Source organism: Leucopleurus acutus (assembly GCF_964270905.1).
Source record: "Leucopleurus acutus genome assembly, chromosome: 9".
Lineage (NCBI taxonomy): Eukaryota > Metazoa > Chordata > Mammalia > Artiodactyla > Delphinidae > Leucopleurus > Leucopleurus acutus.
The window spans coordinates 6,852,498-6,924,586 of NC_139144.1; positions in this window are offsets into that span (position 1 = coordinate 6,852,498).

Genomic DNA, 72,089 nt, shown 5'->3' on the forward strand with positions numbered 1-72,089 from the left:
AATAATAGAAAAAGGTGGAGAGCAGAAATTCTTTTTTTAATTTTTATTTATTTTTTAATATATTTATTGGAGTATAATTGCTGTACAATTTTGTGTTAGTTTCTGCTGTATAACAAGGTGAATCAGCTATACATATATACGTATACATATATACGTATACATATATACATATATACGTACATATATACGTATACATATATACGTATACATATATCCCCATATTCCCTCCCTCTTGCGTCTCTCTCCCACACTTCCTATCCCACAGCTCTAGGTGGTCACAAAGAACTGAGCTAATCTCCCTGTGCTATGTGGCTGTTTCCCACTAGCTATCTATTTCACATTTGGTAGTGTATATATGTCAATGTCACTCTCTCACTTCATCCCAGCTTATGCTTCTACTTCCCTATGTCCTCAAGTCCATTCTCTAGATCTGCATCTTTATTCCTGTCCTTCCCCTAGGTGCTTCATGACCATTTTTTTTTTAGATTCCATATATATGTGTTAGCATACGGTATTTGTTTTTCTTTTTCTGACTTATTTCACTCTGTATGACAGACCCTAGATCCAACAACCTCACTACAAATAACTCAATTTCATTTTTTCTATGACTGAGTAATATTCCATTGTATATATATGCCACATCTTCTTTATCCATTCATCTGTCGGTGGGCACTTAGGTTGCTTCCATGTCCTGGCTATTGTAAATAGTGTTGCAATGAACATTGAGGTACATGACTCTTTTTCAATTATGGTTTTCTCAGTGTATATGCCAAGTAGTGGGATTGCTGGGTCATAAGGTAGTTCTATTTTTAGTTTTTTAATGAACCTCCATACTGTTCTCTATAGTGGCTATATCAATTTACATTCCCACTAACAGTGCAAAGAGGGTTCCCTTTCCTCCACACCCTCTCCAGCATTTATTGTTTGTAGACTTTTTGATGATGGTCATTCTGACCTGTGTGAGGTGATACCTCATTGTAATTTAGATTTTCTTTTCTCTAATCATTAGTGATGTTGAGCATCCTTTCATGTGTTTGTTGGCAATCTCTATATCTTCTTTGGAAAAATGTCTATTTAGTTTTCTGGCCATTTTTAGATTGGGTTGTTTGTTTTTCTGAAATTGAGCTGCATGAGCTGCTTGTGTATTTTGGAGATTAATCTTTTGTCAGTTGTTTCATTTACAAATATTTTCTCTCATTCTGAGCATTGCCTTTTTGTCTTGTTTATGGTTTCCTTTGCTGTGCAAAAGCTTTTAAGTTTCATTAGGTTCCATTTGTATATTTTTGTTTTTATTTCCATTTCTCTAGGAAGCGGGTCTAAAAGGATCTTGCTGTGATTTATGTCATAGAGTGTTCTGCCTCTGTTTTCCTCTAAGAGTTTTCTAGTGTCTGGCCTTGCATTTAGGTCCTTAATCCATTTTGAGTCTATTTTTGTGTATGGTGTTAGGAGTGTTCTAATTTCATTCTTATATATGTAGCTGTCCAGTTTTCCTAGCACCATTTATTGAAGAGGCTGTCTTTTCTCCATGTGCATGGGTTTATCTCTGGGCTTTCTATGCTGTTCCATTGATCTATATTTCTCTTTTTGTGCAAACACCATACTGTCTTGATTACTGTAGCTTTGTGGTGTAGTCTGAAGTCAGGGAGCCTGATTCCTCCAGCTCCATTTTTCTTTTTCAAGTTTGTTTTGGTTATTCAGGGTCTTTTGTATTTCCATACAAATGGTGGAACATTTTGTTCAAGTTCTTTGAAAAATGTTATTGGTAGTTTGATAGGGATTGCATTGAATCTATAGATTGCTTTGGGTAGTACAGTCATTTTCACCATATTGATTCTTCCAGCTTAAGAACATGGCATACACCTCCAACTGTTTGTATCATCTTTAATTTCTTTCATCAGTGTCTTATAGTTTTCTGCATACAGATCTTTTGTATTCTTAGGTAGGTTTATTCATAGGTGTTTTATTCTTTTTCTCACAGTGGTAAATGGGAGTGTTTCCTTAATTTCTCTTTCAGACTTTTCATCATTAGTGTATAGTGACACAATAGATTTCTGTGCATTTATTCTGTATCCTGCTACTCTACCTAATTCATTGTTTAACTCTAGTAGTTTTCTGGTAGCACCTTTAGGGTTCTCTATGTATAGTATCACGTCACCTGCAAACAGGGACAGTATTATTTCTTATTTTCCAATTTGGATTCCTTTTTTTTTCTTCTCTTATTGCTGTGATTAAAACTTTAAAAACTGTGTTGAATAATAGGGGTAAGAGTGGGCAACCTTATATTGTTCCTGATCTTAGAGGAAATGGTTTCAGTTTTTCACCATTGAGAATGATGTTGGCTGTGAGTTTGCCGTATGTGGACTTTATTATGTTGAGGTAGCTTCCCTCTATGACTACTTTCTGGAGAGTTTTTATCATAAATGGGTGTTGAATTTTGTTAAAAGCTTTTTCTCCCTCTATTGAGATTATCATATGCTTTTTATCCTTTGTTTGTTAATATGGTGTATCACGTTGAATGATTTATGTATATTGAAGAACGCTTGCATTCCTGGGATAAAACCAACTTGGTCATGGTGTATGATCCTTTTAATGTGCTGTGGGATTCTATTTGCTAGTATTTTGTTGAGGATTGTTGCATCTATGTTCATCAGAGTTATTGGCCTGGAGTTTTCTTTTTGGGACATCTTTGTCTGGTTTTGGTATCAGGGTGATGGTGACCTTGTAGAAGGAGTTTGGGAGTGCTCCTCTCTCTATATATTTTGGAAGAGTTTGAGAAGGATAGGTGTTAGTTCTTCTCTAAAGGTTTGATAGAATTCACCTGTGAAGCCATCTGGTCCTGGACTTTTGTTTGTTGGAAGATTTTTAAATCAAAGTTTCAATGTCAGTGTTTGTGATTTGTCTGTTTATATTTTCTATTTCTTCCTGGTTCAGTCTCAGAACGTTGTGCTTTTCTAAGAATTGTGCATTTCTTCCAGGTTGTCCATTTTACTGGCATACCGTTGTTTGTAGTAATCTCTCATGATCCTTTGTATTTCTGCAGTGTCAGTTGTTACTTCTCTTTTTTCATTTCTAATTCTGTTGTTTTGAATCTTCTCCCTTTTTTTCTTGATGAGTCTGGTCAACACTTTATCAGTGTTGTTTATCTTCTCAAAGAACCAGCCTTTAATTTTATTGAGTTTTGCTATTGTTTCCTTCATTTCTTTTTCATTTATTTCTGATCTGATCTTTATGATGTCCTTCCTTCTGCTGACTTTAGTTGTTTTTATGGTTGTTGTTGTTGTTCTTTCTCTATTTGCTTTAGGTGTAAGGTTATGTTGTTTATTTGACATTTTTCTTGTTTCTTGAGGTAAGATTGTGTTCCTAAAAACTTCCATCCTAGAGCTGCTTTTACTGCCTCCCATAGGTTTTGGGTTGTCGTATTTTCATTGTCTTTTGTTATAGGTAATTTTTGATCTCCTCTTTGATTTCTTCAGTGATCTCTTGGCTATTTAGTAGTGTACTGTTTAGTCTCCATGTGTTTGTATTTTTTACAGATTTTTTCCTGTAATTTATATGTAGTCTCATAGTGTTGTGGTTGGAAAAGATACTTGATATGATTTCAATTTTCTTAAATTTATCAAGGTTTGATTTGTGACTCAAGATATGGTCTATCCTGGAGAATGTTCCATGAGCATTTGAGAAGAAAGTGTATTGTGTTGTTCTTGGATGGAATGTCCTATAAATAATAATTAAGTCCATCTTGTTTAATGTGTCATTTAAAGCTTGTGTTTCCTTATTTATTTGCATTTTGAATGTTCTGTCCAATGGTGAAAGTGGTGTGTTAAAGTCCCCTACTATTATTGTGTTACTGGCAATTTCCCCTATTATGGCTGTTAGCATTTGTCTTATATTGAAGTGTTCCTATGTTAGATGCATAAATATTTACAACTGTTATATCTTTTTCTTGGATTGATACCTTGATCATTATGTAGCGTCCTTCTTTTTCTCTTGTAATAGTTTTTATTTTAAAGTCTATTTTTTCTGATATGAGAATTGCTACTCCAGCTTTCTTTTGATTTCCATGCATGGAATATAATTTTCTATCCTCTCACTTTCAATCTGTTTGTGCCCCTAGGTCTGAAATGGGTCTCTTGTAAACAGCATATGTACGGTTCCTGTTTTTGTATCCATTCAGCCAGTCTGTGTCTTTTGGTTGGAGCATTTAATCCATTTACTTTTACAGAGCAAGGTAATTATCGATATGTATTTTCCTATTACCACTTTCTTAATTGTTTTGGGTTTGTTTTTGTAGGTCTTTTCCTTGTCTTGTGTTTCCTGCCTAAAGAACTTCATTTAACATTTGTTGTAAAGCTGGTTTGGTGGTGTTGAATTCTCTGAGCTTTTGCTTGTCTGTAAAGCTTTTAATTTCTCTGTTGAATCTGAATGAGATCCTTGCTGGTTGGAATAATCTTGGTTGTAGGTTATTCCCTTTCATCAGTTTAAATATGTCATGCCACTCCCTTCTGGTTTGTAGAGTTTCTGCTGAAAGGTCAACTGTTAACCTTATGGGGACTCCCTTGTATGTTATTTGTTGCTTTTCCCTTGCTGCTTTCATTTTTTTTCTTTGTATTTAATTTTTGATAGTTTGATTAATATGTGTCTTGGCGTGTTTCTCTTTGGATTTATCCTGTATGGGACCCTCTGTTCTTCCTGGATTTATTGGCTGTTTCCTTTCCCATATTAAGGAAGTTTTCAAGTATAATCTCTTCAAATATTTTCTCAGTCCTTTTCTTTTTCTCTTCTTCTTTTGGGACCCCTATAATTCGAATGTTGGAGCATTTAATATTTTCCCAGAAGTCTCTGAGACTGTGCTCAATTCTTTTCATTCTTTTTTCTTTATATTGTTATATTCCCACTATTTTATCTTCCAGTTCACTTTTCTGTTCGTCTGCCTCAGTTATTCTGCTGTTGATTCCTTCTAGAGAATTTTTTATTTAATTTATTGTGTTGTTTATCATTGTTTGCTTGCTCTTTAGATCTTCTAGGTCCTTGTTAAACATTTCTTGTATTTTCTCCATTCTATTTCTAAGCTTTTGGATCATCTTTACTATCATTACTCTGACTTCTTTTTTAGGTAGGCTGCCTATTTCCTCTTCATTTGTTTGATCTGGTGGGTTTTTACATTGCTCCTTCATGTGCTGTGTATTTCTCTGTCTTATCATTTTGCTTAACTTACTGTGTTTGGGGTCTCCTTTCCATAGGCTGCAGGTTTGTAGTTCCCATTGTTTTTGGTGTTTGCCCCAGTGGGTAAGGTTTGTTCGGTGGGTTGTATAGGATTCCTGGTGGAGGGGACTGGTGCATGTGTTTGGTGGATATGGTTGGATCTTTTCTTTATTTTGGGCAGGAACACGTCCAGTGATGTGTTTTGGGGTGTCTGTGAGCTTATTATGATTTTAGGCAGCCTCTCTGCTAATGGGTGTGGTTGTGTTCCTGTCTTGCTAGTTGTTTGGCAGGTGGTGTCCAGCACTGGAACTTGTTGGTCATTGAGTGGAGCTGGGTCTTAGCTTTGAGACAGAGATCTCTGGGAGAGCCCTTGATAATTGATATTACATAGGACCAGGAGGTCTCTTGTGGTCTGTTTTCCTGAACTCAGATCTTCCACCACAGAGGCTCAGGCCTGACATGTGGCTGAAGCATCAAGACCCTGTCAGCCACATGGCTCCTGTTGTTAGATGATCCTCATTCCATCTGGAAAAGGCATAAATCTGGCAGTCTCACTTCAGATCTAACCCATCCACCATTTTGCCCTTTGTGCTTAGTCTGCTTATAGCACTTGCACATTTCACTTGCTAATAGCAGGCACCGTGCAGAGGTCTTGCCCCCAACACTTCAGACCAGAGTTCCTCATGAAATGGCTCAGCCTATACCTCAGCTCAGAACATGCACTGAATTTCTTCACAGGACACTCAACTCAGGATCTGGAAATTATTTTTTAAAGCAACTTCCATTAAATTTTATCCTAGAAATATAAGTTCAATTCGTGAACAATAATAAGAGTTATGAACAAGTACTTGACAGAAAGGTAATTCTTCCATCAGCCTTAAAATAAATTAGCACTTTCTTTTGCTTAATCCTTTTATTCTCATTTTTTCAGAAACACTTTCTTGTCATAATCACCCCCTAAAATTCAGATAATGAAAATCATCATCATTTCTTCTTACTTAAAAAATAAATAGTATAGAATATTTGAGATATTTTTTGGTCAATTACTTGTAAATAGATGAAGGAGGAATTTCCAAACTACAAGTACTAACAAAATTTAGAGACAAGAACATATTTGTTCTTGAAATATGAACACATCCATTAAAGTTTGTTATACTTAACGTCAAGTTAAATTATCAAACTAAACTGGACAAAACAGTGTTCTCTGAAAATAACACTGGCAGTTTCAAACTGGATATCAAATGAGAATAAGAAGAATCTGTTTATAACCCTCCCTACAGATGTGTTTTTTAATGACATTTTTGTGGTACTGGAAAATATGATAAAATTTCTCAGTGTAGACAGATTAAAAACATACAGATTGGTATAATAATTTATAATTGACAAAGAACCTAGATAAGCATTATGCATATCCCTGTAAGAGCAGCAATAGAAATAGCATTTCCTTGTTTTCCTTTTTGGGTTCCTGAGACTCAGAAAAACCAAATGACTTACCCGAAGTCTCATAGTTAGTGACCAGCTTGAGATTATCTCATGTCTCCACACCACAAAAATGCTTTGCTTGTTTTTTTTTTAAATGTTAACTCTTCCATTTGAATATTAATTTAAAATCTCAGCATACAATATTTTTTAAATGTCCATGGGTTCTGGTGAAGGATAAAAATGTTCCAGTTGTATTAATTTAAATGGAAAATGAATTCTCACAATCTCATATTATCTTATCCATCTCTACAGCCACAGAGTTACTAAAGTTCAATTAAAAACAATTAATTGAAAATATTCCCTTGAGCAGGAAGAAATGCATCACCACAAGTATGATTATGTATAGTCATTGTCTATTGAAAAATCATTAATACATAGGAACAATAAATATGTAAAAAGAATGGAGTGCCAATTACAGATTACAGATGATACTATTTTGTTTGTTTGTTTGTTTTATTTTGCAGTTTTTTTTGTTGTTTGTTTGTTTTTGCAGTACACGGGCCTCTCACTGTTGTGGCCTCTCCTGTTGTGGAGCACAGGCTCCAGACATGCAGGCTCAGCAGCCATGGCTCACGGGCCCAGCTGCTCCACAGTATGTGGGATCTTCCTGGACCAGGGCACGAACCCGTGTCCCCTGAATCGGCAGGTGGATTCTCAACCACTGCACCACCAGGGAAGCCCCAGATGATACTTTTTATTCACTTTACCCTGATACAGTTGAGGTGATGAGTCATGATATTAACATTCCCAGAGTGTTCCCAAATAATGGGCTTTAAAACACTGACTCTTCTGTTAATGACATTTGAAACAGCCTAATTCAGTTTTTACTTTGCTGTGAGGCAGGCACAGTGTAAATTATTTTATGGAAAAGAAAAAACAAATGTGATTTTTAGTTCTAACAACAATCTTTTCAAATAAGTATTATCATCCTGTTATACAGATGAGGAAACTGAGATTTACAGATTCCAAGACATTTGCCCCATATCACTTGAATAGACATGATGGAGCTAAAATTCAAATTCAGGGTTATTTCAATCCAGAAATCATGCTTTTTCTATTAAGTTAACAGATGAGTCATTCAAATGAGTCAAATGTCAGCAGTTTCATATGGTCCAACCTGACATGTGGGTCATTGAGTGTTTTTAATACTGGCATTTTTAAAGATGAAAAATGGTAAACAAATGGAAAACATTATATCATATTTTAATCTTTTAAAGTTCAGTGCACATATGTGTGTATTTATTTATATACATTTACATATACTTAGTAATTACTAAAGCTACTTAAATATTTTAAACTATAAGCTATTTAAAGATTTAAAAATTCAGGAAGATACAATTCTATGTTTAAAGATAAAATAAGTCCACTTAGAGAGTGTCTTTTATAAAACCACAACCTACGATGCAATATGTATAGTAAGAAAAAATAAATGGAGTATATGGGTTTGAATTATGAATTCATCCTTCATTAACCATGTGAACTTTGGCAAATCTATGCTAACTTTGCTGTACTCAGTTTCCTTATCTGTAAAATAAGGGGAAAATTACTAAAAATAAAGTCTACTTCATAGGCTATATAGTGGGAATTAATTACGATTATGTGTCTTAGTTTTCTCTCACAATTACCTCTCAGTATTAGAAAGTCTTATCTGTACAAAATATTTTTCCATTTTTTAGGAAAAAATAATTTTATTAAGAAGGTATAATTTAATAAGTTTTGAAAAATTGCATGTTAATTAATCAGTTTGTTTTATTAGTCAAGATAGCTTTTGCTTTGTTTTAGTGGCAAGCACAAATTCTTGATATTTTTTTCTTTCTTGAAAGATAATCATGGGGGGTTGGCAAGAGCTGGGGGAGTGAGTCTTTATCACACACAGTCACTCAGGATATGGAAGCAGGGAAACAGCCAGAACAGCAGGGTCTTACAGCAATTAATGTCTCAGTCTAGAAGTGACATAAATCATTTCTACTCACCTATCCACAGGCAGGTAGGAAAAGTAGGTTTCCATATGCCCAGAAGGAGAGAAGAGCCCATATTGGTTACCTTAGCGATATCTGTGCAAGTGCTATAGACTCAGCTGGTTTCTACTAGCCCTGCCTTCAAATATCCTTTGCTTTCAGAAACAGATTCATTTTTCAGGAAAAAAATTAACACAGGTAGATTTTGATGACTCATCAATGTAACTTACTTTTCCTTTTTCTTCTAATACATACCTGAAATGCTGTACTTCTTGGTAACAAAGATTTTGTAGCCCAAAAAGAAAGATATTCTCTGATAAATTTGCTTTGGCACTGTGTGGACCTTTTTCTCTGCTTGCAAAATCAATCTTGAATATTTTAAGATAACTTATAAAGGAAACAAAAGCAAACAAAACTCTTCTCCTTATACTTCTTTGTCCTACATGAATGTCAATGTAGAAATTGCTCTTCTGTGGATACAGTTACAGAAATAGTTACATTGATTGTCTTGTCATAGTTACTTAAAATCGTGCATCTTTCGGAATTTTCCTGTGCTATTGTACAGTTGCTTCTGGGTCTCCAAGTCTTTGCTAACATGTTTTCCTCAGGTTCCAGTGTCTTCACAGCTGATGAGATGTGGGAACTTTCATCCTTAAAGACCACATTCACTTTCAGGACAACTCTCCCTGCACGTCCCCTCCCACCCCAACTTTCAGCCCTTCTTCTCCTAGAGTCCTTAGTATGTAAAACCACCTACTCAATTCTAAAGAGAAATAGAGGGGCTCTGAATAGCAGGTTCCCACTTGGAAAGTTCCCTGGGAACAGAGACTGTGTCCTCTTCAAATTTCCTGTGTTCATTGTGTCAATAGCAGTATTCTCCATGTTTTGTGCTCATTTTTACTGAACTGGAATGTCACATCAGATTGCTGTATATTTCTCTATATTGGAAAGCAAGTTATCTACCTGTTTCTGTAATTCTTATGTGTTAGAATCTAACCATTAAATTTTCTTTTTATTTACTTCCTATTTTCCTTTCCACAGATGTTAAACAACAAGGTAAATTTTATGGCCATGATATTATGTTCCATAACTAAGTTTAACCTCACTAGATGTTTATAGCTTAAGACAATAATTTCACCTGGTATTCTCTAAATGGGCAAGTTGGCTAATGACTAATCTTGACTGATGGATGTTTTACTTAATATTCTGCATATTTACATTTTAAGACTGGCTATTTCTAAGTCAAAATCAAGTAGATTTCAAATCATTACATTATTGAAGGTGAGTGTTTATCTGTCTCAGGAAAACTCTTTCCTAGTTGTTAATACATTCAATTATGTTCTTTCTATTAATTCCCTCATATTTGAGGACAATTAATTTAATTGATTTTAATTGTATAAAGTAATTATTATGTATGATGTTAGCTATAAGTTTTGTGGATGCTCTTTATTGAACAGAGCAAGATCTCCTCTATTCTGAGTTTGCTGAAGTTCTTGTGTGTATTGGATTTTGCCAAATTCTTCTTCTGCATCAATTGATATGATTATGTGTATATATATATGGATATAGATAGGGATATAGATATCAATTTTTTTTGATATGCTGGATTGCCATGATTCGTTTTCAAAAGGTAAACTAGCCTTGCATTCCTGGGATAGATGATAGACATCACTTGGTGTCAAATTATTTTATCCATTGCTGGATTCAACATGGATATATTTTGTTGTGGATTTTTACACCTAAATTCATGAAAGATACTGGTTTGTAGTTTTCTTCTTATCCCTCTCTCTATTTCTCATGCCCCCTCTCTCTCCCCAGTCTTTGTCTTGTTTTAGTATCAGAGTAATATTAACCTTGTGAAATGCACTAAGAAAGTATTTCCTCTTCCTCTGTTTTCTGAAAGAGATTGTGTAATATTGATACGAATTCTTCTTCACAGGTTTGGTAGAACTCTCCAGTGAAACCCTGTAGGTCTGTAGAAATCTCTTTTGAGTGTTTTTAAGTTATAAATTCAAATAACTCAGTGGTTATAGAATTATTCAAATTGTTTCATCTTGGTTGAATTTTAATAGTTTCTGTTTTTTGAGAAATAAGTCCATTTCTTAAGTTGTCAACTTTATGACCATGTAGGAGTTTACAATATTCCCTTATCATCCTTTTAATGGTTGCAACATTTGCAGTGATATCCTGTCTCATTCCTGAAATTTCTGCTTTGTGTCTTCTCTCAATTCATCTTTATTGATCTTTTTAATCTATTTTACTGATGTTTTGAAGAAAGGACTTTTCATTTCATTGAGTTTATTCTTTTAAATTCCATTTGTTTCTGTTTTTATCTTTATAATTTTCCTCCTGTGTTTGCTTTGTATTTATTTTGTTTTTCTAATTTCTTGTGGTAAGAACTTAGAGTATTGATTTGTAAACATTCTTTGGTCTGCATTTCCTTCTCTGCACTACTTTAGCCACATTTTGCATACTTTCATAAGTTTTATTTTCATTCCATCTATATAATTTTTTTGAGAAACTTCCTCTTTGATTTATGGATTATGAAGAAGGGTCTTGCTTAATGTCCAATTGTTTGGAGACTTTTCCTGTTACATTTCTGTTATTGATTTCCAGTGTGATTTCAGTATGGTCAGAGAACATCCTCTATATGATTTAAATTATTTAAACATTTTAAATTAAAAAAAATTTCACCAAAACATTGTGGTGAATGTTCCATGGACCAAATATTTTGTGATGGGCTCCTGGTAAACCCATTTTACATATGCCATGAAGGAAGATATCACGTTTGTTATACTGGACACACCAACCTACCTTCCGTAGAAAGTTACTCTCTGTCTTCTAAGAGTCTTTACTCTGTGAACATACCTGAACAGGTAATCCAGAACACAACCTGTAAAAATGTTTCTGCTCCAGAGATGTACAGAAACTGAGAGGCCCACAGAGAATTGTCTTCCTGCAGAACCATTTAGTGACCTCTTACTCCAAATTCTATTTTAAATTCATATAAAATTCCAACAAATTAAAATTATTTTACCCATCACTGTCATCTGTATAATACTGAGCTCTGTTCCTATTCATTCAAGTTTACCACTCTGCCTCTAAGGAAAAGTTTGTAACTTTCCTAACCAAACCATTACAGAGTTCTTGTTAAATACTTACATATTATTTTTTGTTGCTAGTGTTATGTGATTTCTCCCACTTCAATACTTTTAATTGGTTATTACTGATATACATAAAATTAAGTAATTTGATTATTTAGTATGCCATTCAACACTAACCATTACTCTCAACTCTTATTTCCTCTAGATTCTTGTTTTAATAATTTCAGTTAATTGTCAATGATTTTTAGGTTGCCATCATAATAATCAGATGAAATAACATTGTATCTTCATTGCTAAAATATAGATTATTTGTACTGGTCCATTATTTATAACTTTTAGATCAAAATCAGTTAGTGCCATAGTGGGAATCTGTCTTTTTCTGACTTTGGTGGGAATGGATTTGGAGTTTCAACCCAAGTATGATGTTGGCTATAGATTTCAGGTCAATAACCTCTCTATGGAGAACTGGAGGACCGGTGGGTGGATCACTGAAAGTGTGAGTTCATTGCCCCTATCAGCTGAGGCAGGACTACATCCTGAAAGTGGAGTTCCCCCTCAGCTTCTGAGTCTTTAAGCTGGACTCCTCTCTTACAGGAAGAAATGAGAAAGAAGTGAGAGTGAGGAAGGGGTTCTCTCTAACTCTGGGTCTGCTGACTTCTGCTTGCAGTGGTTTCCAGCTCTGCTCAGCACTCCTTATTGTGAGACACGGGGTCTTGCTTGCCTGGGAGCTAAGCCAATGATCCGGACAGAGAGGTGCATGCAGTGTAAATGTCCAGCGTGGACATTCTTCAGAGAAATTTTGCCTCCAATCCAGCCAGTCTCTGCAAGGAACTTAGATCCAAAATTTACCTGTGATTAAACGGAGTCAATACTTTGATTTTGAATTGCTGACCTCTGTTTGGAATCCATGGTAGCCATTTCAAGCCCTGGAGTCAATGAATGACTCTCTTGTATCTAACGGGCTGTCTCACTGGCCTCCTCCAATTCCAGTATCCCAAGCAGTGGGCAGACCCAGGCAGGGCAGTTCTGTGTTGAGAAGGGACCATGTCTCCAGCAGCATACTTGCAATGAAGAATCTCAGACATAAACGGGGATATGGGTGCTTTACAGCCCACACAGACCTGGCACTTACTATGCTGTTAGTGACTGCCACGGGGAGACGTTTCTCATGGCATCAGTTGTGGTGGGAGTGGAGTTGGGTACACTGGCTTCCTGTTATGATCACTCTTTCATTCTCATGATGTGGAAATAACTCTCGCTGAAGGGAGATGCAATCTGTTAGCACAGGCTAGGCATCATGTTAGTCAAAAGGCAGCAAGGCTTCCTTATGCTTCTGCAGAGACTAGGCTTTCAAATCCTTCCAGAAAGAGGACATCAATGCCAATATATATCCTTTAACCCATTTACGGAAATTGTTGGAATTCTTCACCTTCCCACTGGTGATGTGGCAGCCTGAGAGATTTTTCTTTTAAGACATGAGAAATCTGTCTTGTTGAAAGGAAGCCCTTTGCTAGGTCCTAAGGATCACAGGCGACCCTCGGTACAAGATCTGACTCTGATCTGGGCCCTGATGCAGCTACTTGGATAAATCTGAAAAAAACATTTCTCCAGCGCTGGGTAGCCTGCCACAGGCATTCAGCCTGTCCCATGAATGTCAGGGTGAGCTCACTAGGCCTCCCCTCCGAATATGCTGGAAGCTCCCTCTCTCTTTTTTCCCTTCAGCGGCTCTTCATGGGTCTTCTGCTTAAGGGAGCTTATATTGGCTTTTACCTGGAATAAGGAATAGGCCTTCTGGTGCTGAGCATATATACCTAGATTCAGCTCTGAGAATAGTTGCTTGAAAAAAAAATCACTACCAATAATATAGATCACCTCAAAGCTATTGCTTTCTGTAGAATTGCCTGTTTTAATTTAGTTCTTTAAGCTCATATAAATAATTAAAACCAATAGAAAGGGATAACTTATTTCTTCCATATTTCTATCTATAACTTTATTCTCATTGTCATATATTGTTTTAAATATCTAGTTGCATTTTTATTTATTTTTTTATTGTTCTTTAAGAAAAGAGTTGAAAGTCCACTCAAATAGTTTGAAGTGAAAATAGTCAACCAGTCAGAATACATTCTTGAATAAAACCACATTTTTACATGGGAAAATTCCTGCTTCTTTCAACAATTTGATTCTAAGAATTTCAGTCAAAGTGGTGAGAATATTGAATCTATACTAGAAGATACAGATGTATTGCCATGAATATGTGTGCGTGTGTTGTGTGTGTCTGTTTATTTCTTCTTTTTTTTTTTTGGAGTTAAGATCATTTCTGGTGTCCTAATACAGGTTGTTCTGGTTTTAAAGCCCAGGGTAAGGTTAAATGATTGTTTCAAGGATTCTCACTCTTAGTTAGCTAAGATAGTAGATCTGATAATTGTCAAATAAACACAAAAGCAAATCGATGTCAGATGTGAGGGAGGTCTGTGGTCCTGTTCTGCAGGGCTCTGTCTTCAGAAAGATTTTATCACTGGCACAGTTGAAACCAGTAGAGTGAAGGTACGGATGCAACAAATGACAGAATGGGAAAGATAGGCATGTTTTAGTGAGCAGTGTGACAAGGTGAATCCAGCTTTAACAGAAAGCTCGGATAACTTTGAAAATGTCTTTCAAGTCAGAGACTCTTTGAACCCAAATTTATGAAGATGCAACTTTTATTTCCATTTAACTTTAAAGTGATTCTCACCCTCTCTTTGCATAATTTTCTTTCAAGTGAATATGATTGTTATGAACACAGATTGGTCTCATTTTCTAAGTCATTGACATATGGATCATTGTGCATTTTAAGATCAATATGTTCTAAAGTTCAAATTCTTCACTTACTGATGCGCACAAGTGTTTTAATACAAAAATAACTTTAGTAGTCTGCTCATCATCGTGATCCCAAGTGGTAAACTAAAAGCCTATCATTTCAAGCCATCTGCAGCACTGGGTAAATATCACTTTCACAACATGATCTACAGCCGTCAGAGATCCTTTTTGTAAAACCATTCAGTGGCCTTTTATTGTTTCCACTCCCCCCAAAAAATGCATAAAATGAAGAACTCTGCTCCAATTATCTCTACCACCAAATGCTATGAATGTTGGAACATACAAAGAAAAGTTGACTGTTTATTATTTTGGCAGCCTTCCATCTACCATTTACTAAATAAAGGTTAATAAATTAATGAATCAGGCTGAGAACATGGAGACCATTAATTTCAGCATTTTTAGAGCTAGCGCCATATTCTATTAAGAAGAGAAAAATTTGCACTTGAGGCTTTTTGATGACATTTACATGAAGACTCACCAACTGTTGTTTCCCAAAGTAAGAGGAGATTTCTCTATCTGGATAGCCAGATTCTATGGACATAGTCAGATACCTCAACTCTTTAACACTCTGGAAAACCCAAAAATCTTGATCGTCATAGAAATGGGCTTTGTGAGAAGAGTTGAAAGCTTCAGTTTCAGTTGGCTTCCAGCAGTAGTCCTATTGTTTTGAGGAATAACCTTAACCTTTGTGAAACTCATTTTCTAAATTTGTAAAATGAGGCCATTTGACACACATAATTCTAAGTTGCTGTTCAGTATTTAAATTTTGTGGTTCCAAATGGAATTAAATCAAAATGTAAGTAAACATGACTTTGATTTTCAGTAGAGATGATGAAAAACTGAGATATGAATGTGGTAAGGCTACTTTGGTTTACAAGTTTAATGAAATCCTACTATTGGTTGTAGAATGTCATTAAATTCAAGTCCTGCTGGGCTCATCCTTCAGAAGCTCTGAAAAAGAGAGTGAGGGATAAAGATGGGTCAAGGGCAAAGAAATACACAATGGGAAAAGGACAAGATGTCCCAGAAGTAGTAGATCACTCAAATGTTGGCAGAGATTGGAAACGTAGTAGAGCTGATTGCAAAAGTGATGAAAAAGAAGCAGTAAACGAGCAAGTGTGGTGGCACAGTCACAGGAATGGTATGTATAACCACTTTCTGGATTGCAGTGTGAATTCCTAAGTGGTCTTCTTCCATGGTCAGTCAACTTTAGCACAGCTCTACACTGCTGCCATTTATTTTTCTGAAACCCACAGTCACGTGATGAATCATGACTTTCCTAGTCTTCCTCTTCAATAATGTAGATCTTTGACTGACTCCCGTTAGTCCAGTGGATACATTATTACCTCTGTAGCCCACTCTGCATCTCTGTCCACTCTGCCCTGCTCTGTGCTCTGCCATATACTCTCCAGCTACCATGATGGAAGCTGCTAGCCCATCATTGTCTCCCTGCTATACCTCACAGGCTGTTCTTTCTGATGAGAATACTGGTGTTCCTTTTCCATATTAATCAACATTTACTTATTCTTCAAGGCCTCATTCAAATACTGCTTCTCACATGAAATGTTTAATGTCTATCCCAGTTTATTTTCTTGTTTCTTCCTCTGTGTTCCCAGTGTACATTTTTACATTCCGTTTTTTTGAGCATGTATCATGCCATAAGCATTTGTGTACTAGACCATGATAACTGCCTATGATATCTCTTGCACTGTTTTATCAGATTTTGAGTTATTACATTTTGAAAAACAGAAAGAGATACATAATTTAAAGGTTGTTATGTACACAAGTGTGCATTTATATATGTCTGTGTGTATGCATGCATACACAAATTTATAAATAAAAATTTCTTGAATGTTGCCATGGATGGTACAGAAGAGACCAATCTGTGTTTTGTTCTGTTTACTCTGTTAAAAATATACATAAAGTATTCACGTACTTAGGAACACAAGGAACATCAGTGCTATTTAAGAAACATAGTCTAATAAATTTCTAATCTATCTTCTACTCTATATTCTAAATTTTATCTTTTGATTGAATTGGAAATAGGAAAGCCATAATTTTGGACCATGTAAGCTTAGCCTCCCATGGAAGAGCCTTTCTGAGCTATACTTGAATGAAATGCCTTTAGGTTTCATCTTGAATTGCTCAAAAAGCAGTCCAGCAAAATTATCTTTGGTGTGGTTTCTAAAAAAAATATCATTAATGACATTATCTTAGTATGTTTCATGTGAATTCCAATGTGAGACATTCCAGCCTTTAGTGGCAGAAAATTTTTTGCTTCCGATGAACTAACGTGTGACCTTTTTGCTGAAATGAAAACTATGCCAATTGTCAGATTTTCATTTTTCCTTTGGTTGAAAGAAAAATGAAAGTGAATTTATAGTAAATCCTATGAACTCTTAGAAATGCAGTATTTTCTTCTTTTTTCCCCTCTGTCATGAACCTGCATGCATCTGATATTTAAGACCTGCTGTGTAACATTTCAAAATAATTTAAAAAATATGTATTTATAATGATTTTCATGGAAAAGTCAGATGTCTTACTTCTGAAACTGTTATACTTTAGTGATATGAATTCTCCATCAGAGATACTTTATTCAACTTCCTTAACCACTTTAAATTATAAGGGTATTAGTACATGTAAGGTATTTCAACCAGAAATGTAGCCTGGTGAAAAATGGCTGTCTTGGGAGCCTGGAAGCAGACACAGAGAAATCCAGAAGGAAGCAGAGATGTCTCAGCCTTGGGAACTGACTCCAGTCCAGGAACTGAGGTTGAGGAAGAACAATGTAGTGGGCAAAGTGGTTCATTGGGCACAGGCTTTATACCAAAGCCTGGAGGGAAGGCAGAGGAGGGAGAAGGTGAGGAGGGGAGGCTGGGCTTACAGAACTCCCTGGAAATGCAGAGCCAGCCCAGAGTGCACTCAGCCAAGTGCACATTTATTTTTTTTATTTTACTTTTTATTTATTTTATTTAAAATTAATTTTTATTGGAGTATAGTTGCCTTACAATGTTGTGTTAGTTTCTGCTGTACAGCAAAGTGAATCAGCTATGTGTACACATATATTCCCCCCTTTTTGGATTTCTTTCTCATTTAAGTCACTACAAAGCAGAGTTCCCTATGCTATACAGTAGGTTCTCATTAGTTATCTATTCTATACATAGTAGTGTATGTATGTGAATCCCAATCTCCCAATTCATCCCACCACCACTCTTTCCCCCTTGGTGTCCATATGTTTGTTCTCTGTGTCTGTGTCTCTATTTCTGTTTTGCAAATAGGATCATCTATACTATTTTTCCAGATTCCACATATATGTGTTAATATATGATATTTGTTTTTCTCTTTCTGACTTAACTTCACTCTGTATGACTGACTCTGGGTCCATACACATCTCTACAAATGACCCAATTTCATTCCTTTTTATGGCTGCATAATATTCCATTGTATATATGTACCACATCTTCTTTATCCACTCCTCTGCTGATGGACATTTAGGTTGCTTCCATCAAGTTCACTTTATTTTAAACAGATGCCTAATCCAGGCCTGAAGATGGAAACTCACTACTAAGTAACTTTTTTTTGTTTTTTTTTTGGTTTCAATGACAAACATTTATTTCTCATAGTTCTGGAGGCTGAGAAATTCAAGATCGTCATGAACATGCTAGACAGTCTCTCATTTCCTTTTGATCTCTTTTTATATGTAACCTTGCCCAAACATGCCTGCCCCACCACCTTATTTAAAGCAGCATCTTCACTCTCTGTGCCCTGATTCTACCTTACAATCCTACTTTGCATGGTGTTGCATAATATGCTATATTATATTCTACTTACTGTCTGCTTCCTAGAATGAAAGCTTCAAGAGGGTGAGGACTTTATTTTTTGCTATTGTCTCCTCAGAGGCAAGGAAAGAGCCTGACATGAAATAATCACTCTATAGCTATTTGTTCTGTGGATTAATAATGGAAAGGGACCTAGATTATCTTACTGATCTCAAAGGACATTAATGATGCTCAATTCAGAGAGGGGAGAGATTATAAAAATAAATAATATGGTAGATGGCCTGCTAAGACTCATTTCCTAAGAGAGCCAGATATTAATCTCACACAAACACAGAGACTTGACATCTCAATGATTTTTCCTGGAGTCTCATGGTCTGAGGGAAGCCAAAGTGTGGGACCAAAGTTTACCTTGCTTTTCCCACTAGTTTATACAAAGTGAATCTTAAGAAATGCTGTGTCATACAAAATAGATTGACAGCTTGACCGGGAAAACTCTTTCCTGTAGACACGTGGGGGTCTTGTGCTCACGCTGGGCCGTGATAAGGGCTGTGGGATTCATAATGTTCTATTTAAAGCCCAGCCCTGCCCTGGCATTCCCAGCAGCCAGTTGGTTTTTGATGATTTCCCCCTGCATACTCTACAACCCCACCTAGCTCGACTGCTTGAACAGAGATGCACAAAACCCCACTGAGCATTCTGCCCTGAGCTCCATAGAAGCCACAATTCCTGGCCCCGATCTTGGTGACTCCATCCAGACAGAGCCAGTGTGCCCGTGTAAGGGCCCTGGGGTGTCTGTTGCAACATGGAAACCTGTTTTCATTCTCTCTGCCTTGACATCAAGGCTATCGTGATGATGCTGTAAGGAGGCTGGTGAGCCTTTTAGAGCTTCTGAACCTGTGATGCTCTCAGGTCTGAGTGCTGCAGATGGCTTTGGTTTGCTGGTGGGAGGTGGCTGGAGGCCTGCTCTGAGGAGTTGGGGAAAAGAGACAGAGTAAAATGAGACTCAATGGAGTTTTACAAGTCACGTTAATGCTCACACATCTTTGCACCATCATTCTGCTGATATTCTTTCCCAAAGAAATGGTATAAAGGAAGGAAAAGAATAGAGTGTGAAAGAAGACGCTCACACCAGGAATTTGTCTTTTAGTTGTGACTGAAGCCAGGAGAGCTGAGAACTTGGACTAGCTGATGAGTACTCCCCTTTCTCAAAGTGAGGTCCCAGGCCTCCTTAGGCAGGACTGGAAAAGGCATGGACGAAGCTTGACCCTCAGCTCAAAACCTGCCTGGAGGACTGTTGGGATTTAACAGAGGATTTATCAGGAGAAGGGCTGTGGGTTCCAGCCTCCCAGGTGAGGAAGGGGAGGTGTGGCTTGGCAAACACCTACAGGTATCTGAAAAGAAAAGTCTCCAGACAGAGAAGAAAAGAAAGAGAGAAATAGAAGCAGCCCGTGGTGGCTGACATGGGCTGAATATGAGAGGTAGCTGTCCTCCTACCAGCAGTGTTTTCAGGTCCATAGGGGACTAGGGTTGTCAGACAAAATATAGCTCATTCACGTAGGTCTGAATTTCCCACCCAATATTTGGGACATATTTAGGCTAAAAATGATCGGTTTATCTGAAATCCATATTTAACTGGGTGTCTTCTATTTTAGTGATAGAGAATTTTTGCTGTGGTCAGTTCAAGAGGGCTTCCTGCAAGGGTCAAGGATATGTCAGTAGCCCAGAGGCTGGGGGCCAAAGAGCAGCTCAAACTCTAAGGTTGGGGCAGTGGACCATTCACTGAAGGACAGGCACATCCAGAGTATAAAACTGCAGCTGAAAAGATGAAGTAGGGAATCTCAGGGATGCTGACTAGGGTCTGTGTGCTAAAGGGCTAAAGGACCTCAAGAGGATGCCCAGGGCAAAGGCCAGCTTCTCCTACAAAGTCAGGCCTGTGCTGGCCCTTCTCCTCCCTCCCTGACTCTGCCATGGAGGGTTTGGAACATTCTGGCTTGGGGGGGAGAGAGAGTTAGAGCAAAAGGTGGGGGGAGAGAGAAAAAGCCAATCGTGTCCCCTTTCCCCCCCCCCACCAGGTTCAAGGTTGAACCTGAACCCAGAAGGGCAGGTGGGGAGTGATGACACCAGGCGTGATTTGTCCAAGCAGAGAAGGAAGCTCTCCATAAAGGATGAAGGAAAAAGCACATCCTACAATGAGCATACATGCAAGGCTCTTCCCACAATAGGGTAAACAAGCTGGGCAGAGTGGAGTTGGTGGATGAATTACGATGCAGACATTTCAGAGAATATCATGACATCATAATAAGTTCCTGTATTTTTTCATTCAAGAGGTATTTATTGAGCTAATTATTAGATAAGTGAAAATCAAAACTACAATGAGGTAACATCTCACACCGGTTAGAATGGACATTATCAGAAAATCTACAAACAACAAATGTTGGAGAGGGTGTGATGAAAAGGGAACCCTCTTGCACTGTTTGTGGCAATGTAAATTGATAGAGCCACTAAGGAGAACAGTATGGAGGTTCCTTAAAAAACTAAAAATAGAACTACCATATGACCCAGCAATCCCACTACTGGGCATCTACCCAGAGATAACCATAATTCAAAAAGATATATGCACTCCAATGTTCAATGCAGCACTATTTACAATAGCCAGGTCATGGAAGCAACCTAAATGCTCATCAAAAGACGAATGGATAAAGAAGATGTGGTACATATATACAATGGAATATTACTCAGGCATTAAAAAGAATTAAACTGGGTCATTTGTGGAGACATGGATGGATGTAGAGTCTGTCATACTGAGTGAAGTAAGTCAGAAAGAGAAAAACAAATATTGTATATTAACGCATATATGTGGAACCTAGAAAAATGGTACATTTGAACCTGTTTGCAGGGCCGAAATAAGAGACAGAGATGTAGAGAACAAACGTATGGACACCAAGTGGGAAAGTGGCAGGGGGTTTAGTTGTGTGATGAATTGGGAGATTGGGATTGACATATATATACTAATATGTATAAAATGGATAACTATTAAGAACCTGCTGTAAAAGAAATAAAATAAATTTCAAAAGTTCAATAAAAAATATTGTTACATCTCAATCAATTACCTACTTTAAAGTTTTCCTCCTTTTATTGTTTAGGATCACAATATATATTGCTCTATGATAACCTGTTTTTATTTAATAAATGAATATGTAATATAAAAAAATAAAAATAAGGTTATAAGATTTATATGATAAATCTCTAAAACATTAATGGAGGGAATCAAAGAAAAACTAAATAAATGGAGAGACTCACCATGAATTTGGATTGAACACTCAATATAATTTCAGATGTTAATTCTTTCCAAATTGAACAATAGATTTAATGCAATACCAATTAAAAATCCCAGCAGGATATCTTTTTGATATATATAAGCTGATTCTAAAATTTATATAAAAGATAAGGAAACAAATGGCTAAAATATTTTTGAAAAAGAATCATAAATTTGAAGCAGCCACAAACTACTTGGTTTTAAGCTTTTTGTAAAACCAGAATATTCACATTAGTGTGATATTAACAAAGTTATACTCACGTGGGCTAGTGAAAAAGAATAGAGTCTGACCACAAGTATGGCCAGTTGGTATTTAATAAAGTTTTAAAGGCAATGCAGTGGATAAAGGGTAGTCTTTTCAACACATGGTTTTGAAATATCCATGTTTAAAACTATAAAGTTTTTGAATAAAATGAAGGGTATGAGTTCTTAAGCACTGCAGGAAAAGCCTGGTCTATAAAAGAACACATTGATCAGTTGGACTCCATCAAAATTAGAAATGTTTTCTCTGAAAGGTATTGTTAAGAGAATGAAAAGACAAGCTACAGATTGGGAGAAAATACTTGCAAATGACATATCTGGTGAAGGACTTGTATCCAGAATTCATATCTAGAATCAATTGTTGTCCTTATAATGATTCTCTTCTTAATAGTTACCCTCTACAAACTAAAACTAAATGAGGGTTAAAAAGGGCAGAGGGCTTCCCTGGTGGCACAGTGGTTGAGAGTCTGCATTCCACTGCAAGGGACACGGGTTTGTGCCCCAGTCCGGGAGGATCCCACATGCCGCAGTGCAGCTGGGCCCGTGAGCCATGGCCGCTGAGCCTGAGCGTCCAGAGCCTGTGCTCTGCAACGGGAGAGGCCACAGTAGTGAGAGTACCGCAAGAAAACAAAAAACAAACAAAAAAGGACATATTACAGTATATATTGTTTTTTTTTTTTTTTTTTTTTTTTTTGCGGTACTCGGGCCTCTCACTGTTGTGGCCTCTCCCGTTGCAGAGCACAGGCTCCGGACGTGCAGGCTCAGCAGCCATGGCTCACAGGCCCAGCCACTCCATAGCATGTGGGATCTTCCCTGACTGGGGCACAAACCCGTGTCCCCTGCGTCGGCAGGCAGACGCCCAACCCCTGCGCCACCAGGGAACCCCTATATTGTTTTTTGTTTAATTTTTTTCAACATCTTTATTAGAGTATAATTGCTTTGCAATGGTGTGTCAGTTTCTGCTTTATAACAAAGTGAATCAGTTATGCATATACATAGGTCCCCATATTTCTTCCCTCTTGCATGTCCCTCCCTCCCACCCTCCCAATTCCACCCCTCTAGGTTGTCACAAAGCACCGAGCTGATCTCCCTGTGCTACATGGCTGCTTCCCACTAGCTAGCTATTTTACATTTGGTAGTGTACATATGTCCATGCCACTCTCTCACTTTGTCCCAGCTTACCCTTCCCCCTCCCCGTATCCTCAAGTCCATTCTATAGTAGGTCTGCATCTTTATTCCCATCTTGCCCCTAGGTTCTTCTGACCATTTTCTTTCTTTCTTTCTTTCTTTTTTTTTTGATCCCATATATATGTTTTAGCATACGGTATTTGTTTTTCTCTTTCTGACTTACTTCACTCTGTACGACATTCTCTACATCCATCCACCTCACTACAAATAACTCAGTTTTGTTCCTTTTTATGGCTGAGTAATATTCCACGGTATATATATGCCACATCTTCTTAATCCATTCATCTGTTGATGGAGACTTAGGTTGTTTCCATGTCCTGGCTATTGTAAATAGAGCTGCAATGAACATTATGGTACATGACTCTTTTTGAATTATGGTTTTCTATGGGTATATTCCCAGTAGTGGGATTGCTGGGTCATATGGTAGTTCTATTTTTCGTTTTTTAAGGAACCTCCATACTGTTCTCCATAGTGGCTGTATCAAGTTATATTCCCACCAACAGGGCAAGAGTGTTCCCTTTTCTACACACCCTCTCCAGCATTTATTGTTTCTAGATTTTATGATGATGGCCATTCTGACTGGTGTGAGATGATATCTCATTGTAGTTTTGATTTTCATTGCTCTAATGATTAATTATGTTGAGCATTCTTTCATGTGTTTGTTGGCAATCTGTATATCTTCTTTGGAGAAATGTCTATTTAGTTCTTTGGCCCATTTTTGGATTGGGCTGTTTGTTTTTTTGCTATGAAGCTGCATGTGTTGCTTGTATGATTTGGAGATTAATCCTTTGTCAGTTGCTTCATTTGAAAATATTTTCTCCCATTCTGAGGGTTGTCTTTTCGTCTTATTTATGGTTTCCTTTGCTGTGAAAAAGCTTTTAAGTTTCATTAGGTCCCATTTGTTTATTTTTATTTCCATTTCTCTAGGAGGTGGGTCAAAAGGATCTTCCACTGATTTATGTCATAGCGTGTTCTTCCTATGATTTCCTCTAAGAGTTTGATGGTGTCTGGCCTTACATTTAGGTGTTTAATCCATTTTGAGTTTATTTTTGTGGATGGTGTTAGGGAGTGTTCTAATTTCATTCTTTTACATGTACCTGTCCAGTTTTCCAAGCACCACTTGTTGGAGACTATTTTTTTCCACTGTATATTCTTTCCTCCTTTATCAAAGATAAGGTGACCATATGTGCGTGGGTTTATCTCTGGGCTTTCTATCCTGTTCCATTGATCTATATTTTTGTTTTTGTGTCAGTACCATTCTGTCTTGATTACTGTAGCTTTGTAGTATTGTCTGAAGTCAGGGAGCCTGATTTCTCCAGCTTTGTTTTTCTTTCTCAAGATTGCTTTGGCTGTTCGGGGTCTTTTGTGGTCCCATACAAATTGTGAAAATTTTTGTTCTAGTTCTGTGAAAAATGCCATTGTATTTTGACAAGGATTGCATTGAATCTGTATATCGTTTTGGATAGTAGAGTAACTTTCACAATGTTGATTCTTCCAATACAAGAACATGGTATATTTCTCCATCTATTTGTATCATCTTCAGTTTCTTTCATCAGTGTCTTATAATTTTCTGCGTAAAGGTCTTTTGTCTCCTTAGGTAGGTTTATTCCTAGATATTTTATTCTTTTTGCTGCAATAGTAAATAGGAGTGTTTTCTTAATTTCACTTTCAGAGTTTTCATCATTAGTGTAGAGGAATGCAAGAGAGTTCTATGCATTAATTTTGTATCTTGCTACTTTACCAAGTGCAATTGATTAGCTCTAGTAGTTTTTTGGTAGCATCTTTAGGATCCTCTATGTTTAGTATCATGTTATCTGCAAATAGTGACAGCTTTACTTCTTCTCTTCCAATTTGGATTCCTTTTATTTCTTTTTCTCATCTGATTGCTGTGGCTAACACTTCCAAAACTATATTGAATAATATTGGTGAGAGTGGGCAACCTTGTCTTGTTCCTGACCTTAGTGGAAATGGTTTCAGTTTTTCACCATTGAGGATGATGTTGGCTGTGGGTTTGTCATATATGGCCTTTATTATGTTGAGGAAAGTTCCCTCTATGCCTACTTTCTGGAGGGTTTTTATCATAAATGGGTGTTGAATTTTGTCAGAAGCTTTCTCTGCATCTATTGAGATGATCATATGGTTTTTCTCCTTCAATTTGTTAATATGGTGTATCACAGTGATTGATTTGCGTATACTGAAGAATTCTTGCCTTCCTGGGATAAACCTCACTTGATCAAAATGTATGATTCTTTTAATGTGCTTTTGGATTCTGTTTGCTAGTATTTTGTTGAGGATTTTTGCATCTATGTTCATCAGTGATGTTGGCCTGTAGATTTCTTTCTTTGTGACGTCATTTTCTGGTTTTGGTATCAGAGTGATGGTGGCCACATAGAATGAGTTTGGGAGTGTTCCTCCCTCTGCTATATTTTGGGAGAGTTTGAGAAGGATAAGTGTTAGCTCTTCTCTAAATGTTTGATAGAATTCGCCTGTGAAGCCATCTGGTCCTGTGCTTTTGTTTGTTGGAAGATTTTTAACCACAGTTTCAATTTCAGTGCTTATGATTGGTCTCTTCATATTTTCTATTTCTTCCTGATTCAGTCTTGGAAGGTTGTGCATTTTTAAGTATTTGTTCGTTCTTTCCAGGTTGTCCATTTTATTGGCATATAGTTGCTTGTAGTAATCTCTCATTATCCTTTGTGTTTCTGCATTGTCAGTTTTTGCTTCTCCTTTTTCATTTCTAATTCCATTGATTTGAGTCTTCTCCCTTTTTTTTCTTGGTAAGTCTGGCTAATGGTTTATCAATTTTATTTATCTTCTGAAAGAACTAGCCTTTATTTATTGATCTTTGCTATCATTTCCTTCATTTCTTTTTCATTTATTTCTGATCTGATCTTTATGATTTCTTTCCTTCTGCTAACTTTGGGGCTTTTTTGTTCTTCTTTCTCTAAGTGCTTTAGATTTAACTTTAGGTTGTTTATTTGAGATGTTTTTGTTTCTTAAGGTAGGCTTGTATACCTATAAAGTTCTCTCTTAGACCTGCTTTTGCTGCCTCCCATAGGTTTAGGGTCGTTGTGTTTTCATTATCATTTGTTTCTTGGTACTTTTTGACTTCCTCTTTGATTTCTCCTGTGATCTCTTGGATATTAAGTAGTGTCTTGTTTAGCCTCCATGTGTTTGTATTTTTTACAGATTTTCCCCTGAAATTGATATGTAGTCTCATAGCATTGTTGTTGGAAAAGACACTTGATATGATTTCAATTTTCTTAAATTTACCAAGGCTTGATTTGTGACCCAAGACATGATCTATTCTGGAGAATGTTCCATGAGCACTTGAGAAGAATGTGTATGCTATTGTTTTTGTAGGGAATGTGCTATAAATATCAATTAAGTTCATCTTGTTTAATATATCATTTAAAGCTGTTGTGTTTCCTTATTTATTTTCATTTTGGATGATCTGTCCATTGGTGAAAGTGGGGTGTTAAAGTCCCCTACTATGATTGTGTTAGTGTCAATTTCCCCTTTTATGGCCTTTAGTAATTTCCTTATATATTGAGGTGCTCCTATGTTGGGTTCATAAATATTTACAATTGTTATATCTTCTTCTTGGATCAATCCCTTGGTCATTATGTAGTGTCCTTCTTTGTTCTTGTAATAGTCTTTGTTTTAAAGTCTATTTTGTCTGATATGAGAATTGCTACTCCAGCTTTCTTTTGATTTCCATTTGCATGGAATATCTTTTTGCATCCCCTCACTTTCAGTCTGTATGTGTCTATAGGTCTGAAGTGGGTCTCTTGTAGACAGCATATATATTGGTCTTGTTTTTGTATACATTCAGCCAGTCTATATCTTTTAGTTGGAGTATTTAGTTCATTTACATTTAAGGTAATTATCGATATATATGTTCCTATTGTCATTTTCTTAATTATTTTGGGTTTATTATTGTAGGTCTTTTCCTTCTCTTGTTTTTCCTGCCTAGAGAAGTTCCTTTAGCATTTGTTGTAAAGCTGGTTTGGTGGTGCTGAATTCTCTTAGCTTTTGCTTGTCTGTAAAACTTTTCAATTCTCTGTCAAATCTGAATGAGATCCTTGCTGGGTAGAGTAATCTTGGTTGTAGATTTTTCTCTTTCATCACTTTCAACATGCCCAGCCTCTTCCTTCTGGCTTGCAGAGTTTCTGCTGAAAGTTAAGCTGTTAACCTTATGGGGATTCCCTTATGCGTTACTCGTTGTTTTTCCCTTGCTGCTTTTAATATTTGTTCTTTGTATTTAATTTTTGATAGTTTGACTAATATGTGTCTTGGTGTGTTTCTACTTGGATTTTTCCTGTATGGGACTCTCTGTACTTCCTGGACTTGATTAACTATTTCCTTTCCCATATTAGGGAAGTTTTCAAGTGTAATGTCTTCAAATATTTTTTCAGTCCTTTTCTTTTTCTCTTTTTCCTCTGGGACCCCTATAATTCGAATGTTGGTTCATTTAATGCTGTCCCAGGGATCTCTGAGACTGTCCTCAATTCTTTCCATTCTTTCTTCTGTATTCTGCTCTGCAGTAATTATTTCCACTATTTTATCTTCCAGGTCACTAATCCGTTCTTCTGCCTCACTTTTTCTGCTATTGATCCCTTCCAAAGAATTTTAAATTTCATTTATTGTGTTGTTCATCTCTGTTTGTTTGCTCTTTAGTTCTTCTATGTCTTTGTTAAATGTTTCTTTTATTTCCTCCATTCTATTTCCAATATTTTGGATCATCTTTCCTATCATTATTCTGAACTCTTTCTCAGGTAGATGCCTATTTCCTCTTCATTTTCTAGGTCTGGTGGTTTTTTGCCTTGCTCCTTCATCTGCTGGGTGTTTCTCTGTCTTCCCATTTTACTTAACTTACTGTGTTTGTAGTCTCCTTTTTGCATGCTGCAGGTTCTTAGTTCCCGTTGTTTTTCGTGTCTGCCCCCAGTGGCTAAGGTTGGTTTAGTGGGTTGTGTAGGCTTCTTGGTGGAGGGGACTAGTACCTGTGTTCTGGTGGATGAGGCTGGATCTTATCTTTCTGTTGGGCAGGTCCACGTCTGATAGTGTGTTTTTGGGTGTCTTTTGCCTTATTATGATTTTAGGCAGCCTCTGTGCTATGAATGGGTTTGTGTTCCTGTCTTGCTAGTTGTTTGGCATAGGGTTTCCAGCACTGTAGCTTGCTGGTCATTAAATGGAGCTGGGTCTTGGCATTGAGGTGGATATCTCTGGGAGATTTTTGCCATTTGATATTATGTGGAACTCAGAGGTCTCTTGTGGACCAGTTTCCTGAACTTGGCTCTCCCACTTCAGCGGCACAGCCCTGACACCTGGATGGAGCACCAAGAGCCTGTCCTCCACTTGGCTCTGAATAAAAGGGAGAAAAAAGAAAGAAAGAAGAAGATAAAATTAAATTAAATTAAATTAAGTAAAATAAAATTAAATTATTAAAATAAAAAATGATTATTAACAAAAAGTGTTTTTTTAAGTAAAAAAAACAAAGAAACAATAAAAACAGACAGACAGAACCCTAAGACAAATGGTAAAAGCAAAGCTAAACAGACAAAGTCACACACAGAAACATACACACTCACAAAAAGAGAAAAAGGGGAAATATATATATATACTTGCTCCCAAAGTCCACCTCCTCAATTTGGGATGGTTGGTTGTCTATTCAGGTATTCCACAGATGCAGCGTACATCAAATTGATTGTGGAGATTTAATCCACTGCTCCTGAGGCTGATGGGAGAAATGTCCCTTTCTCTTCTTTGTTCACACAGCTCCCTGGGTTCAGCTTTGGATTTGGACCTGCCTCTGCGTGTAGGTTGCCAGAGGGCATCTATTCTTCGCTCAGACAGGACGGGGTTAAAGAAGCAGCTGATTCGGGGGCTCTGGCTCACTCAGTCTGGGGGGAGGGAGGGGTACGGGGCGAGCCTGGGGTGGCAGAGGCCGGCGGGACGTAGCACCAGCCTGAGGCACGCTGTGTGTTCTCCCGGGGAAGTTTTCCCTGGATCCCGGGCCCCTGGCAGTGGCGGGCTGAACAGGATTCCTGGAAGGGAGGTGTGGATAGTGACCTGTGCTCACACTCAGGCTTCTTGGTGGCGGCAGCAGTGGCCTTATCGTCTCATGCCGGTGTCTGTGGTCTGCGCTGTTAGCTGTGGCTCGCGCCCGTCTCTGGAGCTCCTTTAAGCAGCACTCTTAATCTCCTCTCCTCGCGCACCAGGAAACAAGGAGGGAAGAAAAAGTCTCTTGCGTCTTCGGCAGGTCCAGACTTTTCCCCGGACTCCCTCCCAGCTAGCCGTGGTACATTGACTCCCTGCAGGCTGTGTTCAAGCCAACCCCAGTCCTCTCCCTGCGCTCTGACCGAAGCCCAAGCCTCAGCTCCCAGCCCCACCTGCCCCTGTGGGTCCGCAGACAAGCCTCTCGGGCTGGTGAGTGCTAGTTGGCACCGAACCTCTGTGTGGGTATCTCTCCACTTTGCCCTCCACACCCATGTTGTTGCACTCTCCTCCCTGGCTCCGAAGCTTCCCCCACTCCACCACCTGCAGTCTCTGCCCGCAAAGGGGCTTCTAGTGCGTGGAAACCTTTCCTCCTTCATGGCTCCCTCCCACTGGTGCAAGTCCCGTCCCTATTCTTTGTTTCTGTTTTTTCTTTTTTCTTTTGCCCTACCCAGGCACGTGGGGAGTTTCTTGCCTTTTGGGAGGTCCGAGGTCTTCTGCCATCATTCAGTAGGTGTTCTGTAGGAGTTGTTCCACATGTAGATGTATTTCTGATGTATCTGTGGGGAGGAAGGTGATCTTCACGTCTTACTCTTCTGCCACCTTGAAGCTCCCCCTTATATATTGTTGTATGATCTGATACACAAATACAGAAAGAAAAATTGGGGGAGGGAAAAGAATATAGAGATTTAAAAATTTACCTGTTTTCAGTAATCTTAATTGATGATGGTATTGTTGTTATTCTGAGACTTTTGTAATAATTATGAGATGTTCTTATTCTAATTCTGTGTTTTTAAGAACCAGGATTCTTGATTTAGAATAAAGGAGATACAAATGCAATATATATATATATATATATATATATATATATATATATATATATATATATATATATATATATATATATATATATATATATATATATATATATACACCCTCTGCATATGCTAAGCAGAAAAAGGCAGCATTGCTGTCTGGTTGTGGGCCTCCCCCATTTACCTTTTCTTCCTTTGGATTCCAGGTCACGTGGACTTCATCCTTCTCCTTCAAAAGCATGCAGTGTCCCTGTTGGGATTGTAAAATGTATTATCTTGAATAAAATGAACCAAAACTAGTGAGGACCCAAAACCAAAAGAAACACCTAATGATCAATCCAGAATCAATTTGAGAGACTTGGAAAGGAAAATATGAGAGAACAATGTATTTTCTTCTTAACATTTGACATGTACCCTGATCATTCTAAAATTCTCTTAATTGTTCATTTTTATGAATCATCCTCAAATCCACAGAAACTTGTCTTGAAGTTGTTTTTTATTGTGTTAAATATGATGAATGACTTAAAAGGGACAACCAGATGACTAACAATATTCCTATTCCTATTATTTAATGATTATTGCTGGGGAAATGTGTAGGAAATCTTCCCTTATAATGGTGAAAACTGTGCTTGGCAAAGCAGAATTCCTGGGACTCCAGTGGAAGAAAAATCTTAAATTGGATGTGAATGAATAGATAGATGGATGTTCAAAACAACAGGGTAAATTGTGAGAGGATAAATGACTCAAGAATACAGCCATGGTAGTGTTTAAAATCATCTAAAAATCTGCTTTATAGAAAAATCAGCTGTCTTTGTCATGGCAAGAACAGTTCTGGGTTTATGCCAGCCTACTCTATTTCAATGTTGATATTCCCTTTTTCTAATGCATGAGCTGATGTAAGGTAAATGTTACTGTTTTACAGAGTATAAATGACCGAGAAAAGAAGAAACACATCCAAGAGAAAGACATCTACTCCCTAATCCTAATTATTCTTGACATCTAAAATTTTAATTTATTTGATAGTGTCTTGCTCCATAATATATGAATTATAGGAAAAGGTTTTATATTCATTTATACTGATTTGCTGTGAAAAGTTCTTTGTTCTTTTGTTCTAAATTAATTTTCAGTTTGCCCTATTCACTCTCAAAAATTCCCTGTTTTGGACAGTAAATGATGCCTTTACCTGAATTATGAACTCCTCCTGTTCTAATCTTGCAGGGATTTTTGTCCAGGATCCTTTAACACTGCTGTGTTTAGACTTCAAGAGCACAATCCAACCCACTTCTTTGATAGCATCTTTCCTAATGATCAGGAGACGGCAACTGCTCCTGACTCAGTGAGTCAGTCTCATTGACTCGTAGTAATTAAGAGCATGGACTTTTAAGGGGAAATGTCAAGGCTGAAGACCTACTTTGTCATTCATCTGCTGTATAACCTTGGACAAATTATTAACATCCATGTATCTCATTTTCCTTATCTGTAAAAGGGTGTAATAACAATACCTGCCTTATGGGCTCACTCTGAAGATTAAATGAGTTAATGTATGCAAATCACTTTAAAATAATGGGTGCATATTAAGCAGAATATTAAATGGTATTACCTTAAGTGACATCCTCTTATCTAGCTTCATCTTGTGGAAACAAACTTTCAGAGTCTTTCCTTTTTCTTCACATCATCATGAAGAAGTAATTACTAACTTACTTGCCACATAAATGAGAGAGGTTTTCCTCTCTCATATATGTAACACTTTACTTTCTCTAACTCAGAGTCAAATTTTTTTTGTTTGTTTACTTTTCTATGCATTATTATTTATATCTAATATACTTCTATGATTTTCTAGACTTTCCAATAATAATTGAATATCTTCTGGATGTTACTCTTACAGGTAAAAATCCTGTGTGTCTTAAAAGAACATGACAAAATGTGATAGAATTCATGGAAAAGAAACACCTTTATATTCCTAAGTTTATTAAAAAGTTTAATGTGTATAATACCATATTTGAATTTCAAAAAAATATTCTGTGTTTATGAAGTAACAGAAATGACTAGTATATGGAGTGTACATGTACTGATTGAAACTACATAGAAAGAAGTTATCTCTAATAGCCGAAAGCATCAAAGGTGTACTGATCTTACCAGTGACAAATTTCCCAGCATGAGATATATTCAAATATATAATGATCAAGGGTAATCTTTGGGCCTGTGTGTGGAGAGGAAGAATGGACCGGATGGGTAGTTGGGTCAATCAAAAATCTTTGTCCCTCTTTCTGTGAGATTTTCAAATTTCTAGTACAAATAAATGTATTTTTAATTAATTAATTTATCTATTTTTGGATGTGTTGGGTCTTCATTGTGGTGCTCAGCCTTCAGTAGTTGTGGCTCACGGGCTCTAGAGTGTAGGCTCAGTAGTTGTGGCACACAGGCTTAGTTGCTCCATGGCATGTGGGATCTTCCCAGACCAGGTATGGAACCCGTGTTCCCTGCATTGGCAGTCAGATTCTTAACCACTGAGCCACCAGGGAAGTCCCATAAACGCATTTTTGGAATATTTACTTATTAAGGAATTTGTGGCTAAGCATTTTGCAGAGTGAAAAACATAATTTCAACTGAAACACTTATGTATGTTTCAAATTAATTTTTAAAATTTGGCTTTTGGTTTTCAGCTTCCTTAGACTGAAGTTTGAACTGTACATATGTTACTTTTAATATTAACAGTCAACTCATGTCCTGTCCTTCTGCCTTGCTCTCCCAAGGAGGAATCTGTAATCAGAATCACACTGAAGGGCACAGTTCTGCTTTGATTTGTATGTAATCATTGTTTTTTCTATATACATAACTTGAAAGGAATGTTAATTATTGATGAGCTAAAGAGCAGACTAAGTGGTTATTTTGTGTTGGAGTGGTCCAAAGACCAAGTGTAAGGCAGAGGTGATTAATCCTCATCCGTTCATGAGTCACATGGGGTAACCTGCTTGTCTGAAAGACGTTAATGATGAGGGCTGCTTGCCTCTGTGTAGGAAGCTCCACCATGACAGTCTGAATGAAACCTGTCTGCTCCTGGGATAACTTTTCAAGTTGGCTACTCTCCTCTGTAGGGGTAATTGGGCCCAAGTTAAGTGAAATTAAAGTCTGGCTCTCTGTGGAAATAGACCACCGTTGTTGCAGGCATTGTCAAGACTGATGTGTACCTCCTTGACTCTTCCACCCTCTGCATGGTCCACGCCTTGTAAGCAGTGGAAAATACAATCAAAAATGATAAACTCAAAAGGCAGAGTCTTAAAAGAAACCTTTTCCTTTACTTCACTAGTCACAATTTCTGAGAGGTGCCAGGAGACTTTTCTAAAAAGACAAGGAAATAAGATAGGCTATGGATTTGTTCCTGACAGCTGGGGGCTGTCCCATTGAGCCAGGAAAGCAGGAGAAAAGAGGTAATTGAAAGAATCAGGCAGATGTGTTTACCAGACTGATCCATGTGAGAGAAGGGACTTTGGGGAAGAGAGAGCAGTAGCCTTGGGTTGAGCGGCCTGACTGCCACAAGTGATTGATGGGATGGAAGAACACTGAAGGGCCCTCCAAAACATGCATAGTCAGTTGTGTTAAAGTGACATGAAAACCTAAGTATAACAAGTCACCATTCTTGAAGACAGTTTAGCAATTACAACCACCAGTTAGTAACCCATGTATGTCTAGTTCAGATCTCTTTTCTGAGGCTCAGTCCCATATAGCAAACTTCAATTACAAATCTCTACCTGGAGGCTCCATGAGCACCTCAAATTTCCCATGGCCAAATCTGTACTCAACATCATTTTCCCCAGCATGCCCACTCCATCCCAAAATTTTCATCCTTTTTCATCATTGGTGAATCAATCCAACACCTTCAATCAAGCAGGAATCCTATGCATTATTTTTTAGACCTTTTTTATTATATAAAGTTTTCTTTTCTATAACTGAAACCAAGTTTCCCTACTGAGTTTATGATTAACCTCTCTATCCAAAACAATTTCCCCCTTTCTTGTCCTATCCTGTTCCCCTCAGGACTAAGAAGTAACCAAGAAAACGGGGGATTGAAACCCAGAAGGACACTTGGGGAACTCTCTTGAGTATATGAGCCCCTCTATCCTGTGGGATCTTCCCAGACCAGGTATGGAATTCGTGTCCCCTGCATTGGCAGGCAGATTCTTAACCACTCTTGAAGTAAACGACTTTGCTTTAGTCCCTTATGCCTCCCCTGAGTCTCAGAAAGCCTGGCTCAAGGGTCAATGATTAGAAGAATGTCAACATGTAGAAACAAAGAATAGCAGTTGGGCCAATGGAACTGGTAACAATGTAAACAATAGATGAGCCATATAGCTGAGTCACAGAACTTTAGTTCCTCCCTGAAGGACATAGATAACAGTGTCTGATACACAGTCTTAAGTTGTTTTTACAGAAACCAGACTCCCATCAGATGAAAACTGCTGAGTCCAAGCATGTAGACCACAGACCAGTTGGAGCCAGGAGGCTGATGATGCTCGAAACTTCACCTTGATGCCAGCCAATCCAAGAAATGAGCATGAGCTGATCACACGCCCTGAAGCCCTCTCCCTCACATTGCTTTTAAAATCCCTTCCCTGAAAGCCATTAGGGAGTTTGTGTCTTTGAGCATGAGCTGCCCGTTCTCCCTGCTTGGCACCTGCAATGCATGCTATACTTTCCTTCAAAACCCAGTGGCAGTAGATTGGCTTTACTGCACATCAGGAGAGCAGACCCGAGTCCAGGTTCAATAACATAACCAAGAAACTATTAGGTCCTCTCAAGGTTCTTCCTGTCTGCCTCCTCCCTCTCTATCCTCACTTCTGCTTTGTTGATTCAGGTCTGAAAAATTGTCTAGCTGGACTGTGGCAATTCACCTCTGCCTCCACTCTCAAAAGCTATCCTTCTAAATGTGAAGGTAATTGCATGATCCCAATTCTTTGCATTCTACAGTGATGCTGCTTGCCCAGAGGGAAGCAGTCAACATTTTAAAGAATGACATCCATTCTCTTTCTGATTATATCTCTCCCTATTTCTCCGACCTTACCTCCTGCTAGACACCTATCGTGCATTTTCTGCAGCTTCTGTATTGGAGCAAATAGGGTGTTTCTAAACATGCCATGTTCTTTCAGCCTCTGAATTTTGATGGGATTTCCTTTCCTTTACCTTTACTGTGCACTTCTCATCTTCAGTGTCTGTAAACTCTTCCCTAATTTTGCAGTTTGTAGCGATCTCCCTCTTCACAACCTCCCAGCACTTCTGTGATTGTAACCACACTTTTTTTAAAACATAAATTTATTGATTGATTGATTTTATTTTTGGCTGTGTTGGGTCTTTGCTGTTGCACCACCTTTCTCTAGTTGCAGTGAGCGTGGGCTACTCTTTGTTATGGTGCATGGGCTTCTCAATGTGGTGGCTTCTCTTGTTGCAAAGCATGGGCTCTAGGCACGTGGGTTTCAGTAGTTGCAGCACGCAGGGTCAGTAGCTGTGGCACACGGGCTTAGTTGCTCTGTGGCATGTGGGATCTTCCTGGACCAGGGCTCAAACCATGAATTGGCAAGCAGATTCCTAACAACTGTGCTACCAGGGAAACCCTGTAACCACATTTTAATAAGGCATTGCCTACTTGTCTAGTTTTCTATTCTTCTGTACACTTTTTTTTTTTTTGCAGTACGCGGACCTCTCACTGTTGTGGACTCTCCCATTGTGGAGCACAGGCTCTGGACGCACAGGCTTAGTGGCCGTGGCTCACGGGCCCAGCCGTTCCGTTGCATGTAGGATCTTCCCGGACCAGGGCACGAACCCATGTCCCCTGCATCAGCAGGCAGACTCCCAACCACTGTGCCACCAAGGAAGCCCTCGTCTGTACACTTTTGAAAGGAGGGACTATGTCTTATTCATCTGTTAATTCCTAGTTCCTGGCATAGAACTTAATATGTAATAAAACTTCAATAAATTACTAGGCAATTAAGTTGATGAATCAGTTATTATTATTTAAGTGGTAAAGGTTATATGTTGTTGCCTTAGTTTTTGAGTGTAGGATAGAATCTGTAACCACACTGAGAGTCACCTCCCTTACATGCTCTCTAGGTGGGAGAGAAAAGTATGAAAGCACAGGATGCTGTGGCTTGCCTCCTTGGCTGGTAAAAACCCAACAAGGACCCCTGGGAACAGAGACTGTGCAGCTTTGCTTTTGCACCTCAGGGGAGATGGGGAGGAGAAACGGTGCTGCTAGTTCTAATTAACTGATTAATGGCAAGATGTCCAACATGTCTTACTCCATAGAATGGTGGGCATGTTGCTTTTAGAAATATTCCCTGAAGGATTATCATTTGGAAAATAGATGCCATTTCTTAGGCTACCTACAATCAGAAGACCTGGACAGGGGCAACTTTCAGCCTATGAGAAGGAGACTCTCAGATGAGGAGATGATATTGTCAGAACATTTCCAGAAGAGGGAAAGAGATGATCCCACTACAGTTTGAATTGGAAGTGTTCCCCTGCTAGAGTTGCTTATTAGTTAAGATAAGTCTACCAAAAAGAAACAACTCAAAAATACTGAATATATATTTTTAAAAACATATCTTTTATGTGTTTGAAACTGGATGATAAAACTATAATCTATTTTTTAAGCATAAATGCCTTCTAAGGACTTCCCTGGTGGTCCAATGGTTAAGACTCTGTGCTTCCAATGCAGGGAGCGTGGGTTCCATGCCTGGTTGGGGAACTAAGATCTCACATGTCTTCTATATTTTTACAGTAGACCAAGGTATTTGTAAAAGTGCAGAAACTAGATGCTTTATCTCAGTTTTCAATTAAATATGACATCACCAAACATTAGAATGAAGCACCGGTAGAGTGGCATAAAACACAAGGAGGAAACTTGACATGGCTTTGTTTGCTCTCTCTGACTCTTACTAACCCTTTAATCATAGGGCAGTTATTTAACTTCTCAGATCTTTCCTCATCAGGATAGATTGAGGATTAAACTGATGAGTGGATATGTAAATCATATAATCCAGTTCCTGGATTACAGCAGGAAGTCAATAAGTGGGATTTTTGGCTTTTGTTATTTTTATTTTCCCCCATTCATTTAAATACATTCTGAGTGACTTTCTAAGAGCCACAGGCTGGGATAGGTTAAGGTGTTTAAAGACAACTCAGCTGCTCACTGTCATGCAAGGACTCACAGCCTGAGGTATGAATGGAATGGTTGTGGAGATGAAAACTCTCCAGGATAGAATGAAGGTATATGGGGGTGTGCAAGGTCACCCACACTGACCTTTTTTTTTTTTTAACATCTTCATTGGAGTATAATTGCTTTACAATGGTGTGTTATTTTCTGCTTTATAACAAAGTGACTCAGTTATACATATACATATGTTCCCATATCTCTTCCCTCTTGTGTCTCCCTCCCTCCCACCCTCACTATCCCACCCCTTTAGGTGGTCACAAAGCACCAAGCTGATCTCCCTGTGCCATGTGGCTGCTTCCCACTAGATATCCACCCTACGTTTGGTAGTGCATATATGTCCATGTCACTCTCTCACTTTGTCACATATATATGGAATCTAAGAAAATAAAAAAATGTCATGAAGAGCCTAAGGGTAGGACGGGAATAAAGACACAGATTTACTAGAGCATGGACTTGAGGATATGGGGAGGGGGGAGGTTAAGCTGTGACTTTCTTTTAAAAGTAAGAAGTATTTAATCTTTAGAGAAGAAAGGAAGGGTGCCATGACAGAAGAACAGGTTGAAATAAGGTCTCAGTCATAGTGCGCTTGAAGACTATAAGCTTTCAGAATGAGAGAATCCTGAAACCAAAGATACATGGGGAGGGAGAGACAGGTGCGGGGAACTCATGGAGGAGAGTGGACCCACGAACTCAGGACATTTTATTGGAGAATCTGTTTTGATAAAAATCTTGTTTATTTACTCATACAACTTAAAATTTATATAGCTTGTTTAGTAATTAATTTAAAAATATTCATGCACAAAATGGTAATTTATTATGTGACTTGTAGAAATAAAACAAAAAAACATTTTCAAAAAATAGTGAAGTGAACAATATTCAATATGCTTTTAAATCTATTATACTTACTAATTGTACATGATCCTTTATTTCTCTTATTATCATTATTATTATTACATCCTAACACAGCATGATTGAACATACCTCATTATATTTTAATATCTTTCTTTAACACTCTGTGAGGCAGCAAATTAAAGGTTTGGTTCTAAGTTTTCTTTTTTCCACTGATTAAAATTAGTGGCTGTCATCAGAAAAAGAAACTTCACTAAGTTATGCAGCTATAAATGAAAGGCATGCATGATGGAATTGCTACCAAATTTAAATTTTAAGGTGCACATTATATTTGTTTTGGCAAACTGTTGCATATCTTTCTCTTTACTGGTTCCTAACTCCAGAAAGAAAATCTGGCACTTCCAAAGACATTTTAAATCTCATTCATCAACTATGCAAACTTTTAATAAAATTTAGTAGTACATTATTATGAGGTTGATTTTACTTCATTGCAAACTAATCAAAATGGTTTATTTTAAAAAAATGTTTAAAAATGTTAATAAAATTATTTTATTATATTTTTAATCAGGAGCATTTTCAACAAGTTAGAAAATTATGTTTCCAATTTACTTAGTGTGAAAATATCAGAAATTTTGTGGTTTCACATGTCATTTTTGGCAACAAAATCACAAACAATGAAAACATTTCCAAATGACTATTTTCAAAATGCAGTTTGTTTCTCACATTTTTCATAACTTGAAGATAGATATTAAAATGATTTTTTTAATTTAAAAATAGCCACTAGATATCATGTGACTGATTGGCTTCATATCAAAGCTGAAATAGTGAGCTTACTCAAGAAAAAAAACAGGGTTCAATGAAAGGGAAATTAACTCATCTTTATATCCAAAAATTCTCCCAAGGACTTTGTCATGAAGAAAGCTTTGAGCCTTTGTAGGGTTAAAATAAAATATCTGCATGACCTTCTCCCATTGCATTGCAATGTAAAATTAAAATGGCGATATCTTAAGAAGCATTGATTTTATTAAAGTAATATTTTGCATTATGTTGTGCTCTCCTGGTGGCTTCTAGCTGCCCACAAAAATACTGTCCCTGGTGTGACACAGTCTAACCTGTTGCTCACTTAAATTTGTGCTGTTCTCTTAGGGTAAAGATTGAGATTAATATCCAAGCCCCTATAGGAGTTTGTTAATTGCATTTATGTGACTGAGTTCTAATCAATGAATCTGCCCAGAAACAGCCCGTTTTACTTCCAGTAACCTCTTAGTCTCAGTACTCTTCTTACTTCTGTGCCATGAACAGAAAAATTGGAAACTGCACACTGATAATAAGGGTGTCAAAAAATGATGGACTCCTGGTACCCTGAATCCCCAAGTGGAAGAACAACCACTGACCAGGAATATCTTCCTTGGCAGTTAAGTGAGTTAGAGACTTATTTTGTGTTTTACCATTTGTGTTAGAACCCTTTCAAATGATGTCCACATTCCAACCCTCGAAACCTGTGAATATGTTAGGTTATATGACAATGGAGAATAAAGGTTTAGATGACCTTGAGATAAAGAGATTATCCTGAATTATCTAACTGGGCCCAGTGTAATAACAAGAGTTTTACAGTGAAAGAGTAGAGTATGTCAGAGTGATTCATTGTAAGATTATCCAATTAGCCATTGTGGACTTTGAAGAGGGAAAGAGGACACAAGCCAAAAAATGTTGGCAGCCTCTCAAAGCCAGAAAAAACAAGAAAACCGACTTTCCCATGGAGCCTTGAGAAGGAACACAACCCTGCTGAGACGCTGATTTTAGCTCACTGAGACACATTTTGTTCTTCTGATCTCTAGAACAGTAAACTAAAAAGTTTGTCCTGTTTTAAATGGCCACGTCTGTGATAATTTGTTAGGACAGCAATAGGAATCTAATATAACCACTCACATTGCACCTACCTTCACCTCCTTTGTACACCATTGGATCTGGGGGTTCATTTGATACCATAGCTAAATTGCAAAATAATTCTTTGTGGTGTGTTTGAAACATTGTCTTAGCAAACGGGCACTGGTCATTGAGGTTAACTGTTATCCTAATTTGGAACCCCAAGACTCATGGTGTGAAGTGAAGGCATATTTGGTTCAATGTTGCCTAAAATAACATGACAGGTTAACCATACACCTGATAGTCTTATGGCTTTCAGTGAAGCGGTTGGAAAGATCCAGATGGTTAGTGTGTTTTGACTATTATTGGGTTTCTTCAGCAGGGAATATAAGAAAAAACTGTTTAGACTAAAATGGATGGCTTCCCAAGTCAAGATGGAAGGAGATAGAAAGTTCAGAGGTCAAGAAGCTATAGGTTGGAAAGCCTGACTCCTTCTGGAAACCTAAGTGGTAAGGTGTCATCCAAGAAGGGTGTTAATGACAGAAGAAAAAGTTCGTTGAAAAATCTGAACTCAAACTAGTGGCAAGCACTGAAGTAGGGGTATGCTATTCCTTCAGGTCTATTTTACATGGCCTTGATGTAGATGTCAGTAAGCTGGGAGAGAGATGGAGAGAGAGAGAGAGAGAGAGCCTGAGACAAGACCTCAGGAATATGTGTTCACCCTGTGAGAAGGCATGGGAAGACAAAGGAGAAGAGGAAGTCTAGATCTCAAATTGTAATTCAACAACAGAAAGATAAAAACCCCTATTTAAAAACAGAAAAAGGATTTGAATAGACTTTCCTCCAAAGAAGATATACAAACGGTCAACAAGCACATGAAAAGATGCTCAACACCATTAGTATCAGGGAAATGCGAACCAAACCGCAGTGAGATACCACATCGCAGCCACTAAGTTGTCCATACTAAAAACAAATGAGCAAATGAAAAACCTAGAAAACAACATGTGTTGGTGAGAATATGGAGAAATTGAAACCCATGTATATTGCTAGTGGGAATGTAAAATAGTTCAGCCACTGTGGAAAACAGTTTGGCCCTCCCTCAAAAATTAAACATGGAATAACCATGTGACCTAAGAATTCTGCACTTACATATATAACCAAAATAATTGAAAAGAGATGTTAAAACAAATACTTATTCATGAATATTTACAGCAGCACTATTTACAATAGCCAAAATGTAGAAACAACTCAGATATCCATCGAGGGATTAATGGATATACAAATTGTTGTGTGTCCATTACATGGAATATTATTCAGCCATAAAAGGTACTGACACAGCATAAATGAACCTTGAAAACACTGCTGAGTAAAAAAGGCCAACACAAAAGGTCACATGTTGTATGACTTCATTTATATGAAATATATAGAATAGAAAAATTTGCTGAAACAGAAAGTAGATTGATGATTTACAGGTATTTCAGAGAGGAAGGAATGGGGAATAGTGGATACAGGATTTTATTCTGTGGTGATAAAAATGGTTTGGAATAAGATAAGCATGATGGTTGCACAGCATTGTGAAAGTATTTAGTGCCACTCATATATGAATATGTGAATTCACCTCATTAAAATAAAGTTGTATATATATGATATGTATGTGCTAGTGTGTATGTTATATATTTTTTTAAGTATAAAATATATCTGGTTCTTGGGAAAAATAAACAAAATAATCAAAGCAGTAGCTAAAATAATTTTAATAAGTGAAAGTGGTTATTAACCAAATAAATGCAAAAATAAGAAATAAATGAGAAATAAATTTCAAAACAAAGACACTGAAAAAAATTTATGCAAAGAAGTTAGAAGACATAAATTACATACCAGATTTTCCTAAATGGCATGTAGGAAAATGTGAAAACACAGATGTTATCACAGCTAACAAAATATGATTTGTCTAATCGGAGCCCAGTAGAGATAGAAAACTTAAATATCAGAGAAGAATAAACCCAAAAGTTGAGAGATAAACATGAGGGACTTCTCTGGTGGTCCAATGGTTAAGAATCTGTCTTGAAATGCAGGGAATGCCAGTTCGATCCCTGGTCAGAGAACTAAGATCTTATATGCCATGGGGCAGCTAAGCCTGTGGACTGCAACTACTGAGCCTGCATGTCACAACTACAGAGCCCACACACTCTGGAGCCTGCATGCCACAACTAGAGAGAAACCTGTGCACCGCAACAAAGAGCCCATGCACCGCAATGAAAGATCCCATGTGCTGCAACTAAGACCGGATGCAGCCAATAAATATTTTTTTAAAAAAGAGATAAACATGAGCAAAAATATTAAGTTAGTTATGGAAAAAGAAATGCAAGAAGTCACCAGGGAAAAGTCTTAAATTGCAGAATCTGCTTCTGCCGCCTTGTCTTCTATTCTCCTTCCTTTTATTTTCATGTAAAATTATTTCATTGAAATCTTAATTTATTCTTATAATAGGGGCCATTTGTATCTGTAATAAAGCTTGTTTGTCAGAGGCAGACTTCTTGGCATTTATGTTTTTGGGTTTTCCCATGGTTGCAACAGATCTAGAATAAAAAAACTAAAATGCACTTCAATTCAATCAATGTAGTTGTTAAAAATTACACTGATATATTCAAGGTCCATAGGATCATGGCTACCATACTTAAGTGCAAACAACCTTTTATGGGCAGCCAATTTAAATCATTCTGAGTTGTTGACTTTATGTTGATGGGAAGAGGATGAAATATGATGGAAGTTTCAAAAAGTTTACAATGAACAATTTGGAGGAAATAGTATCATGATATCAGAACACTTTCTTAAGGTTTTATAAAGCAAATCAGCTCTGTTCATTCTACCTCGGGGCCCAATGTTCCCTGGGACTGGGGACTCAGTCACTGATAGAGCTGGCACTGCCCGTCCTTACAACACAGATCTTCTGTATTAAGGTGAAGAGAGTGAATTCAAAACAACTAAATACACACTGGCTAAGAATACAAAGGAAGCATGAAATAGCTGGTCAAATCTCCCTAATGAATGTAATGAGATAGCATCAAGTGTACTGATCATGGCAGTCCAGGAGGCAAGACCAGCTATATAATTTTAAAAATAAAACTGTGGGACCCTCATGCAAAAATATTTAGGATTTTAAAAATTTTATTGGAGTATAATTTATTTACAGTGTTGTGTTTAATTTCTGCTGTACAGCAAAGTGACAAAATTATACATATTCTTTTTCGTATTCTTTTCCATTATGGTTTATCACAGAATACTGAACATAGTTTCCTGTGCTATACAGTAGGACCTTGTTGTTTAAGGAATTTTAAGATGATAACAACAGAGTATTCAACCAAAGGTAAGCATTTCTGAGGCCAGAGTCCTGCATGATTGCAGAGAGCCATGCCAATAAAGCCAACAGGTTGTATCCTAGGGAACAGTCATGTTTTAAGCTATCTTTTTATTTGATCATTCACTTATTCACTTATTCATCTAAAGCTAGTATATGAGTGAAGTAAATGGCTAAGGTTCTGCTCTTGTGGAACTTACATTGTGTATAAAATCAGATAAAACAAATATGTCATATGTCAGGAAACTGTATTTATTTTGGAAACTGTATTCAAGAAAGTTCTCTCTGATACTTAGATCTGGTAGAGACATAAATGAAAGGAAGGGTCAAGCCAGATGTCTCTCTTTAGGAAGAGGAGTCCTGGTAGAGGGAAAAGCGGGTTCAGCATTTCTGGGCTGTGTCCTTTTTCAGATGTCTCAACAATGGCAAGGAGTCATGTAACCAACTGAGAACACAGCAGTGGGTGAGAGCAAAGGAGTAATAGCAGAGCGCTTGGTCTTAGAGGCCATATAGGGTTTGAATTTTAATTAAAAAAAATTTTTTTTCTTTTAAATGAAAATTGTATATATATATATATATATATATATATATATATATACACTTTACATCATGATGTCTTGATATACATATACAAAGTGAAATAATTACTACAGTCAAGCTAATTAACATATCCATTTCCTCACATATTTACCCTTTCTTTTTTGTAGAGAGAGCACCTGAGATCTATACCCTTAGCAAATTTCTAGCATAAAACACAATACTATTATCCATAATCACCATGCTGTACCTTAGATTTCTGGAAGATATACATACTACATAACTGCAACTTTGTACCTTTGACAAACATCTCCCCATTCTGCTGCCTTCCCAAACCAGTCCCTGGTAAGTAACATTCTAGCTATGAATTTGACCTTTGACCTTCCATAAATAAATGAGATCATACAGTGTTTTTCTTTCTTTCTATTTCACTGAGCATAATTTCCACCAGGTTCATCCATGTGTTGCAAATATCAGGATCTCCTTTTCACTAAGGCTGATAAAATACTATCATATACATAATTCTCTTTTTTATGTTTTTTTTTTTATTGGAGTATAGTTGATTTACAATAAATGTAACATACAGGATAAAATACTATCATATATATAATTTTCTTTTTTTCTTTTTGTATCTTTCTCTTTTTTATTGGAGTACACTTGATTTACAGTATTCTGTTAGTTTCAGGTATACAACAGTTTTTAAAATTTGTTTTTTATTGTGGTAAGTAAATCACAGAATATAAAACATACTATTTTAACCATATTTAACTGTACAGTTCAGTGGCACTAAGTACATTCATGTTGTTGTGTGACTCTCACTATCATCCCTCTCCTGAAGTTTACACCTTCCTAAACTGGAACCCTATCCCCTTTAAACACTAACTCTCCATTCCCCCTCACCATCCCCCCACACCCTGGTCCCCTGGCATCTACCAATGTACTTTCTGACTATGAATTTGACTATTCTACGTAGCTTGTGTAAGTGGAATCAATCAGTATTTGTCTGCACCTAATGTATATTGGAATGTATTTTTAAGGTTAACTTAATATATGTCCTGCAAACAGATTGTACCTTCTTTTTTTCCCCCTGTGCTATACAGCAGGCCCTCCCCAGCCATCCACTTCATACATAGTAGTGTATATATGTCAGTCCCAATCTCCCAATCCATCCCACTCTCCCCTGGCTGCATGGGCCCAGGCGGGCTGAGCGCTGCCCCCTCCAAAACCTCCTCTGGCTGCACTGGCTCCTGCAGACACACCCATGGAAGCCTGTGCCCCAGCCAGCCTGCACGGGCACCTGTGATCTGGGCCAGCTTCAGAAGCAGATGCTGGTGAGAGGAACACATGCAGAGGTGGGGCTGAAACCTACCTAGAACTCTTGGAGGCCTTCCTGGGGGTGGTGGGGGTTGGATGTGGCTCACTGTGGGGGCAAGGACACTGATAGCAGAGGCACAGGGTAATTTTTATGTTTTAATTAATTAATTTATTTATTTTCAATCTATTTATTTTGCTGTTGTGTTTTGTTTTGTGGCTGCTGTTTCATTTTAATTTTTTCTAATATATTTTTTATTTTCCTAATTTTATTTTATTTTTTATCCTTTGTTATTGTTCTGCTCTCTTTTGTTTGTTGTCCGTTTGTTTTGTTTTGTTGTTTTGGTTTTAGTTTTGGTTTCTTTGTTTTGTTTTGCCATGCCACACAGCTTGTGGGGTCTTGGTTCCCAGGCTGGTGGTCGGGCCTGAGCCCCAGTGATGGTAATGCCGAGCCCAAGCCGATAGATGAACAGAGAACTTCAGGTCCCAGGCAATACTAATCAGTGTGAGCTTTCCTGGAGGTCCTCATCTTGGCACCAAGACCCAGCTTCACCCGACTGCCTGCAAACTCTAGTGCTGGACGCCTCAGGCCAAACAACCAGGGAGACAGGAATACAACCCCACCCATCCACAAAAATGAGATGACAGAGAAATATGTTACAGATGAAGGAGCAAGGTAAAAACCTATAAGACCAAATAAATGAAGAGGAAATAGGCAATCCTCCTGAAAAAGAATTCAGAGTAATGTTAGTAACGATGGTCCAAAATCTTGGAAATAGAATGGAGGCACGGATCAAGAAAATAAATGTTTAGCAAAGACCTAGAAGAACTAAAGAAAAACAAACAGTGATGAACAACACAATAACTGAAATGAAACATACACTAGAAGGAAACAATAGCAGAATAATTGAGGCAGAAGAACGAATAGGTAAACTGGAAGATAGAATGGTGGAAATAACTGTTGAGGAGCAGAATAAAGAAAAAAAGGATGAAAAGTAATGAGGACAGTCTCAGAGACTTCTGGGACAACATCAAATGCACCAACATTCGAATTATAGGCATCCCAGAAGAAGAAGAGAAGGAGAAAGTGTCTGAGAAAATATTTGAAGAGATTATAGTAAAAAATTTCCCTAACATGGGAAAAGAAATAGCCACCCAAGTCCAGGAAGCACTGAAAGTCCCATACAGGATAAAACCAAGGAGAAACATGCCGAGATACATATTAATCAAACTAACCAAAATTAAATTCAAAGAAAAAGTATTAAAAGCAGCAAGGGAAAAGCAACAAAAAACATACAAGGGACTCCCCATATAGTTATCAGCTGATTTTTAAGCAGAAGCTCTGCAGACCAGAGAGAGTGGCAGAACATATTTGAAGTGATGAAAGGGAAAAACCTTCAATCCAAATTACTCCACTCAGCAAGGATCTTATTCAGATTCGATGGAGAAATCAAAAGCTTTACAGACAAGCAAAAGCTAAGATAATTCAGCACCACCAAAACAGCTTTACAACAAATGTTAAAGGAACTTCTCTAGGTGGGAAACACAAGAGAAAAAAAGACCTACAAAAACAAACCCAAAATTATTAAGAAAATGGTAACAGGAACATACATATCGATAATTACCTTAAATGTAAATGGATTAAATGCTCCAACCAAATGACGCAGACTGGTTGAATGGATACAAAACAAGACTCATATATATGCTGTCTACAAGAGACCCACTTCAGACCTAGGGACACATACAGACTGAAAGTGAGGGAATGGAAAAATATATTCCATGCAAATGGAAATCAAAAGAAAGCTGGAGTAGCAATACATATCAGACAAAATAGACTTTAAAATAAAGACTATTACAAGAGACAAGGAAGGACACTACATATGGTCAAGGGATCAATCCAAGAAGATATAACAAATATAAATACCTATGCACCCAAAGTAGGAGCACCTCAATACATAAGGCAAATGCTAACAGCCATAAAAGGGGAAATCGACAGTAACACAATAATAGTGGAGGACTTTAACACCTCACTTACACCAATGGACAGATCATTCAGACAGAAAATTAATAAGAAAACACAAGTTTTAAATGACACATTAGACCAGATAGACTTAATTGATATTTATAGGACATTCCATCTGAAAGCAGCAGAATACTTTCTTCTCAAGTGCACATGGAACATTCTCCAGGATAGATCACATTTTGGGTCACAAATCAAGCCTCGGTAAATTTAAGAAAATTGAAATCATATGAAGCATCTTTTCCAACCACAGCGCTATGAGATTAGAAATTAATTACAGGTAAAAAGTGTAAAAAACACGAACACATGGAGACTAAACAATATGATACTGACTCTGTTTTTGCAGATTATATTCCATTAAGATTATTCCATTCATCTGTCAATGGACACACAGGCTGGGTCCATATCTTGGCTATTGTGGATAATGCAATAAAACTCAACAGGATTTTCTGATTATTTGCATGTGGCATATAAAAATAAGTCAGGAAGGGCTTCCCTGGTGGCGCAGTGGTTGAGGGTCCGCCTGCCGATGCGGGGGACGCGGGTTCGTGCCCCGGTCCGGGAGGATCCCACGTGCCGCGGAGCGGCTGGGCCCGTGAGCCATGGCCGCTGAGCCTGTGCGTCCGGAGCCTGTGCTCCGCAACGGGAGAGGCCACAACAGTGAGAGAGGCCCACGTACCACAAAAAAAAAAAAAAAAAAAAAAAAAAAGTCAGGAAGTCTGAGTTATTTCAGACTGATAGGATGGCATTGCCTTTTACAGAAATGGATCGTATGGTCTTCCAAAGAGTAGGTCATAGGAAAAAAAAAATCATGAATCTTGTTTTGGATAAGTTGGTTTTGAGATGTCTCTTAAACCTACAAATGGAAATGTTATAGATAGATTTAGAAATATGAATTTTAAGTTGGGGAAAGCCTTTGTGACAGCTGAGGACCTGTGGGAGAGTTGCGGGCACAGATTGAAGAGGTAACAAGGCACTGGCTATAACTGAGAAGAGCAGGATGGAGGAGGACTCAATCCTGCAAAATACAAATTCTTGGGCATCCATTGATGAAGTCAGTCAGCAAGGAAATTGAGAAGAAATGTCTAGTAAATTATGAAAATTAAAACAGTGGTATCCCAGTTGTCAATTGAAGAAAATATTTCAGTAGGAAAAATTGACCAACTGTGTCAAATGCTGCTGGCTGGTCAGATGAGATGAGGACTAAGATATCTTCGTTTTGTTTTGCAACATGAAGCTCACAGGTGAACTTGACTGATGATTCAGATTTAGGTAGTGAGGTGAAAGCAGATGACATTTCACTATGGAGAGCAAAGAAAGGCCAACTGGAATGAGAAGAAAATAAAGTGTAGAGATTTATAATGTGTAATCTCATGGAACAAAGTTGAGAAAATTAGCAATGGAAAGTGTGCACCTCACTGAAAGAATTATTAAGATGACATAGTTATGAATGAGCATACATTTGGATCATTTTGGATGATTTAAGTGTATTATCTCACATACCTGCCCAGGAAGAAGTTAGGCCATCATAACACAAGACCACATTTTAATATAAGCATTTGTTTGCAAGAATCATATCTTCATGATTATTTACATAATCAGTCATGTCCACTGAATTTGGAATATTTCAGGAAAAAAAGAATTAAGAAACTGGAATTATGGTGAGAGAAATAAGATATAGTGGGGAGACATGCATGAAAAAAAGAGATCTTAAAATGCAATCTTGGGAGTCACCTGCCTTTATCTTTAGGGGAGAAATCCACTGGGATAGAGGAGAGAGGGCTGGGAGCATGGCAGTAGTCTATACATTCCTGATACATCAGATGTGGGTTGAGCAGGGTTATAGCCTTAATTCCATGGCACATGAGAAGTTTAAACAGAGATTATCTAGGTGCTGAGATTATTCTGTCTTTTGAGCTAATCAGGGTATAGAAAAATAAAAATGAGTGAACAGGGTGACTGTTGGAACCAGAAAAATTGCTCGTTTTACAGCTATGGGTGGAAACATTTCAATGTGGAATACTTTTCCATTGCATCCCCGATGGTTCTTTTAGTTAAATATTTTATACAGCAGCTAGGCACAATCTATTAGCAACTGGCAACATGGAATTACCAGCAAATTATCACTAGTCTACTACTGTTCAGGGCAGCTAATAGAATCCAGTCCAAACAAGTAACAGGAAATGAACAACCCAGAACAAAATCTTTAATGATTTCAGAGGATCACTTCAGGTTTCCAGATTACTGGTCCCTATAGCAAGAGTAAACTGCCTGTTTCTACTTGAGCTCTGATACTTCGATTTTGCTTTTAGGAAACAATAACAAAAAATCTCCACATTCAGCTCATGGTTCTTGGGGTGAGAGCAGGAGGAAAACTGAATGAGGGGAAACAAATTCTATTTGATTATCCGAGGTTTCAAAACTTGAAATTTAAATAATGTTGCTTATGCTCTATAAACTTCTAACTCTTCACAGAAATATTTTCAGTGCAACATTTTTGTTTAGGCATCAAAGGGAGACCAACCTGTGATGCTGAGTCTACCGGGATTTGGTTTGAAATTGTTACAGAAATTGATCTTGGACCCACTGAGTTGATTTTGGTCCCCACACTTTCTCTGCTCACACTGTCTTCCATGTCCCAAATCCTTCCCACCCCTTTGTGTTGTGCCATCTGGAACTCCTATGTTACAGAAAACACATTGTTCTATATGACTAATTCTTCATGGCAACCCTCCCAGGGAGCCATTCAGCTTGGGGAAGGACGAGGGGTTAGAGTTACAATCATATGTGCTCTGAACCCACCCCACGTGGTGTCTCCCCCATCCTCCCACACTTCCTGCACACCCAACCTTGACACTGCCCGCTCTGTTGATCCTGTGACTGTCCTCAGGGTAGATAAATGGTTGATACCCATCACTAAATCTTCCAACTCTCCACAGTTGACTTCATGTGTATACCCAGATCATTTATTTTGATCACTGATGCATCCTTATTGCCTAGAATAGTACCTGGCCCATGGGAGGCAGCGTAAAAATACTTGTTAGTAAATGGATGGGCAAATAAATCAATGAGTATGTTTTCTTAAAGGGTAAAACAAGATATTGTGTCAGGACTTGTGCATACACAACAGATAATCATTTTAAAAGAACAGCTCAAGGGAACAACTCTCTCTGATATGTCAAGGATCATGGCAATTCTACTCTCATGGGAGTGTGCTGATTCATGTTAATGCAGAAAATAAATTAGAAGAGCTGTTCCAGTGAACAGAACTAGGAACAAGAGATGGAAAATGTAGGGAGACAATTTGCAATTTGACATAAGGAAGAGCATTCTAACAATGAACATATAGATATAGAGAGAAATGACTTGGGCTGATATAGAAATAAATGACTCGGTATATAGAGAGAAATTACTTGGGCTGAGAATCAAATATATTAAATTTCATAATAATTTGAAACCACGTCTTCAGTATGCAGAGACTTTTCTCCCAACATTTTTACTTCCAGGAAATTGTCCCTCAAGCTGCAGAGGCCTTAAAAACTGTGAGGAGTGGAGCTGGCTAATGATTTGCAAACACACCAGGCCAGGTCCACACTCTATAGAGCAGATGTCAAGGCTATTTCAGATCTGCCTTCAAGATATTCCTCCCTCCAACACTCCCACTTTGAATCACATCCTGTCCCATCTCTAATCTTAATAGGACTTACTTGATTAAAAACTTTTTTTTTTTAAAAAAGGCTAAGTTCAAATAATGTTTATGAGGTCTGAGGAAGGTTTTGTGAAGAGTTAGGAACTCCTAAAATGACTAGAATGAACTCTGGGCAGAGACACAGTGGGGAAGCTTAGGTTTTCAGAAGGCAGTTTTGAGAGAATTTGGAAGCTGAAAGTGGTTAAGGAAGAAATCTACTAAAGATGGAGAAGAGAGTAATTTCTCCTTTATGAATTTTCCTGGGTCCTACTCAGCAAAAGAGTGCTGGGGCCATGCACATCAAGACATGTCATAAGTTGGAAGAGATCTTCAGTTCATCTAAACTATACTCTGTATTTTATAAATGAGCATATTCAGCCATCAAAGGCTTAAATACATACCTTAAATTTACCTAACAGTTATGTGAATCCCAAGTCACCTGATATATTTGCTCAATTATTGCACACTGGTTTTGTATATAAAGCTATTGACTCAGTTTCCAGTTATGTTCTAGATATTTGAGTTAATTAGTCTGCTTTGGATAAATTTCATCAAAATATTCAAAGTAACAACATGATTTTTTCCTGTCTCATTGAGATATAATTGACATACATCATATTAATTTTAGGTGTACAACATAATAATTTGATATATGCATATATTACAAAATGATTACCACAAGTTTAGTTAATATCCGTCAACTCATATAGTTTTTTTCTTGCAATGAGAACTTTTAAGATTTACTCTCTTAGCAAGTTTCAAATATACGATAGAGAACTGTTAATTATAGTCACCATGCTGTACATTACATTCCCAGAACTTATTTATCACATCACTGGATGTTTGTACTTTTGACCACCTCCACCCATTTTGCCCACCCTCCACTCCCTGCTTCTGGCAACCACCAATCTGTTCTCTGTGTCTATGAATTTGGTATCTTTAAATTGCATGTATAAGTGAGAGCATACAGTATTTATCTTTCTCTGTCTGACTTATTTCACTTAGCCTAATGCTTACAAAGTCCATTCATGTTGTTCCAAATGTCAGGATTTCCTTCTCTTTATGGCTGAATAATGTTCCATTGTGTATATATACCACATTTACTTTATCTATTCTTCCATCAATGACCATTTAGGTTTTTCCATGTCTTGGCGAACATGGGGGTGCAAATATCTTTCAAAAGAGTGATTTTGTTTCCTTTGTATATATGCTCAGAAGTAGGATTACTTCTACACTATTTTCCACAGTGGCTGCACCAATTTACACTCTCACCAGCAGTTCACAAACATTCCCTTTTCTCCACATCCTCTTCAACATTTGTTAGCTCTTGTCTTTTTCATGATAGCCATTCCAACAGGTAAAGTAGTGATCTTATTAGAGTTTCAGACATAAATATTTTGGATGCCCAATCTATCCTTTTTTTTTAAAAATATCTTTATTGGAGTATAATTGCTTTACAGTGGTGTATTTGTTTCTGCTTTATAACAAAGTGAATCAGCTATACATATACATATATCCCCATATCTCTTCCCAGTTATTCTCATAACTCATAGATCTTGAATATATTGAAGAAAAAGAAACACTTCATGTAAAGGTAGGAAAAAATTAAATATTAATGACCGTACATGGCTGCCCTTACCCCTGGAGTAACGTGGACCAAATGAAATCTGTCATAAATGTATAATTGTCATGGCTCATGACTACTTTCTGAGGGCCCTTTCCTTGGCATTGATTGAACATCTCCAAGTGTGCAGAACATTTTGCTTGATGATTTGAGTGTTTTATCCCTTGATTCCCATGTCAAGCCTATAAGGTAATTGTTACCCTTATATTCTGAATGAGGTGCCCAATGCTCAGAAAGAACAGTCACCTACAGATAGGTGTATCTGGCGTTATCCACTGCTCTCTACTGTGACATTTCGGTGGTAATTTGTACTCTTCATGGGTGAGTCGTGAGATGATCCCCCATCCCTCTGTGCCTTGCCCCGGTCCTCCCCTGAGTCTGAGTGGTGCAGCCTCAGAAGTTTTCCACTTGTTTGCTCCTAATTGTAGACCAGCAAAGACCAGACATGTTCAGAAAAGTCTTTGGGGATCTTTACATCCTGCCTTGCTTGCAGTCACTCAGTTCTCTTCCTGTGCAGAAAGCAGAGAGGTGCTGTGGACCAAGCATTTTTACTTTAAATGTTCAAAGGGAGAGTCACGAAAAAGAAAATGAAAGGAGTGAGAATTCTGGAATTCTGAGAAGAGATGATGCCTGTGGTTGGGGGTAATTTATCACTCATCTTTCCTTCTTCTTCTTCTTCTTTTTCTTTTCTTTTTTTGTTCTAATTATTCCTGGTTTATCATAAAAGACACAAAGCTGTATGGAGCTCTCATGCCCTCCCAGGTTCACCACACTCCCAGTATCTACATGTGGTCACCAACACAGAAGCTCTCTGAACCCATCCTTCAGGGTTTTTATAGAGGTCCCATTATGTAGGCATGATTGATTAAATCATTGATCATTGGTGATTCAATGGTCAGTGATCTGAGACAATGATGAAGGTCTGGACTCAGTCTCCAGAGCCTCTCCCCAGAGTTTGCGAGTTGAAAGTTCCAACCTCTAGCCATGCCGTGGTCTTTCTGAAAACCCCCATCCTGACACTATCTAGGGACCCCATCCACCAGCCATCTTGTAACATACAAAGGAAACACTTAGGAAATTTCAAGGATTTGGAGTCTCTTGTGTCAGAAACTGGGACACTCCCCTAAATTCCCTCTCCTTTGTCCTCTCTCACCCTGCCTACTCTTCCCTTCACTCTCCCTTCTCTGGCACTTCCCTTTCCTTACGGATCTTCTACTCTAGGTCCCTTGTTGGAGAAGGGCATCAAAAAGATGTGATGGCCAGCTGACCCTCCAACTAGACCAGAGCAATTGGATGATCCTCACCCCTCCCCTGTCCTTGGAAGGTGCGACATGCTTGCCTTTCCCAGGGTAGAAGACCCCCGAGGACACAGCCTTGAAATAGTAAAGTGTTGAGACAGCTTGGATGGTATGCGTGACTGAACCCAGGTAAGGCCTCCGTATAAACCTTTAATATTCTGGTGGGCAGGTGCCGAGATCTACTCATCTTGAGGTGCCCAAGACAAGCCTCATTAAGTAAGTTCCCTGCTTATTGAACCTGCCACCTGCCTATCAGGAGAGTCTGCCTCTTTCTTTGGTCCCTCCCTGTCCCCCGAGTATGGGGATCATTTTCAGATCTCACCAGGGGAGCTCCCAAGGAGATTGCGAAGCAACACCCCTGCCTCTCCTTTTCATCTCTCTGCCTGTCCCATCCCCATTTTCACCACCTCTGAATTACCTGTATTTTATGTTCCCTGTAGCCACCACATCCCACCCCAGCAGGCGCCTTTAGGAAAGCTGGATCCAGCACCAGACCCTGCCTCCTGGCATGCATCTTTAGTATTCAGTTTCCTGCTTCAAGCTCAGCTCTGCATGTTAAGTATGGCTTGAACTTTTCCCCTTTTTTCAAAAATGCTGTTTCTTCCAAATGCTCATGAGCACTTCTAACCACTTTCAGTATGTTTTGATTTGCCAGCTGTTTCTTCCTGGCATTCATCTAAGTCTCCAGCCATCTGCTCGCCAAGTTGAAAAAGGGAACATAGAAACATGCTTTTCCTGCAGCAACACACACGCTCTGACCTCTCTTTCTAACCTTGCTCTCAAATCCGGTCACTATGGGATGCACAGTGTGTCTCTATGTAGCCTCTGCAAAATGGCAACACATAATAGCAGGTGGTTCCCACGTGAAAAAAAAAAATTACAAAGAAGCAACCCTGTATAGCAAAGATAGGGGAAGCAGGAAAGAACTGAACAATTACTAGGTAGATGGAAAGTACTGGGAGTGAGAAATTTGCCTAGCAACAGGGTATTAATTCCCTGTCTCTGGGGTTCTGATTTGGGGTGTGGGGAAGGATTAGAGGAGAAGATTTCTAAAGTCCTTTCAGAACTCAGATAGCTATAAAGGAAATTCCATGCGTCTTGAAGGCCTAGACTTAAATTTTTCTGTGACTTGATCTTTCTCTCTCTCTCTCTCTCTCTTTTTTTGCGGTATGCGGGCCTCTCACTATTGTGGCCTCTCCCGTTGTGGAGCACAGGCTCCGGACGCACAGGTTCAGCGGCCACTGCTCAGGAGCCCAGCCGCTCCGTGGCACGTGGGATCCTCCCGGACCGGGGCACGAACCTGTGTCCCCCACATCGGCAGGCGGACTCCCAACCACTGCACCACCAGGGAAGCCCTCTCTTCTTTTTTAATGGATCAAATTTGGTTTTACTGATTGATTTTTTTTAAATTGAAGTATAGTTGATTTACAATATTGTGCTGGTTTCAGGTGTACAGCAAAGTGATTCAGTTATACACACATACACACACATATAAATATGTATATAATTGTATTGGTTTTATTTTCCAATTCTTTTCCATTATAGTTTATTATAAGACATTAAATATAGTTTCTGACTTGATCTTTCTTATTATCATTTTTTTCACCTACAAAAGAGAGACAACAATGTTCATGTCAAACTTGATATGTGAATTCAGGGAGAAAATACTTATGTAATACTTGGCTGATGATATGAGACTCTGTTAAGTCCATGGGCTCCAGAAAGGCCAATTTCTCAAATCAGAAAAAAGGTTCAGAGAAGATTTTTAAGATTATGAAACATTCAAGTGTACTTAACCCAGCTCTCCAGGGCCTACCCTCAGTTTTCCTGGAATGCAGGGTCTCTTTGGGAATCACAGACATTCAGAGACATACCTGTCTAATGGGCTGAACCTTCAGGCCTTCAGCTCAGATGAGTGGTTCTATTGCAAACTGAAACCTAGAGACAGCAGCAAATCTTCACCTTTGTTGCTACTATTCTAGTTTGGACTCGGGACAACCAACATTCTTATTCTGGGCCCTGTGCTCTGGAAGGCCCAGCTCTGCCTGCCTCTAGCTGGAAACTCCATAGATCACCCTCTGGGGACCTGAGACCCTGGTCTCTCCTGCAATAATAGGCCCTCACTCTCTTTCAGGGTTCCTGCAGTGGTCAAATGTGATGGTGTGAGTGCTCGTTTTTTTAAAAAAAATATTTTATATTGGAGTATAGTTGACTAACAATGTTGTGTTAGTTTCAGGTGTACAACAAAGTGATTCAATTATACATATACATATATTTATTCTTTTTCAGATTCTTTTCCCACTTAGGTTATTACAGAATACTGAGCATAGTTTCCTGTGCTACACAGTAGGTACTTGTAGGTTATCGACTTTAAATATACCAGTATGTAAATGTCAATCCCAAATTCCCAATTTATCCCTCTCCCCTTTCTCCTTTAGTGACCATAATTTTTTTTCTAAGTTTGTGAGTCTGTTTGCGTTTTGTAACTAAGTTCCTTTGTATCATTTTTTTTAGATTCTGCATATAAGTGATATTATATGATATTTGTCTTTCACTGTCTGATTTTCTTCACTTAGTATAATAATCTCCAGGTCCATCCATGTTGTTTCAAATGGCATTATTTCATTCTTTTATATGGCTGAGTAATATTCCATGGTATATATGTACCACATCTTCTTTATCCATTCCTTGATAGACATTTAGGTTGCTTCCATGTCTTGGCTATTGTAAACAGCTTTGCAATGAACACTGGGGTGCCTGTACCCTTTCTAACCATGGTTAGATCCTAGAAGGTATGGGGTGTATTTGGAGCTTGGGCACAAAGGCTAGTGTGTCTAAACACATGAATGCAACCCCCTACATGGAACAGCAAAGAGCTAAGGTGAGAAAGAAGGGCATGGGCTGGGTACCTCCACTTGATATTATTTAAAAACTCATAGATGATGTTGGGGACGGGGTTCATGATCCAGGCCACTGTGATACCCAGATACACCATGTTCCTAACTAAAACCAATTTTCCTTGTTTCCTGTCAGTCCATTCTCTTTATAGAAACCAGAATGATCTCTTAAAAGGAAAATCAAATCAATTCAATGTTGCCTTAGAATCCTCAATGATTCCTCTGCAGTGAGAAGGCAAGCCCCACTCCTCACCAGTGTGCAGGGCCCATGACCACACCTTCCCACTGGCCTCACCTCCCGTGCCTTCCCTCCCACCTTCCCTGACTTCCTGCTTCACCCCTAGCCCCTCTGCTTTTGCCGTATCTCCTTACATACGTTATGGGGTATCTGACTCCAATTCCTCAGGTCATCTTCTCAGATAAATCTTCCGTTCTCCTCCCAAGCCTTCACCTGTCCCTCTTCTTACCAGTATTCATGTATTGGAAAACTTTTAAAACATTGTATCATCTATGTCTGTGTTTGCATGCTTATCTCTGTTGCCTGTATCATACCTGAGTGGCGCTCTGAGTGCCTTGTGAGCCGTCTTGCCCACATCTTCTCCAACTGTGTCCAGCTGATAGTGGGTGTCACTTGAATCACTGGCTTGAGGATCTCATGGACACCAGACATGCAAAAGAAGAAATGAGGGCTTCAGGGCAGAGTTCAGGTGCAGCTCGGATGTCAGAGGGCATGGAGCAATAGTTCTGCTCTTCTCTTGAGGCTGTTCTTGCCCCTCTACCAATGTGCACCCACTCCCAGAGCATTTCAGTGAAATCTGGGGAGGAGCAGCAGGCTGTGGTATAAAGACAAAAGCCATATCAGCAGGTGTTGGGAAAGGCAGTCATGCCCAGCTTGTCACCCCTTGTGTGGTTCCATAAGAGTGGCCTTGGGCCAGGGATATTTCCTTGTAAAGAGGTAAAGGAGCCACACATCCTGAGCTGGGGATGTTGCTGTGTTTGGGAACATGATTTCCTGGTCTGGCTTGGTGTATGAGCTTTGCTTTACTGTGCTTGAGCACGTGCATCAGTGGCCCAGGCCAACCCTGCTGCTAGGTCCAGTCCCCCAGGGAGGGCAGCACAAAGGGGGTGTGTGCACTCACACTGCTCGGGTTGTGCAGAGTGCAGACCCAGTGGGGATCTGCCCCTGGGGACCCAGTGGACTGCAGGATCTGGATCTCCTGCACTCTCTCTCCTCTCATTATAAAGATACACCGCTTGAGGCTGGGGTGTGTGTTGTCTAGTCTTGGTGACCTCCAAACCTGCACTGGTCTCTTCCCAGGGAGGAACCTATCTGCCTTTTAACCTTAGCTGCAGTCATGTTGGATTCTTTCCTGAGGCACAGCCTGACTACCCTGTGAACAGAGACACCCTAGCAACTCAGAAGCACGACAGTGGGGCCCATTCTGGAAGAGCAGGTCAGGTGGGAGAGCAGGAGCCCCGCAGAAGAAAACTGCAGGAAAGAACCCACAGGCAGCCTGTGGTGCCTCCCTGGGGAAGCTGACCCTGGGACGGGCAGAGATGGGTGAGCTGTGAAGACAAGTCAGGCCCAAGGATCGGAGCAATGTGGGCCTTGCACCATTTTATGTGGTGCAAATCTTTTTCCAGTTTTTGTTTGTTTGTTTAAGACTTTATTTTAGAGCAGTTTTAGGTTCACAACAAAATTCAGAGAAAGGAGTAGATACTTCCCATATACCCCTTGCCCCTACCCATGTAGAGTTTCCCCATTATTAACGTTATTTACCAGAATAGTGCAGCTTTTACCAAGGATGGACCTCCATTGACACATCACAGCGGCCCTTGGTGGTATATATTCTACAGAAGTGGATGAACGTATAATGACATATCCATCATTATAACATCATACAGAATATTTTCACTGTCCTAAAAGTCCTTTGTGCTATTTCTATTCATGTCCTCACCCCACCCCACCTCATCCCACTCCCAGCAACCACTGATCCTTTTACAGTCTTCGTAGTTTTGCCTTTTCTGGCATGTCATATAGTTGGAATTATAAACTGTATAGCCTTTTCAGATTGGCTTCTTTCACTTAGTACGATAATATGCACTTAAGGTTCCTCTATGTTTTTTCATGGCTTGATAGCTCCTTCCTTTTTAGTGCTGAATAATATTCTGTTGTCTGGATGTACCACAGTTTATTCATCCATTTACCAGTTGAAGGCCATCTTGGATGCTTCCACATTTTGACAATTAAGAATAAAACTCCTATTAAGAAGTACAAAATATTGTGTATAAAATAAGCTATAGGATATATTGTACAACATGGGGAATATAGCCAATACTTTATAATAACTATTTATGGAGTATACCCTTTAAAAATTGTGAATCTCTATGTTGAACACCTGTAACATATAATATTACAATATGTCAACTATATCTCAATTTAAAAAAAGAAAAAAATGTACATTATAAAAAAAGAATAAAGCTGCTATAAACATCCATGTGCAGGGTTTTGTGTGGACATAATTTTTCAACTCCTTTGGGTAAATACCAAAGAACTTGATTGTTAGATCATATGGTAAGAGCATGTCAAGTTTTGTAGGAAACTACCCTCCAAAGTGGCTCTACCATTTTACACTCCCACTGGTTTGCATTACAACCCAGCAATGAAGGAGAGTTCCTGCTGCTTCCACATCCTCACTGGCACTTGGCATTGTCAGCATTCCAGATTTTCGCCACTCCAGTAGGTGTATAATTGTATCTCACTGTGGTTTTAATCTGCCTTTCCCTGATGACATATCATGTGGAACATCTTTTCATAGGCTTATTTGCCATCTGTATATTTCCTTTGGTGAGGTGTCTGTTAAGGTCTTCAGTCCTCTTTGAATCTGTTTCTTTTGTTTTCTTATTGTTGCATTTTAAGAGTTCTTTATGTATTTTTGATAATGGTCCTTTATTTGTTTTGTCAACATTTTCTCCCAGTCTGTGCTTGTCTTCTAATTCTCTTGACACTGTCTTTCACAGAGTAGGAGGTTTGAGTTTTAATGAAGTCCAGCTTATTAACTATTTATTTCATGACTCATATCTTTGGCATTGTATCTAAAAAGGCATCACCATAACCAAGGTTGTCTGAATGTTCTCTTGTGTTATCTTCTAAGAGTTTTATAGCCTTTCACTTAAAATTTAGGTCTATGATCCATTTTGAGTTAATTTTTATTTATTTCCCTGTACTTATTCAGTTGTTCCAGCACCATTTGCTGAAGACATGATTTTTGCTCCACTTTGTTGCCTTTGCTCCTTGACAAAGATCAGTTGACCATATTTATGTGGATCTATTTCTGGGCTCTCTTCCTTTTCATTGATCTATTTGTCTATTGTTTCACCAATGTCACGCTGTCCTGATTAGTGTAACTTTACACTAAGTCCTGAGGTCAGATAGTGTCAGACCTCCAACTTTGTTCTTCTTCAATATTATGTCGACTCTTCTGGGTTTCTTTTCTTAACTTAAAAGAGTATTTATTTAAAAATATATCTAAAATTGTCCATGCATATTGCAATAGATTTCTGTAAATATTCACATCCAGTTCTTTACAGTATGGTAATCCATAAGGAGCTGAACTAGGATGGAGATTTTTCATTTAACAATTTTTATATTCTTTACCTTTATTATGTTTTAAACTACTTTATTGAGGTATGATTGATATACAAAAGAAAAAATACTGGACTGTCCCTGTTGCCCCTGAAAGCAGGTACAAGTAAAATTTAGGCCCTAAATTATATTCCCATAGCCCACTTAAATAGTCCTGGAAATTTTTAGCAATATTTGGAAGTGAGATTCAGGGGGAAATTTGCATGTAATGGTAGTCAGAGGTGAAGCGTGATATTTGGAATATTAATATAAATTGTTCACATTTACAATCCTATGCAAATGAATCCTGGGATATACTGACCACTTCTGTCAATATTTGTGTTTGTTTAAAACATGGTCTGCTTGGGATGAGACTCACCAATGGCTACTTACAATAAATGGACTTAGTCCAGCTCCCACATTACTCCTATTGCATGGAGGGAAGACCCAGCATCCTTAATAAATACTGAATGTTTCATTTCTATACTATATTAGAAATGTCTCAAAGTCTGTTCAGACACTGAGGTGTTCCCCAAAAGCTGGACATAATTCTGAGTTCTCCAGGGGTCATAAGGAGAGGCTTAGCCAAGTCCTAGAAAGAGCATGGCCAGCTTATGGACCAAAAGTCCTCAAGGGACCAGTAGGCCATCCATATATGTGGTTACTAGGGCTGCTGACATAGGAGATTAGGTCTTTGTATGTCTTATGCACACAGACCTCAAATTTATTGCTATCTCAAACTCATGACTGCTAGAGCGTGCACACTCCAGCTCCGTTGTCTGAGCCGCTTTGCCCCTCCTTCCAATATCAACAAGCCAGCCTTGTCATCCAAATATTTCAGAAAATGAACTCTGCAGCTCTAACTTCTCCTCCAGAGGATTAGATGGAAGGATACAATTGAACATCAAAATGAAACAACGGTGTGAAAAGTGGGTAGAGTTTCATTTAGTGCAGGCTTTGCTGGCACTTACATTGTCACTCAGTCTGATCTTCAAGGAAGAAACAGCATGAAAATTCTTCTTCAGGGGATGCAGGGTGGTCAGACCCCTCCAACCTTATCTTAATGAAGGGTTATATTTGGATTGGTTTGCAGGATACCTAAAACATACCTACCTCCACCTACAATATTAGAATACCAGCATTAGCATACACAGTCAAGGAGCATATGGTCATATGGGCTCAAGGACACAGGAAGATTCATGTGCTCCTTACAGAGGACCTGTATCTCTGTTCAAGGTTTCCCCTTGACAAACAAGCCTGCAACCTAGTGGAATTCAGTAAACACTTGTTTCCTTTTCCTGTAATTCTTATCTTCTTTGAATGACGAAAAGGAAGCTGAGTTCATGCATGCAAAAATACAAGATAAATATCTTCCCAGATCTTCTCTATGCCTATTATAGACTGATTTATTTATTTCATTGCAATATAATTACCTTTATTTCAGCTGAACCATGAATTACAAGAGTTGGAATATTTGCTTTGTCATCAGTAATTCATTTTCATTCCTGGGTATTTAAAGTTTGAGCTAAAATAGAATAGTTACACACACTGAAACCATGCTTTATAAGAAGACTGATTCCTCATATTCTTAAATTCACCCAGAGAAATCATGCACTACTTAATTCCTGCAGCACTTGAATGCTATTTAAGAGGAAAAGAGGAAAATAAATCAGAGAACATTACCCTTGATTTCAAAGACATCTGGACGGCTCTGAGTGTGCTGCTTTGTTTAAGCCAGCAAGTGACAAAAGCTGCTAGCAGTGTGATGTTGATGAAAAGACAGGTCCTAGCCTCAGATTCTGCAAACCTGAAGGTTTCCCATATTCCTTTTCCAGAAGGAATATTTCCTCCTGGCTAAGGAAGCATTCCCAAGTGAATCCATCTTCTCCAAAAGTTAGTCTGGGGCTGATAATGTGGTTTGTTTCCAGATAAAAAGATTGTTTATCTATTTTAATAACTTTAGATAAGTATTCCCCATCACTCTTCACATATTTTCTTCTTATCAAACCAGATCTCCATAACCTCTGCAGAAATTTTATTCTAACAATAAGTTCTACAATGACACACTTTTGCTTGTGGTATTAATAATGTGACAGCAAAAGAGGGGATCAAATTAATACCTGTAATGAATCAGTTTACTGTAGGTGATTAATAAAGGGACTGAAACTCAGATATCCAAAACATGACATTTGAAATACCATCATTTTAACCTTTGGGAAAAAGTAGCTGCCATGACTTAATATGTTTATTATTAGAATAATAAGTGAATTATCTAAGTGAGCTTCATGCCTCATTAATTCTCCTGATAAATGCTATATATTGTGATATGTACTGCTAATCAGCATTGATACATCTAAGAAGCTTAAAGCTGAAGGGACCTGGGAGTGAACTGGGCTTTCCAGGATAGCTCTTTCCTATTTTAGAATTTTTAACCCTCACATTTTAAAAGTTGAACACTCCCTGTCTGAACTCCAAGTCTGCTGTGAGGTGGGGTAGGGGATGCGGGCTGTGCTCTGCCCCAGTGTGGAGGAGTATTTTACTACTGACAATATGTATAATGACAGGTGCGCGGTGACCATCAAAACAGATTAACTTTTGGTTGGTTTTATTATTGTTTCTGGATTCCCACAGTCAAGGCACTGCTTATAGCCTGAATCAGGATGGCCCATTCCCACCAACATCACCACCACCCCACTGAGGATGCCACCACTGTGCTCAAATCCCAAACTCCAAAGTGACTCCAGGGTTTGGGAAAAGGGTAGTGATCAAAACACTTTCTCCTTTATTTAAAACCATAATCTGGGAGTTCCCTGGTAGCCTAGTGGTTAGGATTCCAGGCTTTCACTGCTGTGGCCCAGGTCCAATCCCTGGTGGGGGAACTGAGATCCTACAAGCTGTGCAGCAAGGCCAAAAATAAACAAACAAACAAACAAAAAAAAAAATCTGATTTTTCAGCCTCAACCAGCTTTTGTGATTCCTGGACAGGGAAGAAATCTGTCTTAAATTTGAGACAACCGATGATAGATTTAAGAGAGCAGTATCTCATTTATCTGGTAAATGAATTTTCTCTCTCCCTGCTTATAAGTTTAAACACAAAAACAATGTGTTCTTCTAACCATTAAAAAAAGAAAAAGCGGCTATGAGCAGAGTTGTATTCACCACACGACATGATCACTTTCATTTTAAAATTTTGTGAAGATGTATTTACTCTAATCTGGGCAATATGGAAGCCACTGGCAGAAAATGAATTTAAATGAGAAAATGCATTTTTTAAAGCTCTACATAAACTTTAAAATGTTCCATAAAGTGCTAGGGTTAAAAAGTGAGCCTCTAAGCCCTAAGTTTTCCCACAGCTCTAGCAAACCTAGGTATTATGAAGGGACTTTGTTCTGACTGTTCTGTGAGTTGGGAAATCCTGTGGGGTTTAGACATGAACAGAGGGAGAACATGCTGAGCCCGTGTGATTTTATTCTTTCTTACTCACTGTTTTCCCTTTTTCTTTTAATCTTCCTTTTAATATATTAATTCATGTACTTATTTTTCTGGCAGACATGCTGTAAAATCACCTACTATGTTGCTGGCACTGTGGCTCAAGGGACATGCCAGGATTGGATCAGATAACCTTTGGTGACATCTGGACAAACACTAAGGAGAGCATTTTGGTTTAAAAAGCTGAGTTTCACTGAGTTCCTCATTAGTTAAGATCTCTACACTCATAAAGAGTCCTTCACGCTATTGCCTTGCTGTCCACAACACTCCAGGCTTTTGAACTCAGCACTTCAACACCAGTTATCAAAATTTCCATCCTCAGTATAATGATATTCTCCAACTAAATTCATTCTTACTTAAGATGTGAAGGAGATTAATTTACAATGCTATCTTTATGTTAATTGCGGAGAATAATGTGGGATTTATCTTTGAACGCTTAAAGTTAAGTATATTTTTCCCTTTAGTTTATTTACATAAAAATATTTCAATGTTATTCTTTTTTATTATTATTGAAGGGTAGTTGACTTACAATATTATATTAGTTTCAGGTATGCAAGATAGTGATTAAATATTTTTATAGCTTATATTCCATATAAAGTTATTATAAAATATTGGCTATATTCCCTGTGTGGTACATTACATCCTTGTAACTTATTTATTTTAAACATAGTAGTTTGTATCTCTTAATCCCCTTCACTTATCTTTCTCCTCCCACCCATCCCTCTCCCCACTGGTAACCACTAATTTGTTCTCTGTATCTGTGAGTCTGTTTCTATTCTGTTATATTTGTTTGTTTGTTTTACTTTTTAGACTTCACATATAACTGATATCATATAGTATTTGTCTTTTTCTGAGTTATTTCACTAAGTGTAATACCCTCAAGTTCTATCCATTTTGTTGCAAATGGCAAATTTTTATACTTTTTATGACTGAGTAATATTTCCTTGATTATCTTCTTTATCCATTCATCTGTTGATGGACTATAATGGCATTCTTATTAATAAGATTAAATAGGGTTTAACATATATTTAACCAAGGAAAAAACTGTGGAAGACAGATTTAGCATCCCAAGTAAAATTACACCAGATAAAATAAAATCAACATCTAAAGGTAATTAAGTACAGATCAGAAAGTTCAGTAAAGCAAATCAAGGAAGAAGGAGCTTGGATGAAAAGTCTATACTTTAGATCTGATGTGCCAGAACATGGGGTGGCTTGGAAGAGCTACCAAAAAAGATAAAGCAGTGAGATGAAAATGCTCAGAATCACAGTTTACAGTGGCAACTGACAAAGATGACAGAAGACAAAAAGAGAAGAAAAGCATAAAATATCTGTATTTAGAAATTAGGATGTTAAAAGATTCTATGTTTAAATACTTATACAAAAATTATTATACAATATTTTGGATACTTATCAAAATTTAAGTGAATAACTGGATAAATTGTACTGTTTCTTTACTTTGCTGTTCCCTGTACTTAAAAAAATATTATACAGAATATAAGCCTTGCAACCAAAGCAAAATAGACAAGATTCAATGAAAAAGCATAAAAACATGATTTAAGTGGAAAGACAGACGTTGAGTTTATGATGATAGAGATATATTATGTGGATAACGTTTTCAAAATAGCCTCATCTCATTGAATGTAGCCCCATTTCTTCAGTTCTGGTGTCCACATCTTTCTCCAATGGACCAGAGACCTGCTGAAGGGCCCTGTAAGTCCAACTGACCTTGGCATTCTTTATTTCTGTGCCAATAGCTCTCTACATGGGTGAGTGGAGCCTGTTCAGGGCTGAGATCATGGATACGGGACTATCTGAGCTCTGTGGTTTCACTGGCATTGAGAGATCGATTGGCAAGGTGCAAAGAATTAAGGTGTGATAGACCCAAGCAAGTGATTTTCATTGTTATTGTGGAAAGTCTGATTTTATTCAGATATAATTGTGCTGTTTTCCCATTAAACATGAAGCATTGGCCTTTCCTGGTGGTGAAAGATGCAGAAAGGCTGACAGTCTTCATGGACTAGTTTTGATAGGAGAGTTTCTTTTTTATTATTATTTTTTCCCATAGTTCTGACAAAGATGACTGTTACCAATGGCAACAATGGCAGTAGCTTAACTACTCCTGTGGTGGGATCTTCAAAAATGATGAAACCATGGATGGTGTTATATTCTTAAAACTGTCAATGAGCCAGCTGCCGCTGTGACTGCTCATGGTTTGTTCAAGAAGATGCCTCCCAAAATGTGTTGCTATTTGACCTGAGAGTCAGCATTTTAACAAGACTGCCCTCAGTAACCAAAAGTATAATGTCATATTTACTGCCTTGGACACTCATATGGGTAGAGAATCTGACTACTGAGTGGGCAGCCATTTAGTGTTGAATTCAGAGCAAGCATATAACGTAGCTCAGTGAGAACATTCACCTCTGTAGTAATATGACCATGGTAGCTAGCCACACCCTCTCCTTTCCAGGACCCAGTCTTGGACTGAAGTTGATTCCTCCTAAGAAGGGATTAAATTTTATATCTTAATACATATGCCTTGTTTGAAAATCAGAATGCTGGTCTGGTTGATGGGGTCTGGACTCTGTAGGCTAAGCTAGACAAGTCACAGATGCATGACATTGGTGAAGTTACCCACACGACCAAGAATCAGTTAGAGATACCTACAAGGTTCTGATGAGATTGCTAAACAACATTGTCTATCATTGGCCTTAGCTGTCATTATCTTATGCAACAAAAAATCTGAAAATATTTAGGTCTGGTTGTTTTTGGATGGCACTCGTCTTTCCCTTACAATCTCCTATGGCATCATGTCTGCTCTGACTAACAGTAATGGCTCTCTTCTTCCCAAGCTTAGGCAGACCCTCCCGACATACCTGGCCATCAATCTGGTGAACTCATTCAGCTTCGTAAAGATAGGTCAGCCAGGGCCAAAATGATTGACAGGTTTGAGCCCATAAACATGCCTGATGCACTCAGAGCTAAGTAACCTTCAATACTGATGCCTCACCTCCAACAGAATGTCCAATATAGATAAACACAGGAACACAGGGAAGAAGATTACAGTTACCAATGATAGAGGTCATTCAAGCAAGGAAAATATGGGAACATGAGAAACCTGAGGTGAACACATCTGAGGAGAATCTGAGAGTCAAGCTATTTTCCAAGACAAACTTGAACTCTAAGCGTTCAACCTGAATGTCATAATGGAAGATATATAAAATAATGGAAACATGGTCTCTAATCTCAAAAGGTCAACCACGGAGGAGGGAACACAGACTAAACAAGAGACACGTGTGAATAAATATGGTGTGATTGACTATGCTACCCTACAAGAAGGATAAGAATTAGACATTTTTAGAGAAGGGAGATGATTTACAATGAGAGAGTCAGGGGTTGACCTGGCTTAGAAAGAGGAAAGGAACTGAGATTTCTCAGTAAAGAATGAGAATGAGGTTACCCTCATTGCAGGATAATCATTTTAATAATGGGAAAACAAACCATAAACTTGTTTTCTACCACTGTGACTCTATCTCTGTTTTGTAAATAGTTCATTTGTACCAGTTTTTCAGATTCCACATATAGGCTATATCATATGATATTTGTCTTTCTCTGTCTGACTTACTTCACTCAGTATGGCAATCTCTAAGGGGAAAGGGGAGTATGAATTGGGAGATTGGGATTGACAGATACACACTACTATGTATAAAATAAATAACTAATAAAAATCTACTGTATAGCACAGGGAACTCTACTCAACACTCTGTAATAAGCTATATGGGAAAAAATCTAAAAAAGAGTGGATATATGCATATGTATAACTGATTCACTTTGCCATGCAGCAGAAACTAACACAACATTGTAAATCAACTCTACTCCAATAAAAAGTAATTAAAAAGAGAAAAAAATAATGGGAAAGGAAGGAATTTCACAGTGACTCAGGAGGCTGAATATGTTTGAATCTTCTTGTCTTCCTCCTATTCCATGATTCTTTGAACTAAGGTGTCATGTAGTATTAGATATTTATATTTTTCATAAATGTTAACCAGCATTATATTATATGGCATTTTGGATACTGGTGTTAAATATATATGTTTATAATAATTATTTCCTTGATACAATCAGATTTAGTGTGGAAAATTAAACACTCGACAATTTCCACACTAATAGCTTAAGTACTAATGAATATTTGTAAGGGAAATTCATGTCATTGCCATGTATGCAATAATGGTTTTGATCTCTATCAATTTAGGAACTTTTGGTAAGGTAAGAGTCTCCTTTATAAATATAGGATTAGAAGGGTAAGTGTTGAAAAGTTATACAATGTATTGTACATAAATTTACAATGGCTCAAGACGTTTCATTTTAACATTAGCTTTTCAGAAGAGAGATTAAATGGAAATCTTATTTCTCTATCTGTGAAAGGTTAAACCCATTTACCAAATGCACATCCTTTCACTTGGACGATACCTATAAGAACAAAGGAAGTGACATTCCACTCGGTCATTAGTGACTGGTTACCAATGTTTTCAATATAATTTTAATCCTCTTCATGTGCTAGTGATGACTTCAGATGAGGCCTAAAGATCACGACATTTTCGGGCTGTTGCTTAACCCGCAGTATATTCAATAGTCCACTCAGAGTGATCTATTGAAATTAATTTTCAGCCCTTTGACCAGTCATCTTACTCATGAATAAATTGACTTTTGAACACCAGCACTTACTATCTGAATTTTAACGGGCTAAGAAATATGATTTCATTTATATGTGGAATATAAAAAAATAAATAAATGAATGCACAAACCAAACCAAACAAAAACAAATATATATAGAGAACAGAGTAGTGGTTTCCAGAGGGGAGGGCAAAATGATAAAAGGGGGCCAACTCTCTGGTGATGGATAGAAACCAAATATTTGTTGGTGAGCATGCTGTAGTGAATACAGAAGTTAAAATAAAATGTACACATGAAAGTTAATGTTATAAATGAATGTTACCTAAACAAATAAATAGAACAAAAAAGACAGACCAGGTGTTTAGCCCAGCTAGTTGATGCCATCTTTGAGATGCCAAAGTGTAGTAACAAAATCCTTGTGCTTTTAGCTTCCAGGATCACTAGTGTTTGGCAGAATCATTCCCCTGCAGCACAAGACTGAGGTCCGGTTTTCTTGCTGATTGTCAACCAGGGACTTCTCTCCACTTCCTGAGGCTACAGGCAATACCTGCACCTGGCTCCCTGCTCTTACTATACACCTGTTAGCTTCCTTCAAAGGACAGGAGGGGACATTCTTTTAAAAGGCTCACCTGATTGGGTGCAGCCCAAACAGAATAATCTCCTTTTGATTAACTCAGAGCCAACTGATTAGAATCCCAGCCATGGGAATGATAGCATATCATATTCACTTGCTCTGCCCACAAGGGGAGGTGATTGTATATGGTATGTAGACCAGGGTGTAGGAATTATGGAGTCAGCTTAGAATTCTGCCCACACAGGTTGATTAGTCTTGTTTTTCTCCTTTTTATTTTTATATTGAAGTACAGTTAACATATAATATTATATTAGTTTTAGGTATACTACATCATGATTTGACATCTATATACCTTAAGAGCTGATCACTGTATAAGTCTAGTAGCCATCTCTCACTGTACTAAGTTATTGCAATATTATTGACAATATTAACTACACAGTATATTATATCCCCATGACTAATTTATTTTATAACCGGAAGTTTGTACTTCTTAATTCCCTTCACCTAATTCACCCAACCACCACCCCCATCCCCTCTGGCAAGCACCAGTTTTTTCTATGTATTTATGATTCTACTTCTGTTTTATTCTCTTTGTTTTTTTTCAGATTCCACATATAAGTGAAATCATACGGCATTTGTCTCTCTCCATCTGGCTTATTTCACTTAGCATAATACCCTTGAGGCCCATTCATGTTGTCTCACTAGCAAGATTTCAATATTTTTATGGCTGAGTAATATTTAATTGTGTGTATATATGTATGTATATGAGATTTTATATATATAATATGTAATATAATTTTCTTTATCTGTTCATCTATCTATGGTCACTTAGGTTGCTTCCATATCTTGACTATAATTAATAATGGTACAATACATACAGAGCTGCACATATGTTTTTCAAATTAGTGTTTCTGTTTTCTTTTTTTTTAACTTTTATTATATATTTGCGTATAGTTGATTAACAATGTTGTGTTAGTTTCAGGTGTACAACAAAGTTATTCAGTTATACGTATACATGTATCTATTATTTTTCAAATTCTTTTCCCAATAAGGTTGTTACAGAATGTTGAGCAGAGTTCCCTGTGCTATAAGGTAGGTCCTTGCTGGTTACCATTTTAAATATAGCAAATACCCAGAAGTAGAATTGTTAGATCATATGGTAGAACTACCTTAAATTTTTAAAAAATAATTAATTAATTAATTTGGCTATGCCAGGTCTTAGTTGCAGCACACAGGATCTTTAGTTGTGACATGGAAGATCTTCTAGTTGCAACATGATAACTCTTAGTTGCAGCATATGGGATCTAGTTCCCTGACCAGGGGTTGAACCCGGGCCCCCTGCATTGGGAGCATGGAATCTTAGCCACTGGACCATCAGGGAAGTCCTAACTTTAATTTTTTTGAGGAACCTCCATACTGTTTTCCAAGTGGCTGCACCAATTTATAATTCCACCAACAGTACACAAAGGTGCCCTTTTCTCCACATTCTCACTGACACTTGTTATTCCTTGACTTTCTGATAATAGCCATTCTGACAGGTGTGAGGTAGTTTTGGTTTGCATTTCCCTGATGGTTAGTGATATTGAGCATCTTTCCATGTGTCTGTTGGCCATCTGTGTATCTTCTTTGGAAAAACATCTAAGTCCTTTGACTATTTTTAAACTCAGGTTGTTTATTTTATTTTCTTGTTGAGTTGTGTTAGTTCTTTATGTATTTTAGAATTAACCTCTTATCAGATATATCATTTGTAAATATCTTCTCCCATTCAGTAGGTTGCCTTTCCATTTTGGTAATGGTTTCCTTTGCTGTACAAAAGATTTTTAGTTTGTTGTAGTCCTGTTTATTTTTGCTTTTGTTTCCCTTGCCTGAGGAGACAGATCCAAAAACATATTGCTAAGACCAATGTCAAAGAGCACACTATGTTTTCTCCTGAGAATTTTATGGCTTCATTTTCTTACATTTAATTCTTTAATCCATTTTGAGTTTATTTTTGTGTATGGTATGCTTTCATTCTTTTGCACATAGCTATTCAGTTTCCTCAACAGTATTTATTGAAGAGACTGTCTTTTCCCCACTTTATATTCTGGCTCCTTTGTGTTAGATTAATTGACCATATAAGCATGGGTTTATTTCTGGGGTCTTTATTCTGTTCCATTGATCTGTGTGTCTGTTTCTGTACCAGGATCATACTGTTTTGATTACTATAGTTTTGTAGTATAGTTTGAAATCAGAGAACATGATACCACCAGCATTCCTCCTCTTTCTTAAGGTTGCTCTTACTACTCAGAGTTTTTGTGTTTCTATACAAATTTTAGAATTGTTTGTTCAAATTTTGTGAAAAATGCCATCAGTTTTTTGAAAGGGATTGCATTGAGTCTGTAGATTGCTTTGAGTATATGGACATTTTAACAATATTTACTCTTCCAATCCATGAGCATGATATAACTTACTATTTGTTCGTGTTGTCTTAAATATCTTTCATCAATGTCTTAGAGTTTTCAGAGTGCAGGTCTTTTACTTTCTTGATTAAATGTATTATTTGGTAAATTAACCCTTTTAAGGCAATTGTGAATTGAATTGTTTTTCTTAAATTATCTTTCTGAGAGTTTGTTATTAACATATAGATATGCAACAGATTTCTATATATTATAATAAATTTGTATTCTGTAATTTACTGAATTCATTTATTAGTTATAATAGCTGTTTGGTGGAGTCATTAGGGTTTTCTATATATAGTTTCATGTCATCTGCACTTTGTGGCAGTTTTACTTCTTCTTTACCAATTTGAATGCCTTTTATCTCTTTTTCTTGTCTGATTTCTTGTCAGATAGAACTTTCAATATAATTTTGAATAAAAGTGGCAAAAATATGCATCCTCATCTTGTTCTTGATCTTAGAG